This window comes from Lycium ferocissimum, chromosome 10 (genome assembly GCF_029784015.1).
Source record: "Lycium ferocissimum isolate CSIRO_LF1 chromosome 10, AGI_CSIRO_Lferr_CH_V1, whole genome shotgun sequence".
In the NCBI taxonomy this organism is placed as follows: Eukaryota; Viridiplantae; Streptophyta; class Magnoliopsida; order Solanales; family Solanaceae; genus Lycium; species Lycium ferocissimum.
The window spans coordinates 44,519,056-44,591,144 of record NC_081351.1 but is presented as its reverse complement, the minus strand read 5'-3'; the positions used below and the strand labels follow the sequence as shown (position 1 = coordinate 44,591,144).

The 72,089-nt window shown below is 34.5% G+C and overlaps 5 protein-coding genes and 1 long non-coding RNA gene across 6 annotated transcripts; 5 read left to right on the top strand and 1 right to left on the bottom strand.

Moving 5' to 3' along the window:
* The first annotated feature begins 17,284 nt into the window (after positions 1–17,284).
* Positions 17,285–18,943, top strand: LOC132034022 (uncharacterized). The gene is made up of 2 exons (XR_009408919.1): positions 17,285–17,806; positions 18,655–18,943. It is a non-coding gene; the product is annotated as an uncharacterized LOC132034022 (long non-coding RNA).
* A 1,562-nt stretch (positions 18,944–20,505) lies between these two features.
* LOC132034945 (uncharacterized) lies at positions 20,506–21,690 on the bottom strand. The gene has a single exon (XM_059425274.1). The coding sequence runs from the start codon at positions 21,688–21,690 to the stop codon at positions 20,506–20,508; it is 1,185 nt and encodes a 394-aa protein (XP_059281257.1).
* An 8,914-nt stretch (positions 21,691–30,604) lies between these two features.
* Positions 30,605–32,460, top strand: LOC132034021 (premnaspirodiene oxygenase-like). Its single transcript, XM_059424232.1, has 2 exons — positions 30,605–31,593; positions 31,684–32,460. Exons 1-2 carry the CDS (start codon positions 30,661–30,663, stop codon positions 32,296–32,298), a joined length of 1,548 nt encoding a protein of 515 aa, XP_059280215.1. The 5' UTR covers positions 30,605–30,660; the 3' UTR covers positions 32,299–32,460.
* Positions 32,461–43,868: 11,408 nt separating this feature from the next.
* LOC132034944 (premnaspirodiene oxygenase-like) lies at positions 43,869–45,138 on the top strand. The gene is made up of 2 exons (XM_059425273.1): positions 43,869–44,392; positions 44,542–45,138. The coding sequence occupies exon 2, from the start codon at positions 44,545–44,547 to the stop codon at positions 45,136–45,138; it is 594 nt and encodes a 197-aa protein (XP_059281256.1). The 5' UTR covers positions 43,869–44,392; positions 44,542–44,544.
* Positions 43,883–44,353, top strand: LOC132035498 (premnaspirodiene oxygenase-like). Its single transcript, XM_059425779.1, has one exon. It carries the CDS (start codon positions 43,883–43,885, stop codon positions 44,351–44,353), a length of 471 nt encoding a protein of 156 aa, XP_059281762.1.
* An 18,624-nt stretch (positions 45,139–63,762) lies between the features above and the next one.
* LOC132034020 (pentatricopeptide repeat-containing protein At2g36730) lies at positions 63,763–65,419 on the top strand. The gene has a single exon (XM_059424231.1). The coding sequence runs from the start codon at positions 63,797–63,799 to the stop codon at positions 65,165–65,167; it is 1,371 nt and encodes a 456-aa protein (XP_059280214.1). The 5' UTR covers positions 63,763–63,796; the 3' UTR covers positions 65,168–65,419.
* Positions 65,420–72,089: the final 6,670 nt, after the last annotated feature.

Genomic DNA, 72,089 nt, shown 5'->3' with positions numbered 1-72,089 from the left:
TTCAGAGGCACTCTGCTGGTGTGAACACACACATAGTGATTTTCATCCAAACATCAACAGAACTTTGTCGCGAAGAAGACTACAAGGGAAGGTGCCACCAAGAAACCCAAATGTCGCCCTAGAGTTACCAAATTTTACCTGAAGGCTGCAGCTTAGGCTCAATGATAGCTAATGTAATTTTTTATTTAAAAAAAATTCTGCTATTTAAAAGTATAAATATTGATGGAATCACAACATATATATAGAGTTGCAGTAATGCAACACCTTTGGGTTTAGCGTTTTTTTTTTTCTCCCCAATATTGGAAATTCGTGTCAAAACCCTCGCTCACTCTCAATCTAAGATGTGTAATATTGTTTACTTTCTTTACTTATAAGTCAATGGTATAAGGAAAACAAAAAGACTTAAAATAATCTGTTTAGAATAGACGAGTACAGATCAAAGTCCCAAGTAGTCAATTTTTTAATGTTATATTATTACTTTAATTATTGTAAAATATAATCAGCAGTCTCTATATATTCCTAACATAAAATTTGATCTAAATATAGATATTGTTTTAACAAATTATATGACGTATACAGCAATTAATATTCATTTCGAATTTTACTAATTGAATTTGTAGTTTTCTTTTCAAGTTTTGTTTTATATCTCACATGCCTGTTTTAAGAATATTCATGTGGTGTAGAAAGTTCAAACTAATTGACAGGGAAGACACGTGTAAAGCACGTGTCCAAGAACTAGTAATTAGAAAAGGGTAAATCTTGATAAGTCTCTACATGCAAGACATGTTCATGGCCGGAGCTGAAACTTCTACAACAATTATTTGGGCACTGGCAGAATTCATAAGAAGTCCCAAGTGTCATGGCGGCTAAAGCACAACTTGAAGTTAGAGAAGTCCTAGAGGGACAGAAAACATTGAGGATACTGATGTAGAAGAGCTGAACTATTTAGAATTAGTGATTAAAGAAACACTTAGGCTACATGCTCCAGTTTCTTTATAACTCCCGAGAGAATGCAAAGAAGAAACAAACATTGATGAATACACTACTTATCAAAAGTCAAAACCAAATTTCTAGTGAATGGGCAACTGCATGTAAGACATCCTAAATATTGGCATAATGCAGAAAGCTTTACACCTGAGACATTTGAGAATAATTCTATTGACTTCAAAGGAAACCACTTTGAATTTATTCCATTTGGGGCCGGAAGAAGAATATTTGCTGAACATCCTTTGGCTCAGTTGCTTTATCATTTTGATTGGAAGATTCCTCCCGAGGTTAGTCTGGACGATTTTGACATGGCCGAAGCAGAAGGGGTAACTGCCAGAAGAATGAGCGATCATTGTTTGATTGCTACTCGTTTTGGCCTCGACTCTTGATAAAGATTGAGTTAAGAACTGTGATCCTTTATTTAAAGTAATCGCACATCACTGTTTAGTAGACAATGGTCTTTACTACATTTTTTTTTTTCCAAAATCCATTCATCCGGGCTTTCACTTCCCGGGTGATGGGGGGTTTGGCAGGACCCCTACCGCGTCCATTGAATTCAACAAAAAAGCAGTTACAGTTAAATAGAGGGGGACATAAGGCCTTACCTCCTTAATGGTTTTAGGACAAGAGCAAACCTATCCTATGAAATTTGATGATCTAACGAATCTTACGAGGAAATCGAATGCATTGAAAACATTGATTAGTTAATGCATTTTACGAAATAACACTATCAAGGAGGATCAAATTGCCAAGTAACATTCTTCTTAACTCTCCTCCGAAAAGATGGGAAGTCCAATTTATTCATCCTGAGGGGACCTCTAGTAACTTTTGGCAGGTCACATTCTTGCAAAAAAATTATTGGAACCTGATTTTGAGCAGCATGCTTGGCTAGAGAGTTCGCGACTTCATTTGCTTCCCTATAACAGTGCTTGAAGGTGATGTTCCTCTGTAGAGCTTTTGTCTGAGTTTCTTCAATTGTGTCTTGGAGCTTCCAAGGAGGTCTGATGATGCCATTGATCATTTGGACCACTATCATGGAGTCTAGTTCCACTTCTAAGGCTTCAAAGTGATGGTTGACACACCAAGAAATGCCTATTAAAAAGCCTTTGCTTCACCATAGTTGTTCTTCGTTGCGGAGTCGAATAGGATAGGAGAATGCCATAATCATATTTCCAATTCCGTTTCTAACAATACCCCCAGCTCCGGCTTTGTTATGATTCTTCATGTAACTTCCGTCTGTGTTGAGCTTCCAAGCGTTGCCTACTGGTTTGATCCATTTGATCATTTTGCTTGTGATCACTGCCTTGAAATTTTCTGCCATCAGACAAACTTTGCTCTAATTCCAGGTGTAGTCTATAAATTTGAATTTTTTTCCAAAGGCCACCTTGATCTGAAACACAGATTGAAAACAAATATTAGAGGCGGTCGATCTTTTATTCTCAAACTTTCTGGTGCATCTCTCTTTCCAAATTTCCCAAAGAAACTATCACTGGGGTGATTAGTAACAGAAATTTGTGAACAATGTTTCTCGGTTGTTGCCTCCACCACTGCCAAATGATTGCCTGAACAGTGTTTCCTGTAATATTCAATCCTAGAGGTCTGGTGATCATGGTCCAAGTTTGCTTGGCCAATTCACTAGCTGCAAATACATGATCTCCTGTTTCAAGACAAGCTACCCTGCAACAACAACAACTAGGACCCTTGTTAATGTTAAATCTTGACAGAGACGCATCAAGCGAAAGATTATTCATGAGAAGCTTCCACATAAAGAAAGAAATCTTGAAAGGAAATTCCTTGATCCAGATATATTTATAAATGGGAGCAGTCATGCCTTTGTTTCTAAGGAACTCAAAGGCTGTTGAACAGGTAAAAAGACCATTAGTGCTTAACTTCCAAATAGCTTCATCTTTTTGTCCTTCCTGTCCTATTGGAATACTTCTGATTAAGTTCAAAATATCCAATGGTATGGAAGGATCATTGTTTTCCAACCCCCATTGCTGATTCTGTATGAATTGTTTCACTTTTACATTGCCAAGTTTGGGGATTGGGTTAACCATCTGATAAAGGGACCCTTGCAGAGTCCAATCATCCCACCAGAAAAATACATTACCAGAATTGATCTTCCAATTAATGTTGACATCCATTTTGTCCCTAATGTGTAGTAGATCTTTCCAAGCTGCAGAATCTTTAGAGGCTATGACCTTGGACATGGGATTACTTCTTTGACAGTATTTGGCTTTTAAGAACTGCGCCCACAAAGAAGGTTCAGTCCTCAGCCTCCACCATCTTTTAGCTGCAAAGGTATGACAAATATCCAACAGACTTTTGAAGCCAAGTCCACCCTCTTTAGTAGGAAAGCTCATGTTTTCCCATGAAGACCAGTGGTAACTATTTTTACCATTTTTTTCTCCCCAAAAAAAATTAGCAAATTGCATTTCAATTTCATAAAGAGTAGTAACAGGAGGCATAAGAGCAGCAAAAACATGAAGAGCCTGAGATTGAAGAACGTGTTTAACGACCACAGCCTTACCTCCAGGTGATAGGAATCTGCCTTGCCATCCTGCAATCTTATTGAGAATCTTTTTGGAAATATTAGAGAAATAATAAATTCTTTTTCTGCCACAGTATATGGGACAGCCTAGATAATTAAAGGGGAAAGTGGATTGCTTAAAACCAGTCCATTTTTTAATCCTTCTGTTATAAAGCCTGTCTGTTTTACTATGAGTAAGAAAAAAAGTTTTGTCAGTGTTGATCTCTTGTCCGGAAGCCTTTTGATACAAATTCAATTGTTTCATCATAAGCTTAATAGAGACTTTATCACCAGAAGTAAACAGAACAATATCATCTGCATAACTAAGATGATTAATCTGAGGACCCTTTTTATGCATTGAGAAACCAGAAAATCTATCATTATGATAAAGATAATTCAAGGCTCTAGAGAGAGTCTCGAAGAATAATAAAGAGAGCGGGGGATAAAGGGTCACCTTGTTTTAAGCCTCGAGAGGATTTAAAGAAACCATATCTAGTACCATTGATGATCACTGAGTACCAGTTGTTAGAAATCAATCTATAAACCAATTTGATAAACATCTCATTAAATCCCATCTTCCTAAGGACAAAGATCAAAAAATTCCAGGAAAGTTTATCATAGACTTTAGACATATCAAGTTTGAAAACAACATTACAACTATTGGATTTGGACCTGATTCCATGAATTATCTCCTGTGTTAGCAGGATATTTTCAGTAATCTGCCTACCTTTAACAAAACCTGACTGGTTATCAGATATAATCTTAGGGAGAATGTTGCTGATTCTTAAAGCAAGGATTTTTGACAAAATTTTGTTTGAAAAATTGCTTAGACTAATTGGTCTTAATTTTGAAAAACAATCAGGGGAAGTAACTTTGGGGATAAGTGTTAAATAAGAATGAGTGTAAAACTTAGTGAGTTCAGCTCCATGAAAGAAAGAAAGCACAAAAGATACTACCTCAACTTTGATAATGTTCCAACTATGTTGGAAAAAATGGCCATTGTACCCATCTGGTCCTGCACAACTGTTTGGATCCATAGAATCAATAGCCATTTTGATTTCCTCTGTAGTTGGAATCTTTGTCAACAGAATGTTATCCTCATCATTGATCGTGTTATCGCGATTATTGTAACAAAATCCAGGTTCTCCTCCCTTGTATTTCCAGTGAACATCTAACTAAAATAATCAATAGCAGCCTCAGAGATGTTAGTATTTCCTTCTACCCATTGACCATGCTGATCTTTAATCTTGTATATTTGAGCTTTTCTCCTTCTGGCCCTAATAGGACTATGAAAGTACTTAGTATTGGAGTCTCCATCCTCAGCCCATTTCAGTCTAGCTTTCTGTCTGAGGATAGAGTCTTCCATCTTCAACCATCTAATGTATTCAAATTTGATCTGCTGAGAGTGCTCTATCATCACGTCGCAGTCCGAAGCTAAATAAGCAGTTTCAGCAGCTGCTACATCTTTTTCCAGGTCTTTGACTCTCTTGAACACATCTCCGATCCCTTCTCTAGACCATTTACTTAACTCCTTAGCAAGAATTTTAAGCTTTTGATGTAACCTCCACATAAGATTACCATATACCTCAGTTTCCCATACTGTTTTAACCAAGGAAAGATAATCTTCCTGGTCCGTCCAGAAATTGAGAAACTTAAAATATTTGGTCGCCTGTTGATCATTATCTGAGCAGCTAACCAAGAGTAAATTGTGATCCGATCCAGTCTTAGAAAGATGTTCCACCGTAATGTTTGGAAATTTACTGGCCCATTCCTCATTCTGCATAAGCCCTCGTCCAATACATATATGAATTTCCGTTAGCTCCTCCTCTCCAATTACACCAAGTGTGGACATTCCCTACAAAACCAGAGTCCGTCATACCACAGTCATCCATACAGTTAATAAAATCTAGGCAAGTACGTAATCTAAAAGGAACACCCATTTTTTTCTCTTCGGCTTCCATAATTGAATTAAAATCCCCACCGATGATCCATGGACCATCGATGATGGAGTTTAAATCTCTTAGTTTCTGCCAAAGGTATCTTCTTTTGTTTGCTTTGGATCTAGCATAGACAGTGGTGATCCATACTGGGTCAGTGCTTCCCTGCAAGTTAGCTTTTAAAGTAATTTGTTGCCTACTTTTAGAAATCACAGAACAAACAATGTTAGAATTCCAAAAAAATCCAAACTTTACTATGAGAATTGGAGATGGCATGGTCAAATCCAAGCCTTCTCCTAAACTTATCAATTTCGTTACTCTTTAGGAAAGGTTCCTGTAAAGCAACAAAACTAATTCTATACAGTCTGACTAACTGGGTTAGTCTTTCAAGAGCACCTTGGGAGGTGATCCCCCTAATATTCCATACTATGAACTTAATCATAAAGAAATTTTAGAGGGAGGAACCACATTTTCTGCTTGTTCTTTATCTTCAAGGAAAGTTATATTGCTTTCCTTTCTTACCTTTTTACCTTTTCTATGTCTGTTACCTTTTGGAGAAAGACCTTGCTTCTGAACTACTTGATCAGATTCCTGAGTAATGGGGTCCTTTATGTCTTTAGGAACAGGGGGAAAAACTTCAATTAAGCTATCAATGATTTGCTCGTTTTCTTCTTTTGTGGCATCTAGAAAGCTGTCTGGGACTTCTTCTTCAGATGATACACTTTCTATTTGATCTTCACTAGTGTCATAACAATAGTCATGTTCAGAGTTATTTTCAATATCCGGGCCATGTCTGTTTTGGATTATAGGTGGTATGAATTCAAGTCTACCCAAGTCCAATACCAGACGACCACCTTTTTGTTGTCTGCATTCAGTATCAGCAGTAATAGGAGACATATGATCAGGTTTAACTCCCTTAGAACTGCTACCCTGACTACCAATGATTATATTATTATTGTCTTTCTGGTTGGCCTCCACACTGTCCCAACAAAATTCTGGTGACTTAGGATTATCAGGTTTATCCAGTACCTCTCTAGTAGTTACTTGCTTTGGTTTTTGTTTAACCCAAAGTATATTCTTGAGGAATCGAGCTGCTGGTACTTTCTTTTTCTTCTTTTTTGGCTTCTTTTTCTGACCTTTAGCACCTGCACTCTTGCTATTCTGTTCCAGCTTCTCTTTATTTATCTACTGATTCTCTTGAATCATTTCTTTGCCTTGAACTGAAGTGTCAGATTCATCTTGCTGCTCCTGTGGTGCATCATGTTGTTGTATCTGTGCATTATTATCCTGTTTTCCTTGGACTCGATCTTGTGGTCTATTTTGTTGCTCTTTTTGAGTCTCAACCTGTTTGGTATTCTTGCCTTGTTCATGAGCCTGTGATTGTTTATTATTGCCCTGCAAATCTGGTCCTTTCTTGGTATGAATATTTCCATTATTTTGCTCTTTATGTTGTCCATCTCCCTTGTTATTAGTTTTGGCATTCCAAGTGTTATTCTGTCTTGTAGTAGTCTTCTTGTTCTTCTTCCTAATGACTTGAGTAAATCCATCTTCATCGACATTACCCTTTATCACCTTAGAAGTGCTTGGAGCAGTGTTTCCATTGTTAAAATCGTGTCTGCCTTTGTTGCTTTGTTTCTGTTCTTCCCCATCCCTTTCCTGCTGTACTCCTTGTTCCCTTTCCTTATTTTGATTTTTCTGCACTACTTCTGTAGCAATCATTTTTCCTTCATGTACTATGGCTTTTTTTCTAGCCACTACTTTGCATTTGGTGTGATCATGACCCTGTAATCTACAGGTTCTGCAAAAAGCCGGGACTCCTTCATATTCAAGCTTTTGATAATACCCTTTCAAACCAACCCCTTTTCCTTCTAAACCAATAAAAATAGTATTTGGTATTCTTTTCCGTGTCTACTTCAACTCTTACTTTTGCTAGATTTGGCCGTGTTCTTAAAGTAGTAGCAATGTCTTCTTTCAAAGGGGTTCCTACTTGTACCAATATTTGTCTAAGATAATTCCAATTGTACAAGTGGTACTTTAATTACGAAGTAAAACCCAAATTGGGGCTAAAGAAGTTTCCTCATTTGGGTCAAATTCCGGAGACCACTTGAACATTCTCATCAAAGCATTATCAGTAGAAATAAATCTTCTAAAGTAAACATCATTTAGGTCTGCTTCATTATCGAAGTCAAGGAAAACATGACGATAATCATACACACCTATATTGACAGTACCATTGAGTGGAATCTGCTCACGAAATTTTGCCCTTATAACGTCGATTTGCGGTCTACCGTAGGTGTATTTTCCCACTAAAGTCCATTTGCATCCTTCCGACATTACTCCATAATAATCCTCTGCATCGAAGACCACCGCCGGTGTGCCGTTGTGTGAAGTTTGCCTTGCCACTACAGTGTTGCTAGCGGTAGGGATAATTGGAGGAGGGCGGCCTACAATTGCTCCCTTATAGTTGTTCTTTTTAAGATCTGCCACCGTGGAGGTGGTCGCCGCTGTTGTAGGATCTTTACGCTGAGTGATACGCGCCGGAATTTCGGCCACCGGAGTGGACATGAGGAGGAGCGTGTAGTTAACTCGCTTCTTTTGCTACCGTTGTGACTCAACAACTATAATGTACGGAGAGAGAAAGTTTTCTTGACTCACTTTTTTGCGCCAAAAAAACTCATATCGTACATGGTCTTTACTACATGTTTAGTAGACAATGGTATTTATTAATAATAACCTGCTTCTTTTTTACATGGTATATCTGCATTTATCGTACTTGTGAATTGTAAGAGCAATATGTCGAATAAATAAGAAAGAAGCAATTTGCGGAGAATACTGATCAGGGCTGAACACATGTAAAAGATGAACGACATAGCCTTTTCCGGCAAACACTTTGCTTTTTTATTTTAGGCTAATCAAATCCAGAACTAATGAAAAAATGAAAATAGCAACAGAGAGATTCAAGTCGCCGTAGAAATTTCGAATACCTGGAGAAAGAATTACCATAGCAGATCCTAGCTAGCACCATGAACTGGTCTACATTGCAGAAACACGTAGATAAGTGCAAAACTAGGGGTGTCAAATGAGCGGGTTAGGGGCGAAATTGGCCCAGTCAAAATGAGCTGAGGTAATAAATGGGTTGGGCTAACATTGGCCTAAAGGTTACTTGAGCTGAAATAGGCTAAAAATAGGTTGGGTCATGACCCGCCCAACTTGACCCTATTTTTTTGAAGGGTCTCTTTTCTAGAAAATATTTTTCATTTTTCGGGAAGCGGATTTTTCGTGGAAAATATTTTTGAGGAAAATATTTTTCGTTGAAAATATTTCCTTCATATCAAACACACCACAAATTTATAAGATATATGATACTTAGAAAAAAAATTAAATCTCAAGCAATAAACACAAATTTAAATAAATCTTAATAATGGGCTAGAATTAGGTTGGTACTGGGCTAAGTTGGAAATCACTTTAAAACGGCCTATGATGGGTTCGGCTAAAATCAGCTCAATGCGAAATTATCTTGAGCACAACCCATAAAATTTTGGACCGATGGACGGGCCATCATCTTTTGGGCTATATTTGACACCCCTATGCAAAACAATATCATCACACTTGAATATTGGAGGGTTCCGTTCAAAATATGCCATCAATGAGTGGATAGACCAGTAAACCCTTCTAGCTAACCATTTCTAGATCTTGTATATGAGAAAGGGCCTTGGTTTAAAGAATGTTGCAGTGGGGCATGAATGCTTAGAGAGATGATTCAAAGTAATTGGTTAGTGATGCATGAATTGAGATGATAAGAACAACAAATCAATGCAGAAACTTCAACCAACCATCTTTAAACAATCGAAAAACTATTAAGTACTCTCTTCGTTAATTTATGGGTCTTACTTTCATTTTTGGTATGTCCCAAAAAGAGTGTATCTTTCAATATTTAGTAAGTTGACAATTCAAACTTCTACGTGGCAAGTTTAAAACTACAAGATTCAAAGGACATTTTAGTACAGTACACACATTTTTAATTTAGGACCACAAGATTCAAAAGTCTCTCTATTCCTTAAACTTTGTGTCCAGTCAAACCACTACTAAAAAACAGTTGAAAAGCGACAGAATCGGTCTCTTTATTAAGGAAAAGCGACGGATTCTGTTCAGTTGCTTTGAAAAAAGTGATGGACTCCGTTGCTTCAATAATCCGTTGCCAATATTAAAAATAAAAAAAATAAAAAAAGCGAAGGACTCCGTCGCATTTTTTACTTATTATTATTTTTTTTAAATCAAATGAATTATGTTTTTTTTTTCTTTTTTCAGAAAACCGATGGAGTCCGTCGCTTTTTTTGTAAAAAAAAAACATATGCTGAAATCAACAATTTCAGCATCCCAAACCTGTTTTTTAGCCAAAAAATCACAATCCACCCTACAACCAAGCCAATACCAATTCTAAATGAGCTACAACATCTACAACATCCTAATTATCAATATAACATCATATGCTATCCAACTAATCAATCAAAACAATCAAAAAGGGTCTTCAAAGTTCAATTTTTTCATATCATTCAATGTTTACAACTAAAACAATGTAAAAGTGTCACAAAATCTCTAAAATACAAATAAAGATGATCAAGGAGTCATATCTACGTACTCATCATCATCATCCTCCAACTCTTCATCTTCCTCTTCTTCCTCTTCATCATTTTGCTGGTTTTGGGTGGGGAGAACGAGGCACACCGAACTGTCCACAGGCAATGAAGTTCATAACTTGCGCCTGGAGAGCTTCAAGGTTCTTTTGCAACATACTGGTCTCCTTAGCATGATGGCTTTCATTATCAGCCAATTTCTTGTTAAGTTGTTTAATTTGCTGCGCCATAGGGCCGGCTATCGAACAACAATCCACCTTTCGCCCTCCCCCGAGAAGACCCTTCACTTCGTCAGCCCCGACCGGCGGCCAAAGTTGTTTCTTGACCCAAGACTGTACACTCTACCCTTATATACCCCCCCCCCCCTTCCCGCCAATGGCCTTAGTCCATAACTGTACCTCTATTTCATCTAGAAGCTCGGTAGGAGTGCCTTCAGGCTAAGATTGGAGATACTGCTGCTTTTCTTGTTCAAAATAACCCTGTATATATAAAAATAAAAGTTAGTATTTAATGAATATATCATAATTAAAGTTATTTAATTACTTAATTAATTGAATTAGCACTTAGCACCGAATCTCTAGCCCTATCCTCTATCCACTCTTCCTCACCCTTCTCTTTATTCTTCTTTTTGTGCGTCTTCATAAACAGCTCAACCTGAGACGGAAATTTGCCTGCCGCCTCTTTCCACAAATAAAGTTAAAGTAAAGAGTAAAAACTCAATCATAACATACTGATAATACATTAACTTAAAAGTTTAAAATTACTTGCTATTTTCCTAGCGACATGCCCCTGGCTTCTTGCACTTGCGGTGTGCAGAGATCCTCCTTCTGCGGAAGCACGGGCAACCTTCGCCTGCTCAGATTTGGCGATAAACTCAGGAGTTCACCAATACACCTTTATCTCTTCCCATTGGCCGTCTGTTAGCCATTGTGGCTTCTTATTATACTTCTTAGCCTTTACAAGCCAGCCAGCCAAACTTGCACTCGCCTTTTTCTCAAAGAGCTTAGAAATTCTTGTTGTAATTGCTGGATCCCACGTACACAAAGTCTGCAAATCACGAAATGGATAATGTTAGTTGACAGTTTAAAGTAAAATATATTTACGAAATATGTAATAAGTTGCATACATTAAACTCACTAAACATAGCCGTTGACACCCAATTTTATCCCTCCTTTATTCTAATTTATTTCTGCGTGCTTTTAAATTTATTGACGAGTTAAGTATTTTATTTTTGCTACTAGTTCTACTGCTATTAATATTATTACTTTCATTTTCACTATTCTAATATCAACTTAATAGTGTTACTTTATTACAAATTTTAAATGGTTCGTCATCGTTTCGCTTTAGAATTTGTACTCGTTAAAATTTTACTTTATTAAATCCTTTACTTTCCATATGCTAATTACTATTCGCCTCTGCATAATATGTATTGTACTAGATATTAAAGTTAAAAGCCCAAGGATAATTAAAATAGAGGGGAGAAGACCAACCTTTTCAGCCAATTAATGGCCCAAATGGACCGATGTACCATTACCTTTTAATACCCAGCCCAATAACCAGACCAGCCCACACCACATTACCCGACCCGACCCGGTCCAGCCCATTTCCTTTAACAAAAACCTAATCCCTTCTCTTTCTCCTCTTCAAACGCAGCCTCCCTCATCTCTCTCCTCTCCTCCCATTTCAGCAAAAACCTCGACCTTCTTTCAACAATGGCAGATCCTGCCGCCCTATTTTCGTGCAATAGGCACAGCTCCTGACCCCTTTTCTCTTCTTTCGCTTTCCCTCTGCCCTCTTTCTCGTCGTCTTCCCCCCATTTCTAGCAAAAATACAGCTCCCTTTAGCCATGGCAGATATTGGCCACCTCTTTTTCGTGCTAGTAGCTACGGTCAACACAAGAGGTCAAGCTGTTGTTTTGAAATCTGATTTTATACAGAGAAAAACAAAAAGCATTTCAACCCGTGACACCCTACATTCAAACGGCTATCTCACTCTCAAAAATCCCCCCCAATCCAGAATCGAAAACCCTAGAAATCACTCTATAAATACTCACGTTTTGGATCCAAAAAAAAGAAAAGAAAAAAGAAGTTCTTTCAGCCGCCTTAACTTCTCGCAAATAACTACATTCTTAAATCACTATATCCGGAAACAGTCATATTTGAGTCGTTGATCATTTTCGACTGTCAGTTTGGAGTCGAGGATAGATTCGCGATTCGTACCCCGTTCGCTGCACTCGAAAAAGGTAACATTCGCCTCCCTTTTTATTTTCTGTTCACTGTCATAGGCTTACGAGATGTTCGTTAATCGCTTGGTCATTGGCTGGTCTAGTTGGAAATAATTAATTAAATTTATGTGATTAGTTGGTTTGTCATCAATCGGGTTTCTTTGCTATTATCAATTTGATTGTTACGGTCGATAATGTCTTTATTACATTATTAGCTTGTTAGTACTTGATCGGTTTGAGATAGATTTTTAACTCTTCGCTTAGCCTCGACAAAATACATAGGGTAAGCTTTACTTGAATCACATCCTAAACATCTTCCCCCCTCACGTTTAGTCCTGTTTGTTGTTGTTAGATACCCACAGCTCCTGTTGTGTTGTGGGATTAAGCTCAAGATATGTATTTCTTAAAGGATTAATGTGCTTTATCTATTGGTCGCTGCCTTAACACGAGATCAATTTGTATTATGTTTGAATTTTAAGTTCGTGCTATGAGTTAATGAGGTACTGGATTTAAAGGCAAGTTTATATTAACGTAAATAACAAAACTAGCAATTCATACTTGAACTTGAGGAATCTTTTAATGTCGTTTCTCTTTTTAACCTTGTATGAGATTAGGAGGTTTTCTTTAAGAATCATTAAAACCGCAGTTTAGGTAATCTAAACTTACCATTAAATTATGTATCATATTTATATGCTTATAGTTTGAGTTTCAGTTGTTATCCTAGTCTTAAAGCATCAAATATGTTTTAGAAGTTGGTCTCCTTTACATGTCTAGTTGATCTGTTTTTTTAGTTTAAGCTAGTCTCTAGTAGTTCCTTCGATTCTTTATGTTATGAACTAAATATATATTCTTGTGTATTATTTGCCGAAAGTTGTGAGTTCCGCTCATTTAAGTTCGGTTAGGTGTTTAAGATTTTCACTTGAGATAACTAAGTCTAGTATAATTTGTTGATCCCCCGTTGGTTGTTGGATTCTCGTAATTCCCTCTGTTAGAAGAGATGTTAGCATAACCGATCGTTGTTTCCCGGCTTATAAAACACGAACCTTTCTTTATCTTCAAATTGTTCCCGAGTTGTATGTTCAAATTCTTTCCTTAAACTTTGGGTCATAATCTTGTTCGGTTCGTTTTATTCAATGTGTGATTAACTCATGATCAAATTGTGATGAGATTAGTGTGAAGTTTTTATTAGATATAGCTACATGTATCCTAGTACATCTTTGTTTGACTTAAAGATAAAGAATCAGTTCCAAGCTATGTTTACGGTCATGTTCTATGTTGAGCTTCCCATGTGTTAAATATCTAGTCTTGTTCGAAAAGTGTTGTTTCTAATAGCTTCAAGTTCTCGTTAAACTAGTCTAAAATTAAATGTGAGATGTGCTTGGTTAAGACATTTGGATTTAGCTATTTTTTCTATGGATTATCTACTTAACCTTTATTAAGTTCATTAGATTTTCCAATTGCTCAAACATTAGCTTTCTTGTAAGCACCATTAAACTTCCTTTCATGTAACTGTATATGCTAGGCTAGTTGATTTCATGAAATAAGACTAACAGGAATCTGAATTCAACCTTAGTTAACTTTTCTGGTTAAATACCCTCTCTGCTTAAGAATGTTCTCCCTTAAGACCTGTCTTTGCTTAGCCATACTGTGTGAAATAGAATGAGTACCCTCGCGCAAATCCATTCCCAGTTCTGTCCAGGGGCCATTTATCAATGATACACCTAGAGATGTATATTATTTTAGTCCTAATTGAATGGGAATCTCCACTGGTTTATTTGTAATGAATGTTAGATCAAATTGAATCAGTGAATCTTGGCCTAACACAGGTTGGTGTTTGGTTTAGCTGCTATTCCATCTTGCTTAAGTTTAAGAGGTTTAGATAGATAATGACTCAGGGTTCATTAATTACCTGATTCCAATCGTGATTCCCAATTGATATAAGTAAATTTTATCCCTTTTGCTGTCCATTTTTAGCAAAATCTGTTACAAAATTCTGGCTCGAGGTATTCTTTTGAGATTCGATTATGGGAGGGTTGTAGACGTTATCGTAGAAGGGTGTTTAGTTTACAGTGAATTCATTAAGACTTGCGTAGGGTGATCAAGAATTGCAAGCATGTTAAAACTGTGTTTTGCGGGATTAATCTTCAGTTTATGTTTGAGTACTGTTCGAGTTGGAATATGTTTTCTACTATCTTAAAGTAATGTACTTAGTATTTTAAATACACAAGGTGTATCTCGTGACCAACTGATATGCACAATCTACTAATCTGTTTCGAGTTTATATTTCGCGTGTTTAATCTTACATATTGATTACATACTAATCCTTTTTCTTTTTTATTTTATGCATGACCTTCGCACACGAGTCCGAGGGACTCGTCTTCCGCATTCGGTGTTGGGCCAAGGCCCAACGAAAAATACTATTCCTCTACATCCGTCCGCCCCTATCGGCAAAAAATGGAAAACAAAGCCACGGCCGAGGCCAATAGCAAACAAATTGGGTCAAAAAATGAATGAACGAAGCCCAATGAGGGAAAAATAAAGCAAATGTCCCAAAAAATGGGCTGAGCCCACTTAGCTTATTGCCTCTTTTATTTTATTTTTGTGCATTTAATTTGTATTGCATGACTAACTCTTTATTTTGTTTTAATTTAGATGAACCTTAGATGAATTAGTAATTTTAATTTAGCAAATGGGTAGGAAGACTAATATTTAATTCCCTAGTTTCATTTTCTTCTTTTATATTAAATTATCTATAGTACTTATAATATTTATCTATATCAAGACAATTGATTTTCAAGGGCGTGAAACCACGAACATAGACTTTAAGTTATATTTTCATTCCTATTATATTGAAGATCTTAAGGTATTACTGATATACAAATGTGAATTCAACTATATTTTATAAACAACTCTCCGAGTTTAAATCAAACAAGTACATTTTCGCTAGGCATAAACATTCCATTTCGTCCGTACTCTTAAAAGCGGAATTAGCAAAGGCCTCCCCTTTTTGAGTTATTTTCAATTATGTTTAAAACGTTATGTATCACGCAATTCGGAACTAAATTCTTTCATATAAATTATTATTTTTTACAAGTTCTATTTTTGATAACCTTACTACATTTTTCCTCTAAAACTTTAGCAATATTTATAAGTTATTTCCAAACATTTAAGAATACTATATTTACGCTTAGCCTAATTAAGTTTAAGTCCGGTCGGATTAACCATTATTAATGGAACTTAGAGGATGCCTAATACCTTCCCTCTAGGTTAGTTGAACCCTTACCTAGATCTTTTGGTTTCGTAGACTTAAAATAAAAATCAACTTTAGATAATTACTTTAATCAATCTTAGGTGCCCTAATTCACCATAAATAATTAGGTGGCGACTCTTAATTTTAATTAACCCCGAGCATTATCCGGATGTTGTAAACTATTTTGACCTAGGTTAAAATAGGGTATAACAATAGCCTGGCGAACATCATATGGAATTGCACCCCAGTTACTATAGAATCGTTGGCCATAAAGCCTCCAAACGACTTCCAAGACGGCTTTTGTAGAATCTTTATCTGGATAGAACCTGCAATAAGACAATAAAAAAGTGAATGAATAAAAGATTAAGATGAAAAAACTTTAGTCAAAAAATATTAAAAAGGAAATCTTACCAATGACCCTCGGTAATGATGTAAATCCTACCCATCGAATCTCTATCCCCCCGTAGATTATGATCAACATCCTGTGGTGGGGTTGGTGCAAGTGCAGGTGCAGGGCCCGTACAAAAGTAGAAGAAGGGCGGATCTGAGTCTGGCTCAGAGCTGGTGTAGAATGATGTGAAAACTCCGGCTCAGAGCTGCTATCTCTAAGCCGCAAACTAGACAAACCGGCAGATGAACCTAAACGTGGAGAAGGGGAAGGAGACAAAGTCCCCGATGTAGATGACGGCTGGACCCATGGTGGGAAGAAAGTAGGTGTAGGTATAAATGTAGGAGGGGTAAATGAGGGCTGCTGAGGTGCTGGCACTGGCGCTGGGTAGACCCACTGACCAGACTGGGGCTCAATAGTCTTTCTGGCAAGCCGCTAAATGCAATAGGAATCAAAGTTTCCATGAAAGCGTGGCAATCATGACTTTTCATACCAATCAATTTTCCTCCATTCATATCAGCACGCTTGTCAAAATTGGACGCCTAGCCCTCTGGTATCCGCAAATTCTTCACCTACTGACAAATCTCTCGCTTCTGCTCCACAGTGAATGAAAAACTAGCTTTGGGCTTGACCACTTTATTATTTGCTAATTCTTGCAACGATAATTCAGGACGCCTACAATATTCTTTTAAGTCCATCCTAGCCTTTGGGTTATCTTTTGTCTTACCCTTTGTTGACACCCAATTTTTGGCCCTCCTTTTTTGTTTAATTAATTTCACTATGCTTCTCATTCGTGAAAATTTCCCAAAAATGAGTTTGGAATATTTTCACTGATTACTACACTATTTTTAAGATATTATTTCTCTAAAATTAAGAAAGGTTTCTATCGTTTCTTAAAAATCACCAAACATCATATTTTTTTTACTAAACATCATTCTTTACAATTAAATCACTCAAAAATAGTGTTGATATTCCTATATCAATATCGGCGTTGGCATTTTTCCTTTAATTTTATCTATAACTATGTTAATCATATTTTACTCTATTTTTAAAACTAAATACGTATATTAAATTACTTGTATTGTAGTTTATATAGGTGTATATTTTTTGGGAATTAATTAGGACAAAGAAGCATATTTTAATTAATTGATTGAAGTAAAGAGGGATTAGAAATTAAATAATCTACCCATAATATTGGGCCAGTTCCCTTTTCCCCTTAAGCAATCAGTAGCCCAAAACCATTCACTCCAAGCCCAATACCCATAGGACCCGACCCAGCCCAATAAACACTAAAACACCTGAATCCCCAAACTAAGTCTTCAACCCATTTTCATTCTAACAAAACGTGAACCGAACCCCTCTCTCTCTTCAACCAAACAAGAAAACCAAACGACCCCCTCCTCTTCAAATCACCATCACCGCTGGTTCCACCGAAGGACCGACGAACAAAAGCCGATTTCGACGTCGCTGACACCACCTCCCATCAACCACAGTCCCTTTTCCCCTTTTTCTTCAGGCAATAGAGCTTCAAACAGCTCGTCCAAGTCGAATCAGTCCCCAAATCGAAAAGCACGCATACATCTTTGGGATTCTAGGCTGCTCTTCCAACAATCCATAGGGTAAAGACTCGTTCAGCCATCAGACCCGAAAACCATGGAGAAGTCTCCAAATTCGGAGTCCCAATGAACCTCTAGATTTCAAATCATCTCTGAAAAAGGTTCTTTTCAACATGGTTGTAACTAGCTAAGTTGTCATGCTATAAATCTTAAAAGTGTTCTTAACTTAATTTACCTATAGAAGAAGATAGCAAAGGACTGGCATGTTTAGTAAAATGGGATCAGATAAAGAAGCAGTAGGTAGTTAGCTGAACCTTATTTCATCTTGTGTCAAATGTGCCTTTAGTTTCAATTACCAATTTCAAAAAAAAAAAAAAAAGTGTCCCTTTAGTTTGACTATTTGCTGGAGTAATTTTCCTTGAGCTTAACTAGACTTGTTAGTGTACAGGGTGTTGCTAGGTAAGAACCTAAATTATTTGTTTTGCACTTCCTTTTTTTTTTTTTTTTTTAAGAAATAATCATGGAAAAGAAAACATAAGTATTAGTTTGTCTTGTGACTAAGTTCCCAGAAATTTGCTCTTAATTAGTTATTGTTGTATTCTTTCAAGTTTGGAAACAAATATGGATCTTTGGATGCAAATCATGAATAATTTTTTCTTAGCTTTGCATTTCTTGAAATAAAATCAAAAAATGTAAACATTCTGTCGGGTTTGGGATTGAGACTGTTTTAGAAATCATGCCTATAGGGGCTGCATCTTCCATCTAAAATAGTTGTTTTGAATGTGTTGTTATCCAAACTAGCGAATGAGGCGTCTGATTTATTGAAGGGGTGTTTGATCTCTCATTTCACTTGGTTATATCTTTGGAATTAAGCAAATAGGTGCGTAAGCTGATAAGAACCTGCTATGGGAGAACTTTGATGATAATCTACAATGAAACCAATTTGGTTTTCTTTTCTGATAGTTAAGCCTACCAAAATATTAAGAATTTGCTTGATATGCTAGTCTATATAATTGGTGAGTCTAAACAATTTCACCATGCTTTCCTTAATAATCATGGGTTCTCGTGGCCAATTTCTTGAACTTATCTTTTGCTAGTTCTGTGTGTTTACTAGACAACTCTAATCCTTATCCCTTTTTTTTCATGAGAAACCTTGGGAGCATTTGGAGTTATGGTAACTCCGGATTCTGCCAGATCAGAGAAGAAACCAGTAGCAGCCTTCTTTGCTCGTGTCTAGCGTCCCTCGTTCATGTCAAGCGTCCCTGTCCTCCTCATTCTCTTCAAACTTTATGTCTTTGCGTTAGCATATGTATACATGTTTATATTTTTGGCTAACACTTTGTATGGATTGTATTTGTAGCGTATTTGTTTATTGCTTATGAACGAACCTGTGGAAAAATGGCTGAGCGGAACAACGAATTTAGTCCTTATCTTCCACCCCTTCTGATACTAGATTTAGTATAACCTTTTGAGATTTTTTTCTTTAAAGATTTCCTAACAAATTTTCATGTTACAATTGGTTTTCACAAAGAGGCAAAAACCAGATTTTGTTTTGTTAAAAAAAAAAAAAAAAAAAAAAAAAAAAAAAAAAACTTTTGTCAATCATGTATCTTCAGGTCTATTTAGGTGAAAAATCAGACCAGAAAATCAGTTCGGTTTGGAAACAAAAAGAAATGCGGCATAATGTTTTGGGGCACATAATATATATAAAAAGGTAAATCACATTTGAGCTTTAGCACGAGTACTCTAAAAAAGGGGTATATCTGAAGGCCAAAAACATTTTCAGCATTTCTTTTTAACTAACATGAGCAGGCCTTATTATTTAAGTCGAATACAAGAACTCCTTATTAGGGTCCGAGTATAGTGGCTCAAGCTATTTTACGAGAGCTAGAGGTAAATAGTCCATTTTATATACACGCATACATATATATACTATCTTATTTTCAGTAATTCCTTTAATCATCTTTTCATCATGTGTATACATATATATTATTTCCATATCACAAAATAGCTATTTTTGAACCATTATATACCTTTTTTCATAGGATATAAATATCGCACATATACATTATTTTTCTAAAAAATATGCATTCCTAATCCTCTCATTTTATACTATTGTATACAAACATACATCATGAATATATATGTATATGTTTACATCTCATGTATACTAACTACTGCCTCTACAATAAACATACACATGTACCATTTTCATATACATATATATCACATATACTATCTAATTCTTTTACATAGCACATACATATATTATTTTCTTATAAAAAATATATCCCTTCTTATTCTATATTATACATACTATTCTTATATAAAATAAATGTCATACATATTTTTCTCACGCATACATTAGCATTAACTACTTCCTTTATAAATACGCATTTACTCACATGGTTACAATTACCTTAAAACCGCCTTTTTATACAAATAGTTTTGAGAGAGTAGTTTCTTTTTCGCAATTCTTTAAATAGGTAATAATAAATAATAAATAATTAAATAATCCCCCTCTAGTGTTAATTAAGCTAAGTTTAAAGACTGTCTTCGGATAGACTTTGAGGGATGCTTAACACCTTCCCTTCCGTGTAAATAAAACCCTTATCTAGAATCTACAGGTTTCAAAGACTAAAAAATGGAGTTTACACTTTTACAAATGGTTTCCTAATATTTCCTAAAATTAGGTGGCGACTTTGAAAATTTGCAAAACTAGAGGAAACATAGTCATAAGTTGTGAACTAGTTTTAATCCGTTAAAAATTGGGCATAACACCCTTAACATCCATAACAGTGTTGAATACATTATCAAAATTATTTTTTTCAATATGCATCACATCAAGATTATGGCGTAGAAGATTATTCTTCCAATATGGTAACTCCCAAAATATGCTTTGTTTAGTCCAATTATGTTCAACACCATAACCAGGAAGTCTATAACGTGCAACCTCTGTAACCTTAGGAAAGTGACAAACCCTCCCCCAAATTTCCTCTCTACGACAATGTTCGAGGCGGTGGATCCTTTTCAATGCTATTCTTTTTAAATGCCTGTTTCATTTTCCTGAATTCATGATCCATAGGCAAAAACTGATGATGACAATCAAACCATGTATTTTTTCGGTCATGTTTTAAAGTGAATGCTTTACTATTTTCCATGCAATGAGGATAAGCTAGCTTTCCAGCAGTCATCCAACCAGGCAATATCCCATACGCAGGAAAATCATTAACAGTCCACATTAAAGAAGCACGCCAGATAAAATTTGACTTAGTTGATACACCATATGTCACTACACCTTCACACCATAACTGTTTTAACTCATCAATCAAAGGTTGTTGTAGATAAACATCAATCGAAACTTTTGGATTACGAGGACCAGGGATAACTGTATTTCGGAAAATGTAAGGACTTGTCATACACATCTCAGGTGGAAGATTATACAGAGTAAGAAACACTAGCCAGCGAGAATAGGGTGTAGCAGAGACAGAGAAAGGTGTGAAACCATCCGCACTCAAACCCAAACGGATGTTCCTTGGTTCACTAGCAAAATCAGGATAAGTTCTATCAAAATGTTTCCACGCTTCTCCATCCGATGGATGACACATAACACCAGGCGCCCTTCTGTTTTCATTGTGCCATCTCATGTGAGGAGCGGAACTCGGCAATGCGTACAAGCTCTTTAACCTAGGTATAAGAGGTAAATAATGCACCGACTTAATTGGAACCATCTTTCCACTAGGAGCCTGCCTAAACCGAGCATGTCCACAAAATTTACATTCATTTAAATCAGCATCTTCCTTATAGAACAACATACAACCATTTGAACAACAATGAATGTTGTTATACGACAATCCTAAATTGGAAACTAATCTCTTGGCCTGATAGTAATTTTTAGGTATGTCGTATTCTGGACTAACTATTTCCCCCACAAGCTTAATCATAGAGTCCATAGCAGTTTCAACAACACTCCAATTTGCTTTGATAATAATCATTCTAACTGCAATGGACAACTTAGAATGCGCACACCCTACCCAAAGTGGACGACTAGCCTCTTCAAATTCTTGATAGAAGCGCATTGCTTCTTCATTAGAAGGTTGCTCATAATTTTGTTTAGGCTCAAACCCAGAATGTACCCCAAAAGCATCATTGACCATATCATTAACTCTAATCATATTGGACATGACGGTTTTCCTGCGACCTACTACTTTCACCAACAACTAAATTATAATATATACCATTGACCCCATTAATCTCTCCATGATCAGTCCAAACTAAATATTTATCCTTAAAACCTTTGCGACATAAATGAACCATAACTGTATCCGAATTGTTAAACCTCATACACTTGCAAATCGATCAAGGACACCTAACTAACCCCTCGCTTTGAAAATGGTCAAGTGATATTGCATGTGTAATAAACCCTTTAACACGTTCAATAAATTCATCATTCACACCAACACGACCACTATTATTTCTATTATACATCCACATACGATCCATCTACAAAAATTCCCACAAATTATTTAGGTTATATTATAATGTTAGCTAAATTGCATTCTAATAACTTAAGAAATGACAACCAATACCAATAAAATAGAGTCTATTTCAACCAAAATAAAATAAAGTCATCCCTACATAATTTTTGACAAATAAAGTGTACAATTTCTACCTAAATCATACACATCATAATTCAAAGCTAGAGAAATATACATTCATATTGATATTGAACATACATATAGCCAATTTCAACCAAAACAATAATCTAAAGGGATCCCTACACAATTTGGACCAATAAAGTATACTTATTTTGTCAAATTCAAATACAAACACATCAATATAATTTCTAAATTGAATAAAATAAACTAATTACATAGACATTCAACCTACAAACTAAGATTAACCAAAAAAATCAAGAAAAAATCCTAAATTCTAAACATACCCATTTTGACAAATAAAGTGTAAATTTCTTATCACATTCCAGCTTATACACATCAATAACATCACAACTACACCATAAATATACTAATACTAAACATACAATGTAATAATCACAAAAAAATTAAAAAAAAAAAACACACCTTTTTCGGGCAAATTAAAAACTGGTCAAGTGGGGCGGTGGCGGGGCAACACAGCTGTGGGGCGGCGGGGTGGGAGTGGACTTAGCCGGAGGGAGGGAATCGACGGAGATGGTGTTGGGGAGGGAAAAATCGTCAGAGGGAGGGAATTTTGGGGTAAGGAATTTATGTGGGTGAAATGTGAAGAAAGACCCGTTTTGGGTCTGAAAATTAAAAAAAGTGACGGACAAAGAGACATCATCCGTTGCTCTTTTTTAATTTATTGACCAGATCTTGACCATTTAAAAAAAATTAAATAAAAACCGACGGTTCCGTCGGTTTTTAGTAAAAAAAGAAAAAGAAAAAAGATTTTAATAAATTAGTATATACATAAAGTCATTTAATTTTTTTTAAAAATAATTAGAAAAACCGACGGACTTTTTGCTTTTTATAGTTTTTTAATAAAAAAGCGATAGACTCCGTCGCTTTCTCATTAAAAATAATTGAAAAAAATAAAAAAGGGATAAAGCGACCGAGTCCGTCGCTGTTCCGTCTATTTTTGATAGCGACGGAATCCGTCGCTTTTTAGTTCGTCGAAAATTGACTGTTTTTTAGTAGTGAACTAAGACACTTAAATTGGAACAAATAGAGTAGTTATTAAGGGATAGTTCTAAGCTAAGTTACTAATGAAAGTAATGAAACGAGACATCAGTTCCATAAATGTCAACTAACGAATAAAAACAAAGTACAATATATACTGGAAGCTGCACTGCTTCCGAGTAATGCATTCAAAGGATAAAATTAAGGATAATTATTCTGTTAGCGCCCTATACAGGAACGATGCACCAAAAGCACGAATCAAAATTTAGATATCTAGACTCCAACCTTTGCTAACATGACATAGTACTCTATCTCTGAGTACCCGAGAGGAAGACAGCTTCAGCGAATAATGATAATTTCGCCTCTTAAAATGCAAAAACAAAATGTAAGATCCACATTACACCAGACAAGATGACTCCCTCTCTAATGGTTTAAAGCCACTACTAACAACAAAGTATCATTTTCCCTGTAATTTTCATTTAAAAAATGTCTTTATCTAATGCCGCAAAAGGAAGGTTTTTCGTGGATATAGAAAGTGATAGAAAAGCACCCACGCCAACTTTCTTCTAATTAAATATCTTTAGGGTTAATTTATCAGATGGTTACATAACTAAAACTCCCTCTGTTTCAATTTATGTGAACCTATTTGACTGAGTTAGCATGCAGTTTAAGAAAAAAGAGAAAACTTTTAAACTCGTGGTATAAAATGAGACACATATATTTTGTCTAGCTATTAATCATTGCATAAAGGCAAATTGTTTCCAAATATGGAAAGAGGTCATTCTTTTTTGCACAAATTAAAAAGAAAATAGGTTCACATAAATTAAAACGGATGAAATAGCTATTATCTGAGAAAGTCATTTCCATTCCCGAATAGAAAGTCATTAGAAAAATGTCTTTATTTAATACAGTAAAAGGAAGGTATATCCATAAATGTCTTTATCTTATGCCGTCAAAGGAAGGTAATTCGTGGATACAGAAAGTGATAGAAAAGCACCCACACCAACTTTCTTCTAATTAGATATCTTTAGGGTTGATTTATCATATGGTCACATGACTAAAACTTTCTCTCTTTCAATTTATATAAATCTATTTGATTGAGCATGAAATTTAGGAAAGAAGAGAAGACTTTTAAACTCATGGTGTAAAATGAGACACATATATTTTATTTTAATTTTTTTAATTTTATTTTTTATATATTTTGTGTGGCTACTAATCATTGCCTGAAGGTAAATTATTTCCAAATATGATTAATGAATCCTTATATAAATTTAGGCATCCTTCCCTCAGGAGTTAGCTTTTGAAAATATTGTAATTCTTCATTTAAAATGCTTAATTTTTTAAAAAAAAATTAATTCAATCCCAATAAAAATGAGGCCTTCATGATTGGGGGGCCTAAGGCATAGGCCTTAGTTGCCTTATGCTTAAGATGCCTCTGAAAACAATATCCTGACAAAATATGAGAAGAAAATATATGAAAGATATCACTATAATAATTCTTGAAAAGTTGGAAAAAAAAAAAAAAATGAGAGAGAGAGAGAGAGAGAGACGAAAAACCTCAAAAAATACATTCTATTAGAGTAAATTTATGCATAAATAATACTCGTATTATACTTTAACAAAGCTCTAAACATGAAAGACTAGATTGAGAAGGAAATAAAAGCGTGTGTTTAAACGAAGTTTCCTCTTCGATATCATGCTGCAGGGCAAGGGTTCTCAAAATTAGCCTATATATGTATGTGTGTCACTCACGCCTAATTCATTTATGCCTAGACTAATTGAGTTGATAATTAATGTTAATTTATAAATTTATTTGGACCAAGAAAACCTTTTTCGAAACATAAAAAGGCTTTTTGTTGGTTTGTTTTGTGTTCATCCATTTTCTTCTTCTATAAAACAAAACAAGAAAAGGTAGTTTTAGATTGAATTTGAAACTAAACATATTATTAAGAAAAAGTTTTGAGTTAGATGAATTAGATAATGACACATTTTAGTCTAAACTCATGGCTCACGGCCAATCTTGAAAATATGTTTCACCTACCATTTTGCCGTCCGCACATCAAAAGGCGCTACTGATTTGTCTAATAAACTTGGCTTTGCACAAAATTAAACTTTTTAAAAAATAAAGGTCTTTAAATTAATGATAGGAGTATTAAATATCTTAAATAACAAACTTTAAAATCATATAATCACACAAATATTAGGACATAGGAGTATTAAGGATAAAATAAATAATATAAAATAATTATTTTTACACATAATATATCATTCCTTCTGAATAATAATAAAAAAAAGTGTCGAATAAATTGAAACGGGGAGAGTAACAAAGTCAAAAGTGGCTGAAAATTCATGACACGCCAATATCTATAGAATTCCATGGTGGCTTACATGAAAAGATGTCATTGACAGAAACCTTGGCATTGTGTCCATTTGATTATATTTTTTTGGAGTAATAAGGGGGCGTCTGGTTTGCTTTATAGGATAAAGTAATCATACAATATAGAATGGTATATTATTTATTTCTTTATGCGGTTATTATAAGTGTTTAATGAAGACTTATATACATGAATCATTGTATTTTATGTATATCTTATATATGAATAGTACATGAACTAGTTATAGACGGATAATAATCAAATTGATAAAAATGGCATTATCTCGAAACGTCATCCTTGTGCATTCGACATTTTTAGGATCAACGATATTATTGGACCAAAAAAAATTTATCTAGTTTACAATCAAACGTAGGACATGATATACTTCACTTTTTATACAATGATCCCAACGTTCGATTAAAAATAATTGTATTAAATATCGGAATTATTAATCATAGTATTACTAATTCCTATATTACAATTACTATATAACTTATTTTAAAACCAAACGCAGGGGCGGCTCAAGGGACAAGCAGCCCAAGCAAGTGCTTGAGGCCCCATTATTATGGGGCCCCATTTTTTTTTAAAACTAGGTACTACTCGTATATATTATTTCAAAAAAAAAAAAAAATTAAAACGTCCAGTTTTAAAATGAAAGAGGGGAATCGTTGATGAATTGAAAAGTCTGATTTTGGATTCTCTCCCAATTATATTATCGGAATTGAAAACCCTCTTTCCCTACACGATCATCATTATTATTATAGGGCCCCACATTATATTTATCCCTTTATTACCTTATCTTCTTACTTGTATACATCACTTTTATTATTGCATTTCAACTTGCACTTTGACGTTTCTCAATTTTCACATTCCAAATCTGATAAATTTTTTATTTTTTTCCTCAAGTTCTAAAGCTGCATCAAAAGTACTCAAACGATGAAAATAACACCCAAGTTTCTCTTTATCAAACTAGATTTGATTGTTTTATATTTTCTTGTTCTGCATTTAAATTTTATTATTTTTTCTTCATAGTACATATTGGCTTTTTAGTTATTTCTTACAATTTAAATATGTCAACTAGAAAGTATGAATTCAAATTTTTAAAATTCAAAAGAGTAAAAAAAATCGAAACTTTAATATACTCTTATAAAGGAGCCCTTGATAAATTTTTAATAAACAATAAATATTAAGAATCATTAAATGTGGAAGAATTAATCGTAGATGAACAAATCACTGATATAATTGAGTTGGACAATAATAAAATCCAAGAAGAAGAAGTAATTTGTGAGAAACCGGACATATATCCTCAAGAGAATTAAGAAAGTCTAAATGAATTGAAATATTGCATTCCTTAAAACATATATTATCAATAGATTAGAAGAAATCAACTATAAAATATTATTAATAATTTTGCATCTCAAAAAGCTAAATTTTGTTTGTCAAATAAAATTAAGTATGGTTTTTTTTAATGAAAATATGATTTTTTTAATGAAAAGCTTAAGGCCACTCTTTGAAGTTTCGCTTTAGGCCACAAATATCATTGAGCTGCCCCTGACCAAACGACCCCTAAGTATCCGTTTTCTCATCAATTAGATATTAGTGAGCTTTTTAAGAAAAAAAAAGATTATTATACACTGTTCCATTTTATGTGACACTCATTCTTTTTTAATTTATCTTGAAAATGATTACACATAGAGGCAAATCCAGGATTTTAAGAGGATGAGACGTCATTGGCTATTGGGCTTTTTGATTTCTTTTGCGCTTGGTTTGCAGCTTAGCGCCTATGGTTTTTTTTTTTTTTTTTTTTTTTTGGCCTTTTGGGACTTGGGTAATTAGAAATAAAGGGAAAAAGAAATCATTAGATGTAATATATAAAAAAAGAAAAAGAAACGCGTTTTTTTATTTTTGGGTAATTAGAATTATAGAAGAAAAAGGATTTATATAAAAAGGAAAGTTAAAAGGCTACTTTAGGAAAAAAAAAAAAAGAAGCATAAAACGTGCAGGAGCTCAGGTTTGATTCCAAGACCCTGAGAAAATAAACGCAGCCCCTAACCAACTTGACTCTACTTGTCCTGATTTGACCATGTATTCCTTTAGTTAATATTAGATATATTTTCAAAATTATACACATAATATATCAAGTTTAGTCGAGTGACCATGTGTTCACGTGACCCAAATTTGATACCTAAATTCACCTTGATTACACACACATGTGTGTGTGTGTACACACACACATATATATGCATACTAGTGTTATTTGGCCTGTGCCGATATTAAAATTCAATTTGTAGATATTTTTTTAAAAAAAATTTAAGCTGTTGGTTCTTTGTTTTGTAATATCAGTTTCACACTTTCAAAAAACTTCTAAGAAAATTACAGAAACGCCTCTGAAAGTTAATTGAAAATATTTTCTTAATTTATGTATTAGTTTTTTAAAAAAAAATTAGAAAATAATTAAAAGCTCTTCTAATTTCTATTTTACTAAAAAAAATTTAAGATTAAAGTATTTTATGATGCAAATCAATCTTTTTATATATTAACTTAATCTCATTTGTTTCTTCGAATTGACCCATATTAGCAAACTTGTCTTATGATGATATCAATATAGTTAACTTATAAATAATTAAAAAGCTTGATACTGCAAGATACTTTTGTAGATGTTCTTTTCAAATTAACCACGCAAAAAATACTGAAAAGCCAATAAAATTAAATTGTTTATATCTTAAGCTTTCTTTTTTACTTTCAAAAGATGCTTGTTAAAAAATAACATTTTTTTTCTCTTTCTTAATTTAATTAACTATTTTTGAAAGAGTCGAACTCAAATATTTTGTCCTATATTATAGTATATAATATTGATTATTAGATATTTTGCAAAATTATTTTATATTTAAAAAAATATACTTTTTGCAATTGTCTAGTGTTATTATTGTTTGGAGATCAAATCGTATTTTGTTTCACTACAGTATTTCTTCAAACTTTTTCATAATATATTAAATTACTTCTTTATAGTTTCTCTTCTAATATAGTAATTTATTAGATAAATTTTATTTTAAAAGTGTGCGCATGTAAACTTTGCCTAATGAACTACCGGATTTCGGAATTCATTTTATCGATTGAGATAGAAGGATTATAATTTGCATATTGATACATTAATAAAGTATTTAACAATGATATAAGTTATTTGTGTTTATTATTTTAATTTAAAACTTAATCCTAGTTTAAGTGAAATCTTTGTTAATTATCTATGTTTGCCAGCACGTACGACACAAAATTACAGGAAATAAAAAAACATACGTTTAATTGGACGAATGGAAATTTAAAATAGAAAATGATAAATGGTAAATGACATAAATAAATAATATATAATATTATAAGAATAATATTTTAATTAAAGAATTAAGCCTATATTAAGATATAATTTGAATGACAGGATAATTATTTACATGCATATAATAAATTTTTATATAAATAACTTTTTTGTAAATAATATTTCCACAAATAAGACTCAAACATGTATGAGTGTCAGGACCACTATAATCTTATCCACGACATCATCGTTTTAGTGGCATGAAAAAGGCCCTTAAAGTTCTTAAAATTTACAAAAATGTGTGAACATTTACAAAGTTATAAAAATTTGAGTTAGGGGTAAAAAGAGACAAAAAAATCATGTGAGGACTACAAAAAATGGGGATTCTCCCTTATATATATACTAGTGCCATTTGGCCCGGGCTCAATGTTAAAATTAAATTAATTTTTTTTATATTTTTCTTGCTCCTACTTTCATTTGTACATCAATTGTACCCTTTCTAAAGACTTCTAAAATCTTAAGCTACAAAAAGGTATCTAAAAGTTAAAGAGAATATTTTTCTTAATTTATAATATATTAGACTTTTTAAAAACAAAAATTACATAAATGCATGCATGAAAGCTTTTATAATTTTTTTTTTTACTAATTTTTTTGAAATTACATAAATGCATGCCTGAAAGGTATCTCTGATGATCCAGATTGAGCTTTATCATATGTAAAATTAATTTCATTTGTTTTTTTAAATTGTACTCATATTGGCTAACTTATTTTTTTGCAAAAGACAGTATTCAACTAATGTCAAAAATATTTAATGCGACATTATTGTTGTATATGAAATCAATAAAGTTAATTTATAAACAAATATAAATAGTTAAAATCTTTGGTATTGCAAGATACTTTTGTATATTTTCTTTCAAATTAAACCTCACAAAAAAAAAATATTGAAAAGTCAATAAAACTAAATTGTTCTTATGTTAATATGCTATCCTTTTTCTTCCAAAAGATGCATGTTAAGAAAGAACATTTATTCCGCTTAATTTAATGAACTTTTTTAATGAAATCGATATTGTAATAACCTTTTCATGTTAAACTTAACTATTCTGTCCTAAATTATGTAAAATATTGATTATCCCGTATTTTGCAAAATATTTTAATAATAAAAAAAAGTGAGAAATATACTTTTGCAATTGTTTACTATTATTATTGTTTGGAGATCAAATTGTATTTTCATTAATCAAATTGTATTTTCATTAACAATAGTTTATTTCAAACATTTTCAGAATATATATGAAAATAATCTTCTATAGTTCCTTTTTAAATATAATTTGAAATAAGTTTAATAACATTTCACATAAAAGAAAGACTAATATGTATGATTAGTGTGCTTTGTGGGCCCCCCTATCACCTTTTGCTATGGAAAAAGTTTTTAAAGTTCTTAACATTTACCAAAATGTATAATAACTTTGTAAGTCATTATAACTTTAATTAGGGGCAAAAATAAACAAAAACAACTTATGTGAGGACTACAAAAAATGGGTATTCTCCCTTATATATAGTAGTAATATATAATTTTTTTAAAATTTTACCTTAATGAGATGATTTATTTCGAAATCAAATGTCATCTATAAATTATCTTAGACCATATTATTTTAGAAATCTTTCTTTCTTTCTTTCTTAAATTTCATGTCTAGTCGAACAACATTATATACATTCGAACGGAGGAAGTATTTGTTTTACTCTTCGAGTATTCCACATTGTTTCTTATATATATATACCAACCTAAACACGTTGCATGTATCCATAAGAGATAAGTGCATGTTTTCTTTTCTTTCTAAAATGGAGATTCAACACTTACCCTTCATCATCTTCATCTCACTTGTGCTTCTCCTCTCCCCTTTCTTCCTTCTTTTTCAAAAATGGAAAACATCAAAATCCCCAAACAAAAAATTGCCTCCTGGACCATGGAGGCTACCTCTTATAGGAAACATGCACCAATTAATGAGTGACCTACCACATCGTTCTCTTAGAAATCTATCGAGAAAATACGGCCCGATTATGCACTTATGCCTTGGCGAAATCTCAGTAATTGTTGTATCTTCACCAGAAATGGCAAAAGAAATCATGAAAACACAAGACCTGATTTTTGCAACTCGACCAAAAATTATGTCAGGAGATATCATATTTTACAATGCCACGGACGTAGGATTTTGTCCATATGGTGATTACTGGAGAAATATGCGCAAAGTTTGCATCCTGGAACTTCTTAGTGCAAAGATGGTCAAATCATTTGATTCCATTCGACAAGAAGAGATGTCAAGTCTCATTTCATCTATCCGTTCGACGCCAGCCGACTCATTGATCAACTTATCCAATAGAATATTTTGGTTTACAAATTCGGTAACGTGTAGGTCAACATCTGGAAGAGTCATACATGATCGAAATAAGTTAATAATGTTGGTAAAAAATATATATTCCTTATGTGGAGGATTTGACTTAACTGATTTGTTCCCTTCACAAAAGTGGCTTCACAATATCAGTGGAATGAAGTCCAAATTGTCGAAGGCACACTCAAAGGTTGATGAAATTTTGGAGAAAATTATTAATGATCATCGAGATAACCGAGCAAAAGGTAAGAAATGTAATGGTGAGTCTGGAAATGAAGATTTGGTAGATGCTTTACTTAGAGTAATGGAGAGTGGAGAATTTGGATTAACTATCACAAACCAGAACATTAAAGCAGTCATTCTTGTAAGTTTAACGCATCTTAAAAGTCATTTACTTTATCTTTTCATGTTATGAATCTTGACTTTTGCATATCTTTAATTTATATATATGTAGGACATGTTTGCTGCTGGAACTGAAACAGCTTCTGCAACAATTATCTGGGCATTTTTAGAAATGATTAAAAATCCAAGTGTCATGGCGAAAGCACAACTTGAGGTGAGAGAACGATTAAATGGAAAAAAAGCATTTGATGTTAATGATTTAGAAGAGTTTAACTATTTGAAATTAGTGATCAAAGAAACATTAAGGTTACATCCTCCAGCTCCTTTATTACTCCCAAGGGAATCCAGAGAAGAATCAAAGATCGATGGGTACACTATACCTATCAAAACAACAGTCTTGGTGAATGCGTGGGCGATTGGGAGAGATCCCAAATATTGGCATAACTCAGAAAGCTTTATACCTGAGAGATTTGAGAATAGTACTATTGATTTCAGAGGAAATCATTTTGAATTTATTCCGTTCGGTGCAGGGAGGAGAATATGTCCGGGAATATTATTTGGTCTAGTTAATACTGCACATCCTTTATCTCAGTTACTTTATCACTTTGATTGGAAGGTTCCTGATGGGGTTAATCCAAATGACTTGGACACGATCGAAACAGAAGGATTAACGGCAAGAAGAAAGAATGATCTTTGTTTGATTGCTACTCCTTTTGGCATCTCTTAATAAAAATAGAGACATTAGAACTTTGATGCTTATTTAAAGTAGTTGCATATTTCACTGGTTACTACATGTTTATAATCCAGTGATCAATAAGTTGATAATAGTGTATTGTATAATAAAGTAATTTGCTTCTTGTATACATGATATATATGCATTTTTCTTACTTATGAAGGGTAAATATCCATATATACGTGAAATAAATAAAGTAATTAGCAATATCCTTTTTTTTTTTTTTTTTTGGTTAGAAAGAAAAAAACATGAAGGTATACCTTTTCTATGTTACTGTATTTTTTTCTTCATTATGTCAGCTAGGTTATCACTCATCTTTTATTTCCTATCCCATAATTTAGGACTGTGCATATTAACGGTTAAATCAAACTCGAATCAATTATTGGGTTATTGGGTTAATGGTTCGGGTATTGGGTGGTGCCTTGTGGTTATTGGCTTATTGGGTCGGGTCACGGTTTGGCCATTTTTGTTAACGGGTGAACCGATAACTTGATAACCATTTATTTAATTACAATTCTACCTTCCATATATAAAGTCACTTGACTTGATTTAGGGTTCACTTGATTTCCACAATTCCACTACATAAAATTAGTCTCTCAAGCGGCGTATCACTACAAAAACTCTTTTCCTCCAACTCGCAAGACGCTAGCCCAACTTGGAAACGTAAACTTACTAAACTATCTTTTACTTCTTCTACATTGCTTTCAATTCTCACTCTTGTTTTTGTGTTTTTGTATTTCTCTATTTTGGGGTTTTTGTTGGGGTTGGGAAATTAGGGAAATCACTTCCTTGCAGAAAAGTTCTTCGTACTTGAAAAATTTTTGTTCGGCATAGTCTTAGGAGCTGAAGCTACTTTCAGTTTTGAAGATGGGTTCTTTTTTCTTGAGATTTTTTTGTGTGAAATCTTAACGGTTAAATCGATAACCGAACCGATAACAAACAACAATCGATTAACCTATAACCTAATAACCGATATCTTAATAGTTCTTTGATGGTTTAACATGTCTACAAACGGATAACCGACAAGTTGAATCAATAACTTTGAAACCCAAATCGACCAAAAGATGTAGCCCTACCTCATATGGTCATCAATTTCGTCCTCTTTCACCTTTTCTGGGTAGGTAAAATTTCACAATCAACTTCAACTTCAATAATTGCAACTTCAATAATTGCAAGGACGGAATTTACTTAAAATTTCAAAACTAATTTTGTCGCATCTCAGTGAATTATTTAAACGGAAAAGGGCCAAAAATACCCTCGAACTATTGAAAATGGTGCAAAAATACCCTCCATCCACCTTTCAGCCCCCAAATACCCTTACCATCCACCTATTGGGTCTAAAATACCCTTATTCCTAACGTAATATTCTCATTAGACACGTGGCATTTTTCTATTGGTTGGCTTATAAAATTAATTAAACTAATTGACCGGTAACCAAGTGCCCCCACCCCCCGACCCCCCTCCCCCCACCCCCCTCCCACCCCGTGAATTTTTTTTTTTTTTTTTTGAAAAAAAAAGTTGACTTGTTTTTGCACCCCACCCCGCGCACCTCCCCTCCCCCGCACCCCCCCCCCCCCCCCCCCGACGCAAAAAAATTAATATTTTTGAAAAAAAAAAGTTTTGACGTTTTTTTTGGGTTTTTTTAGCTGGGAGGGGAGGGGAGGCGTAGGGTGCGGGGTTTGGGGGTTGGGGGGAGGGGGAGGGTGCGGGGTGAAAAAAAAAGTCAACTTTTTTTTTTCGGGAGGGGGGGGGGCGTAGGGTGCGGGGTTTGAGGGGGGGGTGCAAAAAACCCCAAAAAAACGTCAAAACTTTTTTTTTCAAAAATATTAATTTTTTTACGTCGGGGGGGAGGGGGGTAGGGGTGCGGGAGGTGTGTAGGGTGCGGGGGGGGGTGCGAAAAAAAAAATTGTAGTCTACACTTGTGCCTTTTAGATTTTTGGTTGAAAATATACCATGTTTTTAGGGTGAGATATATTTTTTTTTTTTGGTAACTCAATTACATTATACATTTTAATTTATCAAGACATTTTACAAGTACTTGTCCTTTTTACTAGGAAGTTGAGAAGCGTAACAATATTTTTTTGCACCCCACCCCGCACCCTACACCTCCCCCCCCACCCCCCCCCCAAAAAAAAATTAATATTTTTGAAAAACAAAGTTTTGACGTTTTTTTGGGTTTTTTGCACCCCCCCGGTCAAACCCCACACCCTACGCCCCCCCCCTTCCAACGAAAAAAAAAAAGTTGACTTTTTTTTCCACCCCGCACCCTACGCCTCTCTCCGTCCCCCTCCCCGAAAAAAAACCCAAAAAAAAAACGTCAAAACTTTTTTTTTTTTCAAAAATATTTTTTTTTGCATTGGGGGGGGGGGGGGTAGGGGGGGGGATGGGTAGGGTGCGGGGTGGGGTGCAAAAAAAAAAAAAAGTCAACTTTTTTTTCAAAAAAAATTTTTTTCACGGGGGGGGGGGGGGGTCGGGTGGGGGTGGGGGGCACTATCTGGTCAATATTGCAAAAATTAATTAGTTTAATTAATTTTATAAGCCAACCAATAGAAAAATACGACACGTGTTTAATGAAAAGATTCGTTAGTGATAAGGGTATTTTAGACCCAATAGGTGGTGATAAGGGTATTTTAGGCACGAATAGGTGGATGATAAGGGTATTTGGGGGCTGAAAGGTGGATGGAGGGTATTTTTGCACCATTTTCAATAGTTTGAGGGTATTTTTGGCCCTTTTCCGTTATTTAAACTATCGTTGATTGTTGTTTATCTTATTTCTATTGTGGCCCCATATATGGGACACTCCTTTTGGAGAGGCCACACTACAACACCAAAAATGGAAAATCTTTTCGAAGGAGGTGCTGGTAATCAAAATCTTAAGGTAGTGCAGATTTTTCAATAAAATAAACCTTGAATAACAATTAGTACTTGATAAATCGTATGAAGAATATATTGAAAAGAGATAAAAATTAAAGAAGAATTTTATTGACTCAACTTATTTAAGACTTTTATTGACTCAACTTATATTTTAACTAATCCGTATAAATCTAATTCAACTCACCTAATTGTGGTAAAAAATTGAATTAAACAAGATTTCCAACAACTGCCAACACTTTGATTTAATATAAACGGGTAGCAAACATACAAGGAACGCTGAATTGAAAGGATAAACACTGAAATAAAACAAAAACTTAGAAAGGAGAAAGGTTATGTAACTTCTCTCACCTAAAATCAAAAGACTTGGAATACTTCTTCATTCTGGCTCCGCCACTAAACCTGCCAGTTCTGTTATGTAGGAGATTCAACATCTATATACGTACATAAAAAAAATAATTTTAACCTTGTACATATAGTGTAATTTTTCGTCGAAGGGGTTTCGGATAAACCCCCTTGCCCCGACATACCTGGCTCCATCCTAGCAGGTTCTAGCCTTTATAATTTTCCTTTTGGGACCACAAAGTCCTTCAAATGATTTGGACGGTGAATGGGCCTTGAACTGCGTTTGGGCATATCGAGCCCATGGGTAACGTTCACATCATTGTCGTCTCCTTGAAGTCGAACCTTCTCCGCAAGATTCAAGTAATCAAGTTGGGAAATTGGCGCCGAATCAGCGAAATATCCTCGCATGTTGCATCAGAGACGAGCAAGCCCAGCCATCTGGAAAGACATTGAGAAAGGAGTGTTGACCCTTGGAAATATTGCAATGTTGCAGGACCATTTCAGGAACAAGATCGATAGAAGAAGATGGACTAATAAAATCAATGGGGTTAACCTGCTAGGGGCAGATAGCTTCTGTACTTTCAACGCGAAGCATATATTTGTTTTATTTTCCGTTTTAGTCCGTTTAAAAAAAATAACTCTTTCCTTTTTGGGCAACTCTTTAAGTTCAACTTTCCACATGACATGTTTAATATTACAAGATTAAAGTACATTTTGATACATCCTATCTATCTTTATTTTAAGACCACAAGATTCAAAAGTTTTTGTCATTTTCTTAAATTTCGTATCAAGTCAAAATCATACAAACAAATTGAAAAGGAAGTAGATATGAACCCATTGTTGGGATCGAAATAACAGGGCGTCATGCGAAAGCTAATAATTGCAAACTTTAAATAACGATAAGTTAGAAGACAATGAAAATATACTAAAAAGGCATAATATTTTAATAGGGTTTGGTCAATTGACCTACATATCGAAAACTAATATAAAAAAAAAAAAAAGACATAAAATAGTGGAGAGAATAATCTCCCCATAAACAAGACTCTCTAAACGACTATATTGTGGATGCTATTGTGTTCTGTTGTATGAGAGGGATTCTTCAATTTATAGAGGTGCAAACCTTTTCCTCCAAGAAAAGAACTAGCCAAATATGGAAGAGAATTATATTTCCCTATATATAAAAGTAAATATATATATATATATATATATATACTTTATATATATATAAGTAAAACTCAAATATGGTAAGAAAATCAGGGCAAAACCCTAACAAATGTCCCTTTTGGCTTGGATTTTCTTGACAAAACTTGATCCATCTTCTTTACATAATCTTCGTCAGTACTGCATGTCATGGTTAAAAATAAGGTTAAAAATTGGTTTAAAAATGTTTTGCTTTATTTAAAAATGCAGCAGCAGGGATGTTGAAATTATGGTTGAAATTCATCTCCACATGTAGTACTCCTGGATAAAATCTTCATTATCGTGAAATTGGTTGCTCTTGATTTGAAACCGCCTTGAACATGTCCTGAACATCACCGAATCATTGGCTGAACCATTGGCTCTGATACCACTGTTATGGAATGGAAAAAACTAGAGAGAGAATCGAAGAGAGAACAAATGAAAACTCATTGCATTAATTCATCACATTATTTCTTGCATTGAAAATAAAAGACTACATCTCTATTTATAGAAAAATAAAGAGAATAAAATAAAAAGAAAATATTTTATTTTAACATAATACTTTAAAAACTAAATATTCTATAATTAACGTAGTGACTAGACTTAGAAGGAAACTAAATGTTCTAGAATATATACTAGCAAAAAAGGAAGTAAATATTTCTACCACTAATGAAATCATAAAGCGGAAGGAAGCTGAATTTTAACATTCCCTCTCAAACTTAAGTTGGTATGTCCAATTTGAGTTTGAAGACCTGATTCTTCTCCTTCTTCTTGAAAGCCATGTAAAATTATCTTTTAACTTCATCTTCACTGGACAATTGTGATGGTTTTCACTTTTCATCAATGAAGATTTGTGGAGCACATTCAAAGATATATTGATGCTTGACATGGTTCAAAATAGGTATGGATAAATTTTGTATGGATTAAAACAATTGTCATTGATTAAAAATTGTAGCCCAGTGCGTTGAGAGTGAGCACGGGTTAAAATTATTGGAGCTCTAAGACGTTGAATGTGAGCACGAGTTCAAATTATTGGAGCCTGGTGCGTTGAAAGTGAGCGCGGGTTAAAAATGAGCCCTGCGTTAAAAATAAAAGCAAAAGTTAAAATTGGGTTGAAAATAGGTATGGGTTAAAAGTGGTTGAGAGTAGTTCTTCTTCTTCAATGAAATCGCAGATCCATTGAGATCAATGAACCTAGCTCTGATACCACTTGTTGGTATCGAAATAACAGGACGTCATGCGGAAGCTAATAATTGCAAACTTTAAACGACGATAAATCAGAAGACAATGAAAATATACTAAAAAGGCATAATATTTTAATAGGGTTTGGTCAATTGACCTACATACCGAAAACTAATATGAAGAAAGACATAAAACTGTGGAGAGAATAATCTCTCCATAAACAAGACTCTCTAAACAACTACGTACGTTGTGGATGCTATTGTGTTCTGATGAGAGGGATTCTTCAATTTTTAATGGGTTTAATACTAAAAACTTTAAAAATTGAACCCATAAAATTTAAATCATGTATCCTCCTCTGCGTGCTACTTAGGCTTGCTAATGCACTAGCAAAGTACAGAGACGTGAAAGAAGGTGTATCCTTGAAGAAAATGGAAGATATGAGTTCGTAAGCAACCTGACAATCTTTCTGAACAATTTGACAGCGTCCAAAGAGGAACTGTCTACTAAGTTTGTTGTATTGCTTCAAACAGAGCGAAAGTTGGCGATATGGAAATAACCGAACATAGAACCACTCACCTACTTCAAATGAAACTTCCCTTCGTCCTTGTCAGCTAATGTTTCATATGAATATGAGCCTGGTGGAGATTGGCCTTAAGAATACCAAACTTTCATCCCTTTGACACAAAACGACTCAACAAAAGCTTGATTAGATGTACCATCCGTCGCAATGCGAAAGATGGTTGGAGGTGGTCTTCCATATAGAACTTCAAATGGATTCATTTTAGCACTGGTTTGGAACGAATTATTATACCAAAACTCTACCCAAGGTAGTAGTTTTAATCACATATTGGACATATTAATGGTAAAGCAGCGCAAGTATTGTTCCAAGCATATATTAAGTGTCTTTGTTTGCTCATCACATTGTGGATGGTATGCCGAGTACCCTGCAATTTGTTCACTTGTTCCCAAAATTCAGATAAGAACAATGTATCGCGGTCAAAATATATTTTTTGTTGTGAAGCCATCAAATCGAATAAATTCCTGAACAAAGACTTCAGCTATTATCTTAAACGAGTAATGAGGAAGAGCACCAGGTTCTGCACACCATTGTTGTTGAAGAGCAAACAATTCGGGATCATGTTGGTTCAACTGTTTAAGCTTATCAACTTAAACTCAGTTATTGCGCGTGAGAAACCGAAGGGTAGGGACACGTGAGAGGGTGCATCATCAACAAAATTAAATTTTCCTGGTCATATATATTATGTCAAAGTCATATCAAATCAGCTTGGATAACAACGTTGTTGCTTAGGAGTTTGAATGACCTGGTCCGACAGGACTTTGAAAGATTATTGATCAGAAAAAATCAAGAATTTACGTCCCAATAAATATTGGCGCCATTTCTGCACAGCCTGGGTGATGTAACATCCCACGATGTCATCGAAGAATGTGGATACACCTTCCCACGGCCAATCTTGAAAATATCCGTCCCTCATCTAGCTACAAGCCCTCTTTCAAAAAACCAAAAAAAAAAAAAAAAAAAAAAAGATTAAAAATTCTACAGGCGTTCCCACATGCTAAAAGTAGAATCCACTAAATGCACCCTCCATTCAATTTGTTTGATATAAGTTGATTCGATCCCAAAATTTAAGAAAATGAAGATTTTTAAAATCTATGATTTTAAACATATTTAATATATTAAGAGGAAACTACCCAGTTTACCCTTTCAGAGCAAATGCTACCAATATTAGCCAATTCATAAAAAATTATCAATATTAGCCAATTACTCATAAAATGCTACCAATAAAAATCCAATTGGCTATATTTGTATGCTTCTCCCTCTCTTAGTCTATATTATTGCTGACTGTGAATATTTGAACACCCACAACGTCCTCAATCATGAAATTGAATTAATGCCTAAGTAGGATTAATTGTAATTTTGAACAGAAACACCCCATGGTGTCCTTAATCCTGAATTGCAATGACAAATTCCAGTAGAATTACTTACTCTTTTCTGAAAATTGCATTTCCTCCGGTATTTATTACATGTAGTTGTGAAATAGACAAGATTACATCAAGCAGTAGATTAGTAAATTATTAAACCTTAAAACTATATGCAAACGTTATAAACATAGGATAGATTAAAGAAACCATTAAAGCTGGCTTAAGCTTGTATTAAAAATTTTGGATTTCTGAAATTGGAATTTATTTCAGGTAGCGTTTTTGGAATAGATTCGATACATCTTAAGCAGTTTGAATCTCAATTTTAGAATGATTCGATGGAGATTTGAGGTGGTTTGAATTGAAATTGGAGTCAACTCGAAGTAGAGGACGAACATGGAAGAAGATGACATGTATATCCCATGTGTGTCAAATGTGTATCCCCCCTGTGTACCACATTTACCCATTTACAGAAGTTACCCCTTAAAAGTTGTTCTATCGCATCTAAATACATTGTATATGTCTGGAGTATACAATTCACATTATGTATATCTTTATGATATACAATTCTAGCACGTACCAAATTAAATACATGTACCTTAATTTAATTTTGAACTTTATTTTAGTTAATTTGTGAACAAAATAATGTATATAATTTTACATTAATTTCTTAAATACATGAATTAAGTGAAAATCCATATACTGTTCTCTAAATGAATCTAGTTTATTTTTTCAACAAAACCGAAATTGGGTCCACTAAAAAACAAAAGACACAAAATAAAAATCAAAATGTTGGCAGAAAATTCATGGCACGCCAATTTTGAGAATATCAATCAATCTAACAGTCTACATCAAAAATTGCCATTAATCAATAGAACCCTTGGACTGAGTCAGCCTACTACTTTATATGGAAAAGTAAATAGTGTATGTTTTCTTATGAAAAATTTACAGCCCATAACTACCTCTAAGACTTATTTATTAGTAATAGCTATCTTTTTTAAAAAAAATATATTTTTGGTCACTTAATTATTTATCAAATTACCATCTATAACTTGTTTTTGTAACTGCAGTGTATTTCCCTAAAAATAAACTACCTCTCTCCCACTTACCCACAATCTTTTTTTTTTTTTCCAAATATTTTTCTCTCACCTATCAAATCTATTTATACTTCACCCCTCTTTCTCTCTCCATCCATCTCCTAGTCTTTTAAATTGATTTTCTCTCACTTACCAAATTTATTTTCTCCCTCACCCCTCTTTCTTTCTTTGTTCCATCACCTACCCTAGATCTCATTTTCTCTTAAAAACCAAAGAAAATCCTACATGTAATTTAACCAAAAAGGTCGAAAATCTCATTTTCTTTTTTTAAAAAAAGAATCCTAATTGAAAGTCTTTGTTCATTATCTCCGAAAATCAACAAGTTTCTTACTTGATTGTTCATGCGCAACGCTCTTTGGCATCTCGTTCTTTGTAGCCCATACCCAAAAGTAAGGACAAAGCTTCATCCGGAATTTGAAGCCGCAAAAACTTGGCTTCTGCAATGATGTCAAGGACTTTCTAGATTTTTCAATCGCGGCTATGTTATGCCACCACTCCTTCTAGTAGCTCCGGTACCTCAAATGTAAGATAATCTCCGGATAACGTCCTTTTTGTAGCAATCTGAGACGACTCGCTTTTTCCCATGAGAACACCATTGATGAGATCGAGTTGTGGAGCTTCATGCCCACCAAGTGTTTGATAAAGTGTTTCAGTATATTTCAGTGTATTAACAAATAGTATAATTAAAGTATTTCGGATATTATTTAAATTGCATTTCAATGTATTTATCTTTTTTTTTGGTGTAAATATAGTGAATGTTCCAATATAGAGCCTATTTTTACTACACTTTATTTTCACGACTTTTGTATTGCATATATATTTCAATGTATTTCAACCAAAATTGTATTTCTAATTTATGAAGGACTAGGATTTCGATATATTTCATTGTATTCCATTGTATATACACATATCTACAACTTTATATTTCTTAAACAATCAACCATATTTCATTACATTTCAGTGTATATTTTTCTGTATTTGGAAGTTTTTAGATCTTTAATGGTTTTTTAATTCAAAAAATTTTGATTGTGATAAAAGTTGAGAGAAATTCGTAAGCTTTTATGGAAGAACAACCGTTATGCGTGATTTATGGGAAGTTTTAAATTGAATCCCATAATTTAAAAAAAAAAAAAACTGTTCCATAAATAGGCCCTCTATTTTACTCTTCAGTGATTCGTGTGAATTATGGTTGATTTAATTTGACTTACTATTTAAAAAGGAAAAGAATATTATATTCCAAAATATAGCCTATTTTTTCTCTCAGAATTTTTTTAAAAAAAATATGTTCCAAAAATAGAGCCTAAATTTACTCTAACGTGTTTTGTATTTCTCTGTATTTTGTTGTATTTCAAAAATGCGAGATACAACTGAAATACAGCCAAAAACAGCTAGGAATTGTAAATCTTCAACTTGTAGCTATAACTAGTTAGAATCTATTAAAAGTTAGTTATTTGTGTAAGTTTCCCTTTTCTTATCACTTCACTTTCCAAAAGGAAAAAGGATTACTGTTATAGTTTACTTTTCAAACATTCCCATATTATATAAAGGGATAAGGCACCATTACCCACCTGAACTATACACGAATTTGCTACGACACACCTTACCTTTCCCTGGGCCCTATTACCCCCCTAAACTTATTTAAAACGGAATAATTACCCCCCTAAACGCTGATGTGGCAAAGAATTGTGTTTCACTCTCTTTGAGAGAGTGAAAACATAAAAAATGGGAAAACTTAATTTTTTTTTCTTAAAAGGGTCTGCATTTTCTTAAAATTTGAAAATAAATCTAGTCTTCCACATTTAGTTTTAAAAAAGGGTTTTCCACATGTTAAGAAAATAATTAATTTTTTCAAAATTTTATAAAAATTCAGTTTTTTCACATTTTGGCAAGAAAAGCACTTTTCCCACATTTTATTTGAAAAATAAAAGTGTCCTAAGAAAATGAAATCATGAAAATCAAGATTTTTTAAGACATTTTAAAAAAATAATCAAGTTTCCATATTTTTAACAAATCCATTTTTCCATATTTAAAAAAAAAAAAACATTTTTCAGTTTTTTTCTTTTTTCAAAAAACCAAGTTTTAAAAAAAAAACAAATTTTCAATTTTTTTTTTAAAAAGGGTTTTAAAATCCTTTTTTAAAAGAAAATTCAGTTTTTTAATCCATGTTTTTAGTTTTTTTTTTTTTTTTTAAATGGGTTTAAAAAAAATCAAATTTTAAAATTAAAAAAAAAAAGACGGGTTTTAAAACTCATTTTTTTTAATTAAAATTCAGTTTTTTATTTTTATTTTAAAAAAATTGACACGTAAGTAAAAAAAATTAAAAAAAAAAAAGAAGAAAACAAATAAATACACATGTGTGGAGAGTGTATGTCACTCTCCCATAGAGAGTGGGCATCATCTTTTAGGGGTAATTATTCCGTTTTAAATAAGTTTAGGGGGGTAATAGGACCCCGGGAAAGGTAAGGTGTGTTTTCTTATCAGATTCGGGTATAGTTCTCTAATAATGTGCCTTATCCCTTATATAAAAATGAAGCATGTAAGTCCACGGTCCATAATATATTTACCTTTCTGAAATGGAGACTCAAAACTTGTCCTTCATCTTCACATTACTCTTGCTATTTATTTCCTTCATCTTCCTTCTATTTCAGAAATAGAAGGACTCAAAAACAACCTTTAAAAAAAGATTGCTTCCAGGGCCATGGGGGCTACCTTTTATTGGGAATTTGCACCAATTAATGAATGGTGACCTACCACATCATGCTCTAAGAAGTCTATCTCAAAACTATGGGCCCATAATTCACTTACGTCTTGGAGAAACATCAATGGTTATTATATCTTCACCTGAATGGCAAAAGAAATTTTGAAAACTCAAGATCTCAACTTTGGCCTACACTTATGCATAGAGTATTGTTTTCTATAATCACGCGGATATAGGAACTTGTCCGTATGGTGATTACTAGAGAAATATGCGCAAAGTGTGCATCTTGGAACTTCTTAGCGCGAAGATGGTCAAATTATTTAGCTCCATTCGACAAGCAGAGATGTCAAGTGTTGTTTCATCGATTAATTCCATGCCTGGTGAATTGATCAACATATTAGACAAATTTAATTGGTTTGCAAGTTGTGTAACTTGTAGGTCTGTTTGCGGAAAAGTGGTTCATGATCAAGATAAGATGATAATGCTAGTGAAGGGCGTAATATCATTGTCCACGGGATTTGAATTGGCTGATATGTTCCCTTCGCGAAAGTGGCTTCATAATTTCAATGGGTTGAAGTTCAAATTGATGAAGGCTCATGTAAAGGTGGATGTACTTTTGGAGAATATCATTAATGAACATAAGGAAAATCGAGCAAATGGTAAAAAGGGTAATGGTGAGTTTGGAGGCGAAGATTTGATTGATGTTTTACTAAGAGTCGTGGAAAGTGGAGAATTATGAACTCCAATTACAAATAAGAATATCAAAGCAGTTATTTTTGTAAGTTGAATTCCATTTGAAACTTCTCATTCTTTGATTTTTTTTTTCTCCCTATTATACAGAACTTTTGAAGTTATTGTTTATGCTAGAGTATGATATTGAAATATTAGAAATTGGGTTTAGAATTTGATGGTTTTAATTGCATGCAGAGCATGTTCGTCGCAGGAGCTGAAACATCATCTACAACAATTATTTGGACATTGGCAGAATTGATGAGAAATCCAAGTGTTATGGCTAAAGCACAACATGAAGTTAGAGAAGTTCTAAAGGGAAAGAAAACATTTGAGGATACTGATTTGGAAGAGTTGAACTATCTAAAATTAGTAATTAAAGAAACATTAAGGCTACATCCTCCGGCTCCTATATTACTTCCAAGGGAATGCAGAGAAGAAACAACTATCAACGGATACACAATACCTATCAAAACTAGAGTCTTAGTGAATGCATTGGCAATAGGAAGAGATTCGAAATATTGGGATAATCCAGAGAGTTATATACCTGAGATATTTGAGAATAGTTATATTGACTTTAGAGGAAATCACTTTGAACTTATTCCATTTGGCGCAGGAAGAAGAATGTGTCCAGGAATGTTATTTGGTTTAGCTAATGTCGGACATCCTTTAGCTGAGTTACTTTATAACTTCGACTGGAAGCTTCCAGATGGAATTAATCCGAATGATTTGGGCATGAGGCGAAGCAGAAGGGATAACTGCGAGCAGAATGTCACATCCCTACGAGGAGTATGACGGGCTCCGACCGGTAGGCCGGGAACCACCTGACTTATCCGTTACTTTGAACATTATAAACCATAACTCAAAGAACATCTGCACGCAGAAAAGGCCCAACATATGAATATCCGCTCATTTAGCACATATGTACATATGCGGACCGACAAAGTCGCCACAACATAACGTATATCATAAAGCCGACAAGGCTAATAGTAAAGTATCAAGGGCTCAAAATAAGGCCGACAAGGCCATTAATATATTATACAACAACATGAATCGGTGGAGCTATAAAACATCTAACTGTACACATACATCTATGAGCCTCTACATAGAATATAAATGATCATAAGGACAATACCAAATAGACTGCAACTCCGAAGTAAGTGGAGTGCTCCTGAGAATTCGCTGCTGGAACACCTACGAGTCCGATCCGACCCCCGCCTACTCCGGCGGCAACGAGCGTTAGCATCCACAAGAAGGGACGTCAGTACGAATAATGTACTGAGTATGTAAGGCATGAATAATTACATAATATAGATATGAAAGGTAACGTGGAATGAGAGAGATAACCTGTACATCTGGATGCCTCATAAGGAGAATGCCATGCATGCTTAGCCTTTAAAAAAAACATTTTTATACATCTACATAGTACCATGCCCGGCCAATAAGGCTTGGTATCATATATATAGTATCATGCCCGGCCATTAAGGCTCGGTGTTATCATTATTAGCCCGCGTCCGGGGAAATATCATAACATGCCCACTGCAGTGGTGTGCACATCTACGTGCCACATGCCCGACCGACTATAGTGCGGCATGGTGTGAGAAAATACATTCATATATATAAAGCATGCATGAGAGCCCAATCAAAAACCACAACTATATCGGAGTGACGTAAGGTCGGTAGCCTCCGATTATATTATGAATCAATCATCATCGTTTATCCCACCTTAAAGGAACAAGCGTCATAAGGTGAGATTACCAAGAATGAAGGAAATTAAGAAATTGCAAAGTAAGCTCAATCACCTCATAATAATATAAAGCTCATGTACTATGAAATCTCTATGAATAAAATCATCTCATAATAACATGAAATCCGTATGCCTTGGAGCTTTGATAAATAAATCCCTCATAATCATCGTCATGGTTATCATAAAAAAAAAATTATTCATCTTTAGCACCATAAAAACTTTAAGAGTCATGAATCTTTAACATTATTAGAAATGAGGATTTTTATGGAATTCATGCATAGGTTGGTAGGAAAAGAATCATGCCTTTAAAAGAAAGAGGAATAACCTTAACATACCTGAAATCTTATTTTTTTTTTTTCACTTTCCAGCTTATCTCCTGACTCGCAATCTACATATAAAACCATTCATATAAAACCATTCGTTCTATTGTTAGGCTCGTCATCACACACTTGTCTCAAACCTTTAATTAAAATCCTTTTAGATTCTGTCGAAATTTGGGTAGCATCTCCCCTGTTTATATGCCTAGCCCGAAATCACAATCCAGCAACCAACAACAACAACACCAACATCAAAAACAATATTATCAACACCAAAATATTCCATAAACATCCCACACGATGTTTTATCCAATTTCTCGACCCATAAATTCATTATACGCTCATTTAGTAACTTTTCCTCCGTAAATAAGCTTAAATTAATACTAATAAGGAAAGATTCATACCTTTCACCCGCTAGAATTGCAATATCTTCGATTACCACCTTGAATCCAAGCCAAGTTTCGCCGCAATACGATATTATAATCGCAGCCATGTGTTGTCCGAACTTAAATTCGGGGATTTCACTTAATTTGCGTTAAAATCTAGTGGACGGAAGTTAGGAGAATTTTCTAGAAAATTTGGGAAATATTTGGAGTATTTTTGGGCTGAAAAATGAGGTTTAGGATCAGATTTGATCCTTAAATAGTGGGTCAAATTCGGGTCGGGGTCACTGTAGCAGTTACCGTAGCAAGTTGGTCACTATAGCAGTTACTGTAAAGACGCGTTTCTGCTCTGTCAGCTAAACTGGTAATGTCCATAATTCTTTACTCTGATGTCCTATCAATGTGCGGTTTATTGCGTTGGAAATTAGACTCGACGAACTTCATTTTAGGCTTTTGAAACACCTTAAAACTCCTAATATACTAGGAGATATACCCCTCAAAAGTTAACTAAAAATCTGCCCAAAATCTTGCCAATTTTTTTTTTTCAAATTTTCATCAAACTTATTTTCTTCGATTTGCTTGATCCTGAAATCTTTCGAAACTCTCCATACATGATATTTATCACTAATCATACTTGATAATGGTCATGTCCTTCGGTTCCAAGGTTGTCCTTCCCGATTACGACTTACAAGATCATAATTTATCATTTACTTAAACAATATACTTAATAATGCTTCGCTCCTCACACTCCAAAATTGTTTTACCTAGCCATAGCTCGACATACTTACATTCAAATTTAACCAGTGCTTCTCCGAGGTACGGGGTGTAACACTAAAAGTGCGGGGCGTAACATTCTCTCCCCCCCCCCCCCCGCAAAAACATTCGTCCTCGAATGTTGAGGGTAGGATTCGCTCACGAGGTAGATATCAATGTCCTTACCCGTATTTGTTGGTATTTACTTTACTTACTTGCGGTCTTACTTGATCATTTAAAAGCCTAACTTATCGAATTACGCAGTTTATCATGTCTTCTTTGTTGCCAAATTTTACGCCGTACTCAAGGTCGTCTCTTTTCTTATTATCTGTCTGTCTACTAACTCTTTGTGCTTTATCGTTCTCATTGTCTCTTCAGCCTTCATTGTTTACATTCTTGTATGTCCATTTATCCAGTACTTACCACATAATTTTATCCAATTTTGATCCCGCCTTCTTCTTATTTAGAAAATTTTTGTTCCCTTCGATCTCCACATATCTTTCTTACATTTTACAGATATCCCCGGGCCTTTGTCTTCTTGGAGTTTACTTATTCTTATTCTTTTTCCTTTAAAGATAACCTCAAGACTGGTCACATTGTAGCATCCTTTGCTTTGTATAGTAGTCGAATTAATCTTTGTGGTGATTTATCTTTTAACTAGTTTAACACCGAAATGTCTTGCTTAATTTCTCTTTCCTTCAATTGGACTTTTGGCACTTGGCTAGCTAACGGTAATTCTTCTGCTTATATCAAAAACATCTCAGCTTCTCTTCTTTAACGATTCCTTTCCTTTAATTTACTCTTAAAGTTTCTGATCCTTAGTTCAGCTAATAAGTTAGGGGTGAGTTCAGAAGTTTATCGAAGAACGACCAAGATTCCTTGTCAAGCAGCGAATTCGAATCTTTTCATTCTTCCTTTGTCTGTAACCTTCATTCATCCCTTTTTCAATAAGAGCCATCATGTTGCTTGTTCCACGAGGTTTCATTGTCACTTGCTTGTTCCAATCAAACGCGATATTCTTTGGTCACTTCCTTTGGGGTTCCCCTTCTACTTTTAACCTTTGCCCGACTCTCATTTAATAGTCTTTTCCATAGTCTGACGCACTTATCCGTCATTTTGATTTATCAATCAAGTAGATCTCTTAATTCCTTAAATGTCCATCTCCTTTATTTATATCCTTGAATCTTTATCTTTCTTTTTTTTTTTTTTTTTTTTTTTTGCGATCTTATCTTCGTCTACTTCCATGACTTCACCTTCAGTAGACTTAGTCCCTCCTGTTTTGTAGCCTTCTATTTCTCTGCTAGTAGACAACTTTCTTATTCGGTTGTGGCACTTTTCCTTGCTTGCTTCTCTGGTGCTACTTTAGATTATCCCTCTTAGTACTAATCGATTTTACATACATATCCTCTCATCTCCTTGTTAATTCTTTGGTCGGACTCCTTAATTCCCTGCATTGTCATCATAGTTCCACCTATGGTAGCGCCCAGATGGTTTGCAATAGCATTTCCTTGAAAATGGCTTATTATTCTCATTAATTACTTTACTTCAAATTATTCATCCAATGCGTCAAAAATACCATAGCCAAGGGATCTATATTCAAATGGGACTCCATTCGACCCATACAACAATCCTCAGCACCATTCCTTATGCATTTGTATACAACATTTTCTTATCATCGTTGTTATCCCCCATCATAGGATTATACTTACAACATACCAATGATTATGTCTAAGGTTAATCTATTATTCAAATTATCTTCAAATCCATGTTTGAATCTTTCCTCCAATTTCCTCTTCTCCAATCTTAACATCATTACGAAATAACTAATAAGCATGAGACTAAAATAAAATCTTACTTAATTACAACTTCTTTCAACAATATGAGTGTGCTTCCTCTTTAAGTCCTTGGCTCTCCTACCACACCGCCAATTGATACTCGACTAGCTTCCATTCTTCTTCAAATATTTATTATCGACCCACACCATTTTACTAGCCATTTTATCGGGACGATTATTTATATGGTCCTATATATATATCTCACGATTTAATATAAACGGTGATTTATAATTTCACGACGCGAGATATTTTCTAGTCTCGGCAAGATCGCCGTAATGCTATCCATAGGCATACTGTCTTCGTTTCTTTTAACGATTATTGAAATTCCTAAAAATATTCCTCTTTTAAAACTCTCACCTCTTACAGTGCTACAATTTCTCTTTACTAATCTCAACTGTCCCTAATACTTATCCTTGGTCACTTGTATGCCTTCTCACTTCTTCTTTTACCTTTTTGGGGTACGTTTGCTGCATATTTAATTGTAACCAAAAATTTCTCTGGTACGAGCAATTTGAATCATAGCTCGGAACACAACGTATTGCATTTTCAAAACTTATTTCCGTGATTTGCTAAACCTTCATTATTTGTCATGCCTCCTTTCCCATGTCTGTCTCATAATATACTTGTATTTAGTCCATTTCCACTTTTCTTTAGCACATCCTTGCTATATTAGTTCATCTCGAATTTCGACTCCTTCAACCCAGTACATTTTCTTCTTCTGTACTTGGGAATATTCTAATTCGTCTAAGAACGTTCTCATATACCAGTAACATTCGAGTGTTGACAGTCTTTTAGTAGTCATTTGACCGACCCTAACGATTCTTCAACTCCTCTAGTCCATATAATGCCGGAGTTACTTTGATCGCATGGTTAGACTTATTTCTCTTTTGCTAACTGGATTCTTGTATCAAGTCAAATGTCCACACATATTAGACACAACTCAAACCACTTCCTTCCTTCATGCCTAATAGTCCCCTAGGTTAATGAATCAATAGTGACATCGGAATTCGTTAAGCTCCTTATAGAATGCCCGACTATACCATGCTCCTTCAGCGACAATTTTCCTTCATAGCTATCCTTTCACCATTACCCTTGAGATTCTTCTTACTCTTGGTTCCCAATTTCGAGTTGGGTTTATACCATACCAATAAAAGTCGACACTCTCTTTCATTCATTCTCACGATTCGTCCTTTCCTTAATTTAGCTCATAGTTTCCCATAGTTTCTCTTAACTAATTGTTTGTATCATAATCATGCATCATAATCCTTCTAATGTCCCTCCGATTCTTGTTCTAATCATGAAATTTTAATAAAATACAGCCTTTTCTTTCTTCCTTCATTCATTTCTTATTTCCCTTTACGATACCATAGGTTGCTCGTATGTATGTCTATTCCTCATATATTCGTCCTATTTCCTTTGTAATCACATCTCTATTCCAAGTCCACTGTCTTATGCCATCACTGTCTACCTTTGGAAAGCTTTACTAATTTATTAAGCTTCCTCTTATCGTCGCCGACCACATAACTTCCTTTAATCAATTTATAACCGCACTTTCTCGTACTTGTCCTCGGGTCCTCCTGATTTCCTTTGCTCTTAAAGTGCTCTTTCCCGTTTGCCACTTAATAATATATACCCGGAAGTCTACGTAACATTCCACTATGAGTACAAACCCATATATATATATATATATATATATATATATATATATATATATATATATATATATATATATATATATATACTAAAGTGGAACTTTCCCGTACTCGTTAACTTCCTTTTCCATGTCAATATCTCTTTGTTATCTCTCACTAACCAATCAAATCTATAAATCGTAATACCATATTTGAGTTCCTAATGTCAACTTTCTTTATGTTTCCAATAGGTCTCGATCCTCCGAAATCTAGGATGCAACTCATTCTAGTTTCTTTAACTACTAATCATTTTTCCCCTCCAGGATTCCTCCTTTAAATTAAATTAAAATCACTCTAAAACTTCTCTTTGAAAGAGTCGCATAGTTGTTCCTTCAAACATGACTTACCAAACGGCTGATGGTCACATTTTCCCATTACTCTTTCTCTATAGACATGCAAACAATTCAATTTGTAAAAATTTCGGCAGAGTTTCTCTATAATTCTTACTACCTCGTTTCCGCACACAAACCCGAAACGCATCCAATGCCCCACAGAGCAATCACAAACACCTATAATATCTTGCTCAAGTTCTTCTACCAAAGTCTATCCATATTAATAAAACAGGAAACATACCTTTCGAATGAACAACTTCAATTCCCAGCAATTACCTTGTAGCGGCATAATCAACTGCTTATCCATGATCAAAACATTTGGGGTTAGAATCAGGGACATCATATCCTATGATTTAGCTCTATGACACGATCTAAGATAAGAAAGAAAGATCAATGGTTCCTAAATGCCCTGCAGCCTCTTGTTTATAAGTGTGGCGCGCTTGCGCTTCACACCCATAAACAAGACTTTACTGGACAAGGCTCGTAGACATTCCCTAGGACGAACTGCTCTGATACCAATTTGTCACACCCTTACGAGGAGTATGACGGGATCCGACCCGTAGGCCGGGAACCACCTGACTTATCCGTTACTTTGAACATTATAAACCATAACTCAAAGAAAACCTGCATGCAGAAAAGGCCCAACATAGGAATATCCGCTCATTCAGCACATATGTACATATGCGGACCGACAAGGTCGCAACAACATATCGTATATCATAAAGCCGGCAAGGCTAATAGTAAAGTATCAAGGGCTCAAAATAAGACCGCCAAAGCCACCAATATATTATACAACAATATGAACCGGTGGAGCTATAAAACATCTAACTGTACACACACGTCTACTAGCCTCTACATAGAATATAAATAATCATAAGGACAATACCAAATAGGCCCAACTCCGAAGTAAGTGGAGTGCTCCTACGAGAATCGCCACGGGAACACCTATGGGTCCGATCCGTCTCTGCCGCCTACTGCCGGGCATGAGCGCAACGTCCACAAGAAGGGACGTCAGTACGAATAATGTATTGAGTATGTAAGGCATGAATAACTACACAATATAGATATGAAAGGTAACATGGAATGAGAGAGATAACCTGTACATCTGGATGCCTCATAAGGCGGATGCCATGCATGCTTAGCCTTTAAAAAAAATATTTTTATACATCTACATAGTACCATGCCCGGCCAATAAGGCTCGGTGTCATATATATAGTATCATGCCGGGACATTAAGGCTCGGTGTTATCATTATTAGCCCGCGTCCGGGGCAATATCATAACATGCCCACTGCAGTGGTGTGCACATCTACGTTCCATGCCCGGCCGACTATAGCGCGGCGCAGTGTGAGAAAATACATACATATATATAAAGCATGCATGAGAGCTCAATCAAAAACCACAACTATATCGGAGTGACGTAAGGTCGGTATCCTCTGATTATATTATGGATCAATCATCATCGTTTATCCCACCTTGAAGGAACGAGGGTCATAAGGTGAGATTACCAACAATGAAGGAAATTAAGAAATTGCAAAGTAAGCTCAATCACCTCATAATAATATAAAGCTCATGTACTTGGAAATCTCTATGAATAAAATCATCTCATAATAACATGAAATCCGTATGCCTTGGAGCTTTGATAAATAAATCCCTCATAATCATCATCATGGTTATCATAAAAAAAAAATTATTCATCTTTAGCACCATAAAAACTTTAAGAGTCATGAATCTCTAACATTCTTGGAAATGAGGATTTTTATGGAATTCATGCATGGGTTGGTAGGAAAAGAATTATGCCTTTAAAAGAAAGTGGAATAACTTTAACATACCTGAAATCTTGTTTTTTTTTTTTTTTTTTTTTTTTTTTGACTTTCCAACTTTTCTCCTGACTCGCAATCTACATATAAAACCATTCATTCTATTGTTAGGCTCGTCACCACACACTTGTCTCAAAACTTTAATTAAAATCCTTTTTAGATGCAGCAAAATTAAGATCTCCCACTGTTTATATGCCGAGCCCGAAATCACAATCCAGCAACCAACAACAACAACAACAACACAAACATCAACAACAATATTATCAACACCAAAATATTCCATAAACATCCCACATGATGTTTTATCCAATTTCTCGACCCATAAATTCATTATACGCTCATTTAGTAACTTTTCCTCCGTAAATAAGCTTAAATTAATACTAATAAGGAAATATTCATACCTTTCACCCGCTAGAATTGCAATATCTTCGATTACCACCTTGAATCCAAGCCAAGTTTATGCAATACGATATTATAATCGCAGATGTATTGTCCGAACTTAAATTCGGGGATTTCACTTAATTTATATTAAAATCTAGTGGACGGAAGTTGGGAGAATTTTCTAGAAAATTTGAAAAATATTTGGAGTATTTTTGGGCTGAAAAAATGAGATTTAGGATCAGATTTGATCCTTAAATAGTGGGTCAAATTCGGCTCGGAGTCACTGTAGCAAGTCGGTACTGTAGCACGCGTTTCTGCTCTGTCAGCTGAACTTGTAACGTCCGTAATTCTCTACTCTGATGTCTTATCGACGAGCGGTTTATTGTGTTGGAAACTAGACTCGACGAAATTCATTTTAGGCTTTTGAAACACCTTAAAACTCCTAATATACTAGGAGATATACCCCTCCAAATTTAACTAAAAATCTGCCAAAAATCCTGCCAATTTTTTTTTTTTTCAAATTTTCGTCAAACTTATTTTCTTCGATTTGCTTGATCCCGAAATCTTCCGAAACTCTCCATACATGATATTTATCACTAATCATACTTGATAATGGTCATGTCCTTCGGTTCCAATGTTGTCCCTCCCGGTTACGACTTATAAGATCATAATTTATCATTTACTTAAACAATATACTTAATAATGCTTCGTTCCTCACACTCCAAAGTTGTTTTACCTAGCTATAGCTCGACATACTTACATTCAAATTTAACCAGTGCTTCTCCGAGGTACGGGGTGTAACACTAAAAGTGCGGGCTGTAACACAAAAAGGCTGATCTTTATTTGATTTCTACTCCTTTTGGCCCCTCTTAATAGTCATTTAGTGTTACTAGCTACATGTTTATCAGCTAGTGATGAATATTAAGTTTGTAAAACAACTTCGTGTGATCATGTTTACATTAATATCTGTTGCAGCAATAAAATGACCGACATGTCAACTAAATAAAACATATATCTATACTATTAAGGATTTCGTATCATTCATATAAAAAATATTACTCTATGTTTATTTGGAGAAATTATTTACCCGAAATGGCCCCTTTATACATTATTATACACTTTTATATAAGGTTTATACACATCGTCTACAGTAAGTGTATAATGTTATATAATTTGTATATTGTGTGTATAAACACTGTTTTTAAAGTTTGCTATGCAGATGTAGATTAAAAATATGAGTACATGGATGTAATATTCTATGCTGGATTGTATGTTATTGAAATTATCCCTATTAAAAATTCATCTCAACCAATGACATATTTATCAAATTTGATCTCCTTCTCATTTTCATCTACTTACGAGTAGAATTTTTTTGACATTCAGGTATTGATTTCACGGATTGAACTTCCTCGAATTTCATAACTATTTGTTGCTTCTTTAAGCACTTATTATATGCCTCAACAAACTAATTATGTTGGACTTATGAACTATGCTCATCACAGGCTGTTGGTTTGTAGTAAAAGAAGAAAGTTGCTACTTCTAGTGCTTTATCTCTCCTTTCAGCTACTTAGAGCTAGGGGTGTTTATCGGTCGGTTCAGTTTTGTGAATAACCGGTTCGGTTTATCGACTTTTGATTTGTAAATATGCTAAACCAAAGCCAAATTGATAAGATATTCGTTATCGGTGTTGTTCCTTAACGGTTCAGTTTTCGATTTAACCAATAAGAAAATGCTCCGCTAATTTTTTTTCCTTTATCTTAATCTCATATGTTCATATATACGACACTGCCTCTATGCATAAAGTCTACGGAAATTACAAGACAAAACTATGAAATACATTGTAGCGCAATATTTCAAAACAAACACAAGGCCGATACCCTAGTCTCGTATGAGAATTGGGACTTTGAGATCAAAATAAGTGTGCCTGCGGTAAGTAATTTAGAAATAGGTCTGTAATTAAAAATTTTAAGTCACTAATTATAAATTGGGATAACAAGGTAATTTTAATCTTTAAAACCGGAAAACGAACCGATAATTCAATAAAAAAATTTGCAAAACCGTTTACAAACCTTTAACCTAATAACCCAATATCGCTAAACCAATAGCGGTTTTATTGGTTTGGTCTATCGGTTAAATTGGTTTTTGCACACCCCTACTCAGTGGCGGAGCCAGGTTTTTCATTCAGGGGGTTCAAAAATTCTAAAAGGTAAATACACGAAGAAATCAGGGGGTTCAACATTTACTATATATACATAACAAAATAATTTTAACTTTGAAAATACACTATAATTTCTCTCGATTGTGCGTTGCCAAGGACAAAATATTACAGTTGCCTCACTACATCCTACTTGTTGGAATCTCCCTAATATTATTTACCTAAGCCGCCAGAAATTACTTGACCAGCTTTTAAACTTTTCCAAAATGTTTGTATATATGTAATTCTTAACAACTTGTTGGACGACTGTGACCTATTATATTGTATTGTGTCGTTACTTATATAATGGAGTATTTGTTTATTGTTACATAAAATTAAATATATTGGATTGTATCGTTAAAATCATAATTATGTAATGATGAAAAGTCTAATTTTACGTAACAATTGATTCGATGTGATTATGTCGTTACCTATTTCTTTTCTCATTTTGCCTTTGCTTAATATTTAATAATCATATTTTATTCTTTACCTTAACCTTTTTTATACTCCCCCCATCTCAATTATGTAGGGCACCATTTGACTTGACACGGAGTTTGAGAACGAGAGGAAGTCTTTTGAAATTTGTGATCCAAAATAGGTCTTAGATATTTGTGTGGATGTAATCATTTAATAAAGTTAAATTGCTTCTAAATATAGAAAAGTGACATTCTTTTTTGGACAGACTAAAAAGAAAAGCATGCCACATACACTGGGATAGATAAAGTACACCATGCATCTCAAATTATTTGTCGTAGTTATAAAAAATAGTTATCTCAAATTATTTGTTGTTTTAGAAGTTCAAGGCATAATTAATTACTCTTACTTTTTCTCCATTTTACCTTAGAAGAATTTTGTCATTAATGAAAAGGCCAAACCCATCGACAGACACCTGTGGTCGTCCACATTTTTCACTTGAGCACCTAAAGTGGCCCTTGTTCCATTTAGACACTTCAGGTAAGGTTCGGCTATGTCATTTTAGACACTTTTTGCACTGTCGGCCAAATATGTGAAATGTGTGTAACACTTTTCACGATGACGTGGCAAAATGTAAAATTAAGTTAGGACATGTGGCTTTTTATAAAATAATAATATTAAAATAAATTTTGAGAAAAAAATAATATTTCAAAAAATATAAAAATACCTTATCCCACCCACCCCCCCCCCCCCCCCCCCCCCCCCACCTTGCCGGCCGCCCACCCCCACGCTCCATAGTCGTCCTCTCCTCCGTAGCCCTCCATTTCCATCGTCATTTTCGCCCCCCCCCCCCCCCCCCCCCTCCCCCCAAGATCGATCGTCTTCCTCACCGTACCCACCTTCCTCACGGTCTCTCTTAACTTTGCATTGAGAATATCTTAAACATATCTGGCGACAAAAGCTTAGCAACAAAAATGGTGCATTCTCGCAAAATGAGATGGATCATGAAATTCATAAAATATTTTACCTTGTTTATGAAGAACTTGAAAAACTTAGACAAATTTCCTTTTTCATTAATATACTATAAATAAATATTTTACCATAAACATCATTTTTTCGTTGCTCCAATGACCCATCTTTTTCTCCGTACGAATCTGACCCCTTTTCTTTTGGGAATTATTATCGATATTGTGTTTTCCATTGATACGTTTTCCAAAAGTTGCTGAATTTAGAAAAGTTTAATCCTATTTTGGTGAATATTAAGAACAAAGGGTCAATTATCCATTTGGTTTTTTAAGAATCCAAATGAAGCAAATGTTGAAATGAAATTTTGGTAGATTGATTATTAGGTGTAGCGTTGGGGTGGAAATGGCGGCAATAGCGATGGTAACAGATTTGAGTTGGAAATCTGACCTCCATTAAAGGAGTAAGCTTGGTGATGGTAGAGAAAAAGAATGAAGAAGAAAAAGAAATACAAAGAAAAAAAAAAAAAAAATCTTTTTTTGGAGCTCTTCACGCGCCTATTTGGTGTGCAATTCACCCAAGCCGGATACGCAAAAGTGTCTAAATGACACAGTCGAACCTTACCTAAAGTGTCTAAATGGAACAAGGGCCACTTTAGGTGCTCAAGTGAAAGAAGTGAACGACCACATGTGTCTGTCGATGGGTTTGGCCTAATGAAAATGACACATAAATATAGTAAACATTTAATAGAAAGATATCATAACTTAGACATAAATAAGGATAAAGTAGGTCAGATATCCCTGGTAATTAATTTTTTTCTTGAGCGGCGTATAAACAATACATCTGAGTGAGAGCAAAGTGAGGTATACCATAGACTGTGTAAGAAAATAGTCTGTGAAGAAAAATAGAGTGTGAGTGATATTGTAGTGAGGTGGGAAAATCAAAGAGTGTTATTTCTTTTGAGGGTGTAGTGGTCTTAGGAGTATTTGTACTCGTTACTACACAATATAAAATTCCTTGCTATAGTGATATCAGTTGCTCCTCTTGGCCGTAGTTTTTCCCTTATTCAAAAGGGTTTCCACGTAAAATTCCGGTGTCATTATTGCTTCATTTTATTCTTGCTAACCATAACTTAGTGTTCCACGTTTATCACTAATACTGTGAATATTATTTTTGCGGGTCTATTTTATTCCCAACAATATCTGCATTGGTAACAGCTTCACAATTTTTGAAGGGTATAAGTTGGACCACAAAAAGAAGATCACACAGAGATATCAAAGAATAGACAAAAACAAAAATGACTATAACAGAATATCTGCTTTTAGAAGTATTAAAATATCATTTTCATAGGCGGTTGTGTCCCAGCTGAAATTCTGCCCTTCTCTGGATTTTTCTTGTTATATATGCTCTTCTATGTTTATAGTTTTGAAAGTACACCAATGCTCTGCTTAGATAGAACCTCATGTCCCATCACACTCCATTAGAGCTCTTGTATTTGCAAAAGGAATGAAATCCTTCTCTGTGTTTTGGTTCTCCATATTTAAGAGAAGAGTTTTCGTTAAAGACACTTTTGTATGTCACAGAAATGTCGTCCACGTCCAATTCCTCTCTATTTTCAGAATCTTCTCTATATTCCCTGCATACTCATCTGATGTTTGTAGAGTACATCAACCATTTTTAGATTGTAATCAAAGACTTAACACAATTATAAAAATAGAAGAGATTTTTTTGGAGGTAAAAATTATTTCTATTGTCACACCCTTTTTTTGCGCCCTGAAGGATACGATTTTATTATTAAAGGGTTTTTCCAATTGAAGTGACGTTTTGAAAAGGGATTATTTATTTATTCAGAGTCGCCACTTGAAATTGAATTTTGGTGTTCCAAGTCACTTTATGAATCCCTAAAAAAAAGGAAATGATTCTTTTATTATTGGTCCGCTAAAATAAAAGATCGGGTAAGAAATTCTGTTGATCGGGGAGAAGGTATTAGGCATTCCCATTTTCTATTATCGCTTTTATCGATACTTGGCTAAAATTAATTCTTGGATAGAACGCGCTTATTTTACTCGCTTAATTACCTAAAATTAGTTTAGAAATGTGACTTATATTTTCAGCTTAGGAGCGTAACCACCCACAAAGCCTCTTATTTATAAGAATCGACCAAGAAGTGTATCCAAACACATGGTCAAACTCGATTTATTTATAAAGTCAAGGTAACCACCCACATGACTCTTTTGAGTTATTAATTAATGTTTAACCAAAGGTCCGTAACCGACACATGGTCAACATTTTAAATGCGCCAATACTTTAACTATCGGATATATCCTATGTTTGCCAAATTATTTGCTCACTGATGAATATAGACGTGCTTTAGAAATCTCTTAATAATCCATTTTACCGTAAACGAGAAAAATAAAATCATCAAATAACTCGAGACCCATTTCAAACCCAAGAATCCAATTAAAGTTATTGTTCGGCCTTGATAATGAATTCACAACTACTTTAGTCCCAACAATTTTTATTATACTCGTCTTTCCTACTTATATCATTCAAAAAGTAAAACTTAATCATAATACCAAAACACAACAAACATGGAGAAACAGCCATACGATCTAGGCAAAAATAGAGACTAAATCATCAACCTCTCTTATCACAACCCAAATGAATATCGCACAAGATTCTTGAATTAGCAAATATTTTACATGGCGCAATTGAAGTATAACAATTCATGCAAAACATAGATGGTCTATTAATTTATCCACGTCATTTTGAACTGCCAGCAAACATGATAACTTTTCAAACATTTAAAAATTAAACTTAAAATAAACCAAGTTCCTCAAATAGATTTCAAAGCATACTAGAAAAATATTGCACCCAAATATCAAACAAACAATGTTGCAAAATTCAAAGGTATTGAAGGCAATAAATTGAGATAGAAATGGACCTTTCATTGAACTTATTCAACTTACTAGCAGAGAGCAACTCCAAGCCAAGCTTGGTACAGTAGCAACGACCATTTTACTGCACTAAAAACTCATATGTGATCCAAACACATGGTCAAACTCGTATTTAGTTGGGTTGGATTTAAATGGAGCGGGGTCAAAAATGAAATAGGGTTATTTTCAGATTTTCGTTAAGACCGGGATAATGACGGACGGGATATTTTTGACCCAAATTTATAACGGAGAATATTTTTAGCCTTTTTCCCAAAGTAGAGCGGACATTTTTGTCTCTTTTCCGTTATCTAAACAATACAATGGAATAGATTACAGCCATCCAACCAAGCCACAAGTTAACGTTACAAAAAGGAGGATGGAAAATGTACCCAACAACTAGTGGCTCTTCTCAACTCTTGTTCTTCACTAAAACACCTCTTTCAAATTCGTACTCAAATCATAATCTCAGGACTATCTCAACAAAACACTATCATCCTCAAAATTGTCAACTTTTTTGCTTCTCATACACCCATAAACTCATCTTCTTACGCTAGTCTTGTCATCAAACAATCCCAAAATTCATCTAATTTATGGTGGAATATACTCATTAGAAACTATGCTACAAGCAACAACTATGAAGAAGCCATTCGGGTTTTTATTGAAATGCGGCGATTTGGAGTTGCTTCTGATGAATTCACGTACCCTTTTCTATTCAAGGCTTGTTCGTCGTTTTTGCGTTTGAAAGAAGGCAAACAGATTCACGGTGATGCAATCAAGATCGGTGTTTATAACAACGTGTGTGTTCAGAATAATTTGATTCATTTCTATGGATGTTGTAAGAAAATTGTGGATTCATATAAGATGTTTGATGAAATGTCGGAGAGAACTGTTGTTTCTTGGAATTCAATAATTTCGGCTTGTGTTGATTGTTGTTGGTATTATGATGCGGTTGAGGTTTTTCGTGTGATGAGGAGATGTGGGGTTCAAAACATTATGAAATACATTGTAGCGCAATCTTTCAAAACAAACGCAAGGCCAGTTCACCATTAATCATAAACGAGGCCAACCCTAGTCTCGTATGAGAATTGGGACTTTGAAATCAGAATAAGTGTGTCTGCGGTAAGTAATTTAGAAATAGATCTGTAATTAAAAATTTTAAGTCACTAATTATAAATTGGGATAATAAGGTAATTTTAATCTTTAAAACCGGAAAACGAACTAATCCAATAAAAAAATTTGCAAAACCGTTTACAATCCTTTAACCTAATAACCCAATATCGCTAAACCAATAGCGATTTTATTGGTTTGGTCTATCGGTTAAACTGGTTTTTGCACACCCCTACTTAGAGCCCGCTTGGGTAAGAATTACGTTGAAAATTGCAGAAATAGGATATGATAATTAGGGATTGTTTTGATCTTTTCTGTACCCGCTAAATAAAATATTTAAAAAAGGACTTTTAACTTAAAAAACCCAACAAAACTTGTGTGAAAATTGAACAAGACGAATAATATTTATCCATGCGGCTAAACTAGTTACTAATCCAATTGCACTAATAAGTTCTCCGATAAAACTTGTGAATATTTGAACAAGCATATTTTTTATTCTCTCGATTGTGCGTTGCCAAGGACAAAATATTACAGTTGCCTCACTACATCCTACTTGTTGGAATCTCCCTAATATTATTTACCTAAGCCGCCAGAAATTACTTGACCAGCTTTTAAACTTTTCCAAAATGTTTGTATATATGTAATTCTTAACAACTTGTTGGACGACTGTTACCTATTGTATTGTATTGTGTCGTTACTTATATAATGGAGTATTTGTTTATTATTACATAAAATTAAATATATTGGATTGTATCGTTAAAATCTTAACTATGTAATGATGAAAAGTTTAATTTTACGTAACAATTGATTCGATGTGATTATGTCGTTACCTATTTCTTTTCTCATTTTGCCTTTGCTTAATATTTAATAATCATATTTTATCCTTTACCTTAACCTTTTTTATACAAGCTCCCTCCATCTCAATTATGTAGGGCACCATTTGACTTGACACGGAGTTTGAGAAAGAGAGGAAGTCTTTTGAAATTTGTGATCCAAAACAGGTCTTAGATATCTGGGTGGATGTAATCATTTAATAAAATTAAATTTCTTCTAAATATAGAAAAGTGACATTCTTTTTTGGACAGACTAAAAAGGAAAGCATGCCACATACACTGGGATAGATAAAGTACACCATGCATCTCAAATTATTTGTTGTAGTTATAAAAAATAGTTATCTCAAATTATTTGTTGTTTTAGAAGTTCAAGGCATAATTAATTACTCTTACTTTTTCTCCATTTTACCTTAGTAGAATTTTGTCATTAATGAAAATGACACATAAATATAGTAAACATTTAATAGAGAGATATCATAACTTAGACATAAATAAGGATAAAATAGGTCAAATACCCCTGGTAATTAATTTTTTCTTGAGCGGCGTATAAACAAAAAAAGCAACAATTAATTTGAGACGGAAGGAGTATTAATTTAGCCTCGTGCCCTATTTTTCTTTATAATATAATGAGTTTATTCATCACATTACTATTACTAACATCCATACAAGATTTTCTACTATATTAGAAGAGTTGGTTGGATCGTCGTCCACCCGCTCTTTTAATATAGTTAAAATAAAAAAACAAAAAATTTAAGATGGGGCTCACTCTTCTACAAATAGTAGAAATTTAAAAAAAAAATTAAGATGGTGTCCACGTGAACACCTAGGAGACAATTGCAAAAAAAATAAAATAATAATAATTAAAAAAATTAGGATATTTAAATAATGATAATAAGTTCAGAATATGGTAAAGGTTCACTTAGAGAAAATTTAAAGAAGAGAAATTCATGAAAAAAGAAATAACGATTTAAATTGAACACAAAAACCGCTAAAGAAGTCATAAAACCAAAAAATTTAAAACTTATACAAAGGTATAAGTTTAGACACATACGTCTCACACAAATAATGAGGAACAACACAAGAAGACGAAATATAAACGGTCAAGAAACGTATATACATATTTTCTTAAAATGATGAAGTTGGTCTATACTTAAAAATTTAATACTACAACAGATGCTAACACATGAAAGCGCTTTTCAGTGTTGTTAAGTAGAAAGAGATGATGACATAAAACTCGGTATGAGAAGGTGTATTTCAAATCTTTCAATTGGAGAACCAAACCAGAAAAGTCATATATGGGAGAAGCGGACTAAGTAAAATAATTTATTGATATTTTTAATTAATTGAATTATAATACTTTCTATAATAAAAATTCCATAATTATATTACTAAAAGGTACTCTCTTTATCGTAATTTATGTGATATAGTTTGAGTAGGCGTGAAGTTTAAAAAAAAAGGAAAAATCTTTGAAACTCGTGATCTAAAACAAGCCATAGATATTTGTGTGAATTTAAATAATTTCATTAAATGTAAAAGGGAAAATTTCAAATTAAATGATTTCTAAATATAAAAATATATCATTATTTTTAAGACAGAATAAAAATAAAATGTGATACTATTTTTTGTGTTGAACCCATGCTAAAGACGGGCTTCCGTCATCTAGTATATTTATCAAAAGAATACAACACAATATATTACAACTATCCAACCAAGCCATATAAGTTAACGTTAGAAAAAGGAGGATGGAAAATGTCCAAAACCCAACAACTAGTGTCTCTTCTCAACTCTTGTTCTTCACTAAAACACCTCTTCCAAATTCATACTCAAATCATAATCTCTGGATTATCTCAACAAAACACTATCATCCTCAAAATTGTCAACTTTTTATCTTCTCATACACCCATAAACTCATCTTCTTATGCCAGTCTTGTTATCAAACAATCCCACAATTCATCTAATTTATGGTGGAATATACTCATTAGAAACTATGCTACAAGCAACAACTATGAAGAAGCCATTCGTGTTTATATTGAAATGCGGCGATTCGGAGTTGGTTCTGATGAATTCACGTACCCTTTTCTTTTCAAGGCTTGTTCGTCGTTATTGGGTTTAAAAGAAGGGAAACAGATTCACGGTGATGCAATCAAGATTGGTGTTTATAACAACGTGTATGTTCAGAATACTTTGATTCATTTCTATGGATGTTGTAAGAGAATTGTCGATTCATATAAGGTGTTTGATGAAATGTCGGAGAGAACTGTTGTTTCTTGGAATTCAATAATTTCGGCTTGTGTTGATTGTTGTTGCTATTATGATGCGGTTGAGGTTTTTCGTGTGATGAGGAGATGTGGGGTTCAACCGGATGAGACGACGATGGTGGTTTTGCTTTCTGTTTGTGCTGAGTTGGGTGATTTGAGTTTAGGGAAATGGATTCATTGTCAAGTGATTGAGCAAGGGATGTTTATGAATTGTCAGTTAGGAACTTCATTTGTTGACATGTATGCTAAATGTGGAGCAGTGGATTATGCTCGTTTGATCTTCGATAAGATCGGTGAAAGAAATGTGTGGACATGGAGTGCGATGATTCTTGGATTAGCTCAACATGGATTTGCTACACAAGCCTTGGAACTCTTTTGGAAAATGAAGGATTGTTCTCATGTGAAGCCTAATAATGTGTCATTTCTTGGTGTGCTTTGTGCTTGTAGCCATGTTGGAATGGCGGAAGAAGGGCGTCGATTGTTTCAAGAGATGGAAAGTGTCTACACGATCAAGCCTATGATGGCACATTATGGTGCCATGGTAGATATCTTGAGTCGTGCTGGTCGTCTTGAAGAAGCGTACAAATTCATCGTTGAGATGCCCATTGAGGCTGATGCAGTTATATGGAGGACATTGCTCAGTGCGTGCCATATTCATGATATTAGCGACTATACTGGACTGGGAGAGAAGGTCAGAAGGTGGTTGCTTGGATTGGAGCCTAAAAGGAGTGGGACTTTGGTCATGGTAGCAAACAAGTATGCTGAAATTGGATTATGGGAAAAGGCAGCAAAACTGAGAAGAGGTATGAAAGACAGACAACTTAAGAAGTTGGCTGGAGAAAGCTGTGTATCAGTTTTTTAGAATCCATAGAGATTGTTATCAAGTTGCTAAGTAGTAAGAAGTTTTCTTATTCCTGAACAGACAATGTTCACACCACATTAACAGTGGTTAAACTTTAAGGAGAACTTACTACATGCCTATAAATAAATAAAGAAACAGCCTGTTTGCTGCAAGAAAAAATTAAATCCCAAAACAATTCAAGATAGTCATGAGGACTTTCAGTTCATCAAGTAGGGAGCTTATTCAATAAATATAAAAAAAATCCAACTTATCGAGATCATCAATAAATGTAGACTGTAGGCGTCGAGTGGTGGATTCAATCCCTCGGAGAGCTGCATTCTTGCGCTGCTCAATCTCCCTTACCTTTGCTTGAGCTGCCTCCAACTGGTTGCCAAGTTCTTGCATCTTGGCTTTTGCAACTTCATAGGCTTCTTTATATTTCATTTCATCATGTTTCAGACACTCTTCTTCATGTTCGATATGTGCTACGTCTTGCTTTAGATCCTCGATTTGCCTCTTCAAAGTTTCAATTTTCTCCTTGGCCTTCTCCCGTTCTCCTTGAGTATGACCAAAATCCTCCGCAACATCATTTGCACTAGGTATAGCATGGCCCAATCATGAACATCTATATTATCAGTTGTGAAGAAGAATGGAATGTATGTGGCGTTACCGCCGAAATGGATCCTGTGTTGATAGTACAGGCTTTGGCTTCATTGAATGTGAATGTTCGCTCCTCAGTCCCAGAATTTACCATCATGATCACTCCCTTGCCAATTGATTATGGCCCTGAAACTGCTCCGTGGGTATATCAAAGTGAGTTTGTCGTAGAGACAGCAGCAGCCCAAGGTATGACCAGGTCCGGGAGATGCTATGTCCCAGATGACTTTGCCCATGCTATACTTGGTGCAAATGATGTTGAGGAGGATTTGGTCATACTCAAGGACAACGGAAGAAGGCTCAGGAGAAAAAGGAAACTTTGTTTTGGCAAATCGAGGATCTGAACCAAGAGGTAGCACATATCGAACATGAAGTAGAGCATCTGGAACATGATGAAATGAAATATAAAGAAGCCTATGAAGTTGCAAAAGCCAAGATGCAAGAACTTGGCAACGTTGGAGGCTGCTCAAGCAAAGGTAAGGGAGATTGAGCAGCGTAAGAATGCAACTCTCCGAGGGATTGAATCCACCACTCGACACCTACAGGCCACATTTCTTGATGATCTCGATTAGTTGGATTTTTTATTATCATTGAACAAGCTCCCTACTTGATGAACTGAAAGTCCTCGTGACTATCTTGAATTGTTTTGCGATTTCATTTTTCCTTGTAGCAGACAGGTTGTTTCTTTGTTTAGTTATCGGCATGAGATAAATTCCATAACAAACACCTAATTCAGTTTATGCAACAGTTCACTGTTCCTAATTCTTCAATGTGCAAGATGTTGTCAAGTGTTATCTTAATGAGATTCTATTGGAAAATGTCATGTTTCCCTCTAGTTCATTTTATGCAACAGTAAATAGATTATGAGATAATTAAGCAACCACCATGACACACTACAATGTGTTCGATGCTATCAAACTGAAATTGGAGAAAAGGTGATGAGCTTTGGATTTTCTACTTGGAAGCAAAATATCACTTCTTCTTTACTTCCCAAGGTAGGGATAAGGTCTGCATAAACTCCACCCTCCCTAGACCCCACCCGTGGGATTACACTAGGTATGTTGTTGTTGTAAGCAACATATCACTTCGTTCCACCTTGTTTTCAGAACTGATTTTGGATCTACGTGCAAAACATCTAATCACGTAACAAAACCCATAGTCCTAGACGAACCATTTTCCCTACTAATTGAGAGACACTAGAACTCAAGTATTGTTAGGATTACAAATTAGTTGAAAAAAAAAAGGGACAAAAATTAACCACCTCATAGAATTCAAGAGACATGCTTCAACAATACCTTGAAATTCAACCTTCTTGACATTCTATTTGGCAGCGACCTTGTTCTTCTTAAAGTTAAAGGACATAATTATGCACTTTTAAAACCATATGACATCCTCTTAGGTTTGGTATCCTTAGTTCATCTTAAAATGTTATGTCCTGTATCACTCAAACATGGGTGCAGTATAAGCATTATTTGTTGCCATAAAATACTACGGCAACCTTAATAAGAGTACAACATACAGGTGTTTCCATAGCACTTCATTTTCAATCAAGCTTCTCTATAGTGTCTTCATGTCTTGTTATGATTCAACTCAAATCCCTTCTTCATTGGTGTCTTAGTCCAATTAATTATCTCACCTGATTAGAAGCAGAAGTTGGGATTAATGTTCAATCTAATAGGCTCTGATTCTAATTTGTAATGTTACAACTAGATCAAGTAAAATTAATCAACATAATCAAAGCTAGTTGCCTTGCCATAGCTCTGTTCTTTGACTTTCAATTTATTTGTAGAGTTCTAGTCTTCTCTTGGGACAATATATTTGCTTAATTACTAAACATCAGAAAATATGTAAGAAAACAATTTATTTTTGAAAAATATTTTTCTTCGTACCAAACAGACACACCCCACCTACGTTTATCTTTTTTTCTTTTTCTCGTTATTGTTTCATTTACCTTATTTGAACTGTTTACTGGCTAATCTTTTTCGCATATCTATTCTTTTCACGATAAAGTAATGAAAATGCCTAATTACAATTAAATCATAAAAAACTTGTAGAAATTAATTTGCAACTGTCTATCGCTTTTTTAAAATTTCAAAAGCTTTTAAAAAGACCATTTTCAATTCTCCTTTTCCATTTACATTGGGTACTTTAAACGTTGAATGATTAGGCTAAAAAATTATCCACCTTGGAGATGTCACATACAATTTTGGAGATTTGGTAAAAGTTGAAGCTTCATAGCCTAAACCAATCCTGAAACCTTGTTATCTTACCCATTTATGCCTTAAAGAGTCCTTTCCTGATACATATACAAGTTGACTAACATACTACAGCTATTCAAAGATAATGTCATAAAGGAGTCAAATAAGAACTTTAAGGTTGAATCAAGATACTAAGGGCTCGTTTGGTACAAGAGATAAGGATAAATAATCCCGAGATTATATTTGAGATGAATTTATCCCACATTTGGTTGGGATAAAATGGCGGTATAACTAATCCCGGGATTAGTTATCCCGGGATTGTAGTATTATTTTATCCCTGTGGGAGGGTAAAATAACTAATCCCGGGATAACTAATCCCAAGATAAGTTATCTTGGGATAACTTGTTTCCAACCAAACAACCCCTAGATTTTAGGAGAGAATTAGGCTCCAACATTATCAACCTCGGATATATAATTTTGGAGACTTGGTGAAAGTTGAAGCTTCTGAGCCTAATACCAATCTAGAAACCTTGTTATCTTGATCCATTTATGCCTTAAAGTTCCCTTTCTTATTAGACATACAAGTTGACTCACATGCCACGGGTATTAAAAAATAATGGTATAAAAGAAGAAAAAACTACTTTAAGGTTGGACCAAGGTACTAAGATTTCAGGAGAGGATTAGGCTCCAAAATTACCAATCTTGGAGATACCAAAAAAAACAACTTTAAGGTTGACTCTAAAATTATCAACTTTGGAGATGCCATATATAATAATGCAGACTGGTGAAAGTTGAAGCTTCAGAGCCTAATACCAATCTTGAAACCTTGTTATCTTTACCCATTTATGTCTTAAAGTGCCCTTTCTTGATAAACATACAAGTTGACTCACATGTCACAAGTACTTAAAAATAATGGCATATAAGAAGAAAAAACAACTTTAAGGTTTTTCAGGAGAGGATTAGGCTCCAAAATCACCAACCTTGGAGATGACATATGTAATTTTGGAGACTTAGTGAAAGTTGAAGCTTCAGAGCCTAATACCAATCCTGAAACCTTGTTATCTTAACCCATTTATGCCTTAAAGTGTCCTTTCTTGACAAACATATAAGTTGACTCACATGCCACAAATATCCAAAATTAATGGCATAAAAGAAGAAAAAATAACCTTAAGGTTGAATCAAGGTACTAAGATTTCAAGAGAGGATTAGGCTCTAAAATTATCAACTTTGGAGAAGCCATATATAATTTTTGAGACTTGGTGAAAGTTGAAGCTTTAGAGCCTAATACCAATGCTGAAACCTTGTTATCTTGACCCATTTATGCCTTAAAGTGTAACGACCCTCCTGATCGTTATGGAAAATATAGGATCTGTTACACCCCGTATCTTAGAACTAAGGTTAGACTAGTATCGTTAGAGTTTTAGTGGAAAAAAACTGAAGGTTTGAACAATTTGTGAAAATGGTTGATAGGCATATTTCGGGCAGCCATAACTCCTTGATTAGTTGGGAATTTGGGAAAGTACCCTTAATGAAAGTTGTAGCACGTAGAAATACCTTTCTAACGATATAAGTAACAGGCCAATCAGAGATCAGATCAAGGAGATATGATCGTCTCAATATGACTAATAGTAAGGCGCTTAAAATTCTATAGAATCAGCTAATTTTTCGATACATCTGCCTTTCAGTCCCATTTTGTCAAAATCCGTTGATAATTTGAGAAAACTTAAACATGAAAGTCGTGGCTCTTTAAAATACCTTTTCAACGGTATATTATGGATCCTGAACAGAGCTATGTAAAAGAAGTTATACCCATTTTACCGAACACTGCGCAGAACCGACACATGTCGCTTGTGAGGGCGCGTGCGATGGCCCCGCCTCGCGGGTCGATCGCACAAAAACACCCTCTATGACTAATGACCTGTAGCGGGTCACGTGCTGCATGTGCGTCGCGGGCCTATCGTGTAAAAGGTCGAGTTTCGGGTCAAAAGTCGAGTTTTTGCGTTTTAAGTTATATTTAAGCTTGGGGTTTATTTCCCTAACACCCCTAGTCACAAATTCACCTTAGTTAGAGGGAACAAGTACCAAGCCTCAAGAACCCTCCAAGGTAAGTTTTATCATGATTCTAGGTTGAATTCAAGTCCCTAATCCTTTTCTAACTTGAGTAAACCCTTCTAATAGATAGAGTTGTGAGTGGAACATTATTGTTGGGCGTGGAAACCCTAGAACTCGAATTCAAGAGGACTGAACTTCAAAAAGGTAATGCTTCTACTCTCCAATCATTCATAATAGTGAATTGATGAGTTCTTGGGAGAATAGTAAATGGGTTTAGTAAAGAGAATTACACGAATAATGCTAGGGTTTTGGATTGTTGAGTTGAGATTGTTGTAATCATATGGGTGATGAAGAATGATGTTAATTACACCTAATTGAGATTGTAAAATCACCTAGAAGTAATGAAATGAGAATTGAGGGAAGGAAACACTATTAAAGAAGGTTGAGGAGCTTTATGCCCACCAAGTGTTTGATAAAATGCTTAGATGACCAAAGCATAAATATTATTGCTAATATGAAATTCCTTTGACTTGTATTGCTATAGATTAATGTTTAAAGGGTTGACGAACGTTGTATTACGCTCGAAAGCAGGAAGTTAAGGTATGTGAGGCTAACTCTCTACGTTTGGGAATGTTAATGATTCTCCCTACGCCACATTCGTTTCCAACGTTACCAATTGCCTCAGAAATATAGTTAAGCTTAGTTCCTTGAATAGTTGCAGAACTTCTATTCTCTAGTTTCATAGTTCATTCATGACTTTCATTCAGAATGTTGTGAGCTCAGTACGTAATCAATATAGACTTCTGTTTGATACCCATGAGTCTCAGTCTAGAATACTCAGCATGTTTATAAATAGTTAAAGCTTCAGCTCTCATAATCAGTTCATGAATACATGTCTCAGTATGTCAATGTTGTATCTTTCAGCATGATTCTCAGTTCTTTTCCGTAAATTATCTAATGATGAACACCTGTGTTACTGGGCCTAAGGCCGCAGTTATGTATACGTATATTTGGGCTCGAGGCGCAGTTTGTGCACATATATATTGGGCATGAGGTCGCAAATTATTTACTCAGATAAATAGGTGATTCATTATTCAGAATAGGGAGTATTTATGACTTTACTTCTCTCGTCTCGATTCGGCGTAAGATGTTTAGTATGTCGGTTTCGGTTTACGAGTTTTAGTTTCAGTTCCAGCATTTATTAAATATTTATGTATTTGGGTTGCTTTTTCCCGGGCACCCCACTTACAGTTCTTTCTTTCAGTTGTTTTACATACCAGTGCAATTCGAATGTACTAACGTCCCCTTTTATTACCCGGGGGCCTGCATTTCACGATGCAGATACAGGTTTATAGGGCGATGAATCTACTTGCTAGGATCTCCAATATTAACTGATTAGTGAGCCCAGCCTTTCGAGGCATTATCATTACTTTGCAGTCTTTTAGTATTTACAGACATTCATTGTTTTCAGTACTTCATAGAGGCTTTATAGACTGTAGTTGCAGACAGTCAGAGTTTAGTAGACTTTTGTGTTAGCCGTGTTGGCTATGTATATTTATGTTCTCAGACTCAATCAGTATTTTCGCTTTTATGATATTTCAGACAGACTCTTATTAGATCAACATGTGTTAGTATTATTTCTATTTAGTATGTTTTGATGTCACATTTTGATTTAGCTAGCCATTTGGTTCGCTTAGTCATATGCAGTCAGGCACCGAGTGCCGTGTTACACCCAGGCCATGGTTCGGGGCGTGACAAAGCTTGGTATCAGAGCACTAGGTTCAAGTGTCCTAAGGAGTCTATGAAGTCGTGTCTATTGGAGTTTCCTTTATATGTGTGTGTCGGCCACACATATAAACGGTTAACTACCAAGACATTCAGGATTGTCTCATTTCTTTCTACCTAGATCGTGTCATGAAGCTTAGAGCAATAAATAACCTTTTCTTCCTATCAAATTACGTACGTATCGACTGCGCAAGCGACGAGGAGGAAATTAGATGTCCAACTGAGGATGATTACCCTTATGGGTACAATTG

Coding starts and splice junctions, on each gene's coding strand:
- LOC132034945 (XM_059425274.1), bottom strand. CDS start 21,690: ATGTCCAATATGATTAGAGTTAATGATATGGTCAATGATGCTTTTGGG.
- LOC132034021 (XM_059424232.1), top strand. CDS start 30,661: ATGTTTTCTTTTCTTTCTAAAATGGAGATTCAACACTTACCCTTCATC. Junction 31,594..31,683: donor ACATTAAAGCAGTCATTCTT/GTAAGTTTAACG, acceptor ATATATATGTAG/GACATGTTTGCTGCTGGAAC.
- LOC132035498 (XM_059425779.1), top strand. CDS start 43,883: ATGCGCAAAGTGTGCATCTTGGAACTTCTTAGCGCGAAGATGGTCAAA.
- LOC132034944 (XM_059425273.1), top strand. CDS start 44,545: ATGTTCGTCGCAGGAGCTGAAACATCATCTACAACAATTATTTGGACA.
- LOC132034020 (XM_059424231.1), top strand. CDS start 63,797: ATGTCCAAAACCCAACAACTAGTGTCTCTTCTCAACTCTTGTTCTTCA.